The sequence below is a fragment of the Panthera leo genome, chromosome D3, assembly GCF_018350215.1.
Source record: "Panthera leo isolate Ple1 chromosome D3, P.leo_Ple1_pat1.1, whole genome shotgun sequence".
NCBI lineage: Eukaryota > Metazoa > Chordata > Mammalia > Carnivora > Felidae > Panthera > Panthera leo.
The window spans coordinates 45,047,772-45,115,552 of NC_056690.1; the positions used below are offsets into that span (position 1 = coordinate 45,047,772).

The 67,781-nt window shown below is 43.9% G+C and overlaps 1 protein-coding gene across 3 annotated transcripts; it reads left to right on the plus strand.

Annotated features, from left to right (window-relative positions):
- The first annotated feature begins 26,235 nt into the window (after nt 1-26,235).
- GATA6 (GATA binding protein 6) lies at nt 26,236-58,556 on the plus strand. Of its 3 annotated transcripts, none has more exons than XM_042910525.1 (7): nt 26,236-26,492; nt 27,886-29,051; nt 33,593-33,759; nt 37,354-37,479; nt 38,342-38,429; nt 38,523-38,626; nt 57,070-58,556. In XM_042910525.1, the coding sequence occupies exons 2-7, from the start codon at nt 27,923-27,925 to the stop codon at nt 57,235-57,237; spliced, it is 1,782 nt and encodes a 593-aa protein (XP_042766459.1). In that variant the 5' UTR covers nt 26,236-26,492; nt 27,886-27,922; the 3' UTR covers nt 57,238-58,556. The 3 variants fall into 3 exon arrangements, with proteins under 3 accessions (XP_042766459.1, XP_042766461.1, XP_042766460.1); XM_042910527.1 differs by lacking the exon at nt 57,070-58,556 and adding an exon at nt 56,352-57,060; XM_042910526.1 differs by lacking the exon at nt 26,236-26,492 and having other exon boundaries at nt 27,291-29,051.
- The last annotated feature ends 9,225 nt before the right edge of the window (nt 58,557-67,781 follow it).

A 67,781-nucleotide genomic window follows, 5' to 3' on the forward strand; every position in this document is an offset into this window, starting at 1 on the left:
GGAAAAAACACTTTCACATAAGGTATAAAGGGCAGTTTTTGGAAACAGAGACCAGTTCCAAATGCTGGGTCTACCACTTATTAGCTTTTCGACATGTCAGTTTTCTCATGTGTGGAATGGAGATAACATTCACCAGAAAAGATCTGTGTTAGGATTCACTATCTGGAGGAAGGAACTGCATGAGGAAGGGCTTGTGGGTGCTGGGGGGCCAGGTTGCTGGGACAAGGTCACCGTTTGACATTAAATGAAAGAGAAGAAGGATTTGAGTCCTGAAGATTTCTGAAATGGGAGCCAAGATACGCTGTGAATTTTCACTTTCTCGAGTGGCGAACGATTCAACTGCTCCCAGTCTCCAAAGTGGGGGGGTATGGTGGCCGGATGGCCAGGTCAAAGATGTGGCTGCAGTGGGATGAAGGTCTGGACTCAGATCAGTAGGTGCAGTCTGGTAGCAGAGGGGTCTGAACCTGGGAAAGTGATCCCTGTGGTGGAGATCTGTGGTGCCCTGTGGAACCAGGTGAGGTGCTGATGTCCTTGGAGGCCACTTCCCAGGGGCGGGGCTGCACCTGTGAGCAATTGTAGCGCACCATTGCTCCTAGGGGCGGGGCGGGTGCAGCTCTGCAGCTCAGATTTTTGCTCCACTTACAATGTCCTTATTCAAGCTTTCCTTGGGCAGACCCGAGGCTCCAGGGGGACCTCCTCCCCTGACGGAAGTTGGGATATTTTACTCCGGTAGTCCTGTCCCCACCTGGTGGCTCCAGCCCATCCCTCCCGCCCCGTCTGGTGTTCACTCAGGCAGACAGAACCACCTTTACATTCAAAGGGCTTTTAGATCCTGGTAGGGCTGCTGCTGTGCTTGGGGAAGGACCAAATTCATCAGACTTAATATCCTAGGTACTGTGAGTCAGAAATTTAGTGACCTTTTTCAGTTCATCTTTTTCCTTCAACCTTTTTTCCTGGAAACGTTCAAGGCTACATAAAAGTTGAAAGGATAGTGCAACGAACACTGTGATATCTCCCACCTCTTCCGCAGATTCCGAGCAGAGGGAAGCCCAGGTGCCCGCACCAGACGCATCTACAATGTACAGCTGGCTCTGGGAGATACTGAAGCTGACCACACCAGAGCTGTACGCTAAAATTGCTTTTTGAAATCAGTGAGGCGATTGCCTATGCCCATTCGGGAAAGAAAAACAAAGTGGCTGCAGGGCTGCTGGCTGTCAGGGATCCCACTTGAAGAGTCTATTGGTGAGTCAAGAGAACTGAATTTGCCAGACTGGCTTTGCTGCTGTGTCAGCCCGGGTATTGGTAATGCAGATGTTGGGGGCCCCTGGCCTTGGTGAGTTCTTGGGGCCTCTGCCCTCTAGCAATTACTTGCTTCCTATTTCCTGGAATCTGCCAGAAGTGAGCCTTATAGTATAATTACCCTAAATCGTTACAGCGAAGTTTGAATGAAAGGGAATGAACCCTCTTTACTTACTTGAAAAGAAGTGAAGAAAAGACATTCGGAATGTCAGGAAGACTTTTAAAAAGACGCAGGACTCATTTCTCCTTCAACGGAGAACACCACCTCCTAGTTTTTCCATATGGCTCTGAAGCGATTGCAGGTACAGGGTAGCCATATCTGCAATTTCTCATCTCTGGGGAAGATTTAATTGCCTCTGTCATATAGCAATTAAGAGGACTAAGTCCTCCCATGTATACCCACATTCGCTTGAACTTTTTCATTCAACACTTAAGAAAACAACTCATCAGAACTGTGAGCTGTGACCTCTATCACCTCGCCATGGATATCCAAATTGCATCATGTTATTGTGGAAAGGCCTGGCCTCACTTGGCCTTAATCTATACTACAGCCTTTTTCTTAGTGTCTTTCAGATAGGATGGTGTGGTGATCTCACTTTATGGGGGACTGTGGTAGATAGTGGGGCAGGGGTTGCTGGAAGACTCCCTCCTCTTTCTGCTTCTTGGAGGTCATAAAGAAATTCAGCTGCACTGGACTCATTAGATATGTCCTCTTCTGAAATTTGGGGCTGCTACCCAAGCTGGGCATCTCACTTTGGCCCTCAGGCTGTATCACAGGGTCTTGCTGGGCACAGCTGCAGATTTACTGTCACATGGTAGCTCCATACCACACAGAAAGACTGCAAGGCATAGAATTTCTGTTTTCTGAGAGCATGGAAGTTCTCTCCTATACTGGATGGTTCCAGGCTGGCAGAGGGGAGCAACGAGGGATAAAGTCTTAACTACCTAAAGACATGCTAACAGAGAGAAACACAGCATTGTTCCCTTGTCTTTTAACCCTGCACCCCAAACACTGCAATACCCTGAGAAAATCAGAGTGGCCTTTTATATAACAAACAAGGAAAAAACTCCAATCATTTTTATTATTGTTTGCAAACCTTCAAATCTAATGGTATATTCAGACTGCACTAGTAGGTTTTGAATCAAAGAACTACACAACTGACATTTTTAGGATCTGTTCTTTTCATTTGATTTTGATTTTTTTCTAGCTTTATTGAGATGTACCTGACATATAACATTATATAAATTTAAGGTGTACAGCATGATGATTTGATATATGTATATATTGCAAAGTGATTACCACAATAAGGTTAGCTAAGGCCATCACCTCAAATAACTACCGTTTGTGTGTGTGTGTGGTGACAACATTTAAGATACTCTCTTAGCAACTTTCAAGTATAGAACACAGTACTGTTAACTACAGTCTCCATGAGGTACATTCGATCCCCTGAACTTACTCATCTGAATGAGGGTCTGTTCCATAGATAATTCAGGCATGATCACTCTCTCCAAACAACTTAAAGTCTTACTAACACAAGGCACAAAGAAGTTGGAAATGATGCAGTTGGTGCTGAAGGAAGTCAGAGGAGTTGCAAAGGTGATGTCAGAAACAGCCAGAGAAAGCTTCATGGACAAGGGGCAATGAACTCACAGGCTTAAACTCAGCACCTGTTATAATACATAAAACATGTGAAAGGGGGTCTGGAAGATACACACCAGAGTGATGAATTCTGGGAAAGAGATTGGGGTTGCGTATGGCGGCTATTAAATGGGACCGTTGATTTTTATTGCACCCATGTATCATTTGTATAATCAGTGGTGTGCTGGTAAATGTTTCAGAAGCAGCATTCTCTCTCTCTCCCTTTCTCTCTCTCGAAAAAGTTCTTATTGTAGTGTTTTCCATGGTATAAATACTTCCATAATGGCTAATTTCAAGCAACCAACGTAAGAGTAATTAGCTCACAGATTCTTGGAAATTTAATAATCAAGTTCTTATATGCCAGGCTCTGGGTCAAGTGCTGGTGGAGATGGAAAAAAAATATTGATGCAATCTTTGTCTGCCAGGCAACAGAGATATAGTGGGAGAGCTCAAAGAGGAGCTAGAGGAAGGATGATTAACCTTGGCTAAGTACAGAGAAGCAGGCAGACCAGAGAAGGGTCTCTGAATCAGCTTTGAAAGATGGCATAATAGCTAGGTAATTAGAGAATGGGAAAAGGCCCCAAAGCATGGACGTATATGATACATTCAGAGAACTGCAAGTTTCTCTTTTTGTACAAGATTATTGGCACAAAAAGTAGGATGAGGCCTGGGGCCATATTGTCAAAGGCAATAAATTTCACTGTGTAGTAATGAGAGCCACGGACAGTTTTTGAGAAGCATCCGGCAATAATTCTGATGGCAGTGTGGAGACTAACCTGTAAAAGAGATCACTGCGATGTTTCAAACAGAATATAATGAGAGCTTCAATTAAGGCAATGCAGTAGGCATAGAAATGGGGCAGATCCAGACAGGATATTGGGATTGGCTGAAGTGAGTGAGGGAGATTGGCTGCTTTTGAAGATAATACCCAGGATTTTGAAAAATGATCACTCTGCCCCCTGTGGAAATGAGTGACTTGGGAGCCCAGTCCATCATTTCCTTTGTATCTTACTGCCATTTATGAGTTTGAAAGCAAGAAGGTCTGAGACATGAGTGGCGGGTCATGAAGATGGTTTTGTTTTACTATATTTGGATTTATAGATCTTAATTCTAGGTAGTTATGTTATAAAAATTATGGACTTCTGATTTGGGATGGAGGGCATCTCACAAAATTGGGAAATAATAATGGGCCCAGGTGTTTACTGGATAAATAATAATTTACCGATGGAGCTTAAAAAGAGAATAAATAAGGGAAGGGAGGAAAGCACCCAGGTGAACCTGTGAATCCCGTTACTTTGAAGAGTAATAGGCATAGTACGGAAAGAATAAGGGAGTGGGAGGTGTTTCATGATTCACGTGAGGAAACAGTTGGGAAGGAGGCCAGAAACAATAGTTGGTGCTTTAGATGTCTGTGTACAAATACACAAGGCATAGGTAACAAGCAAAGTAACTGTTATAACATCAGGTGTAAACATAAAGTTCTCATTGAAACCTTGTGGATGAGACTTAAGACTTACACATAGTGAGGAAATCAAACCTGTGCCCTCTTCAAAGGAAGCACGTCTATGAAGTGGGGAAGGCGATTCATGTGTGTTATAGGGGAACTAAGTAGAAGCCCAGTGAAGAGCATAAAGATGAACATTTAGGAGGAGAGAATCAGAACATTACTATATACCATTTGGCCAGAAGGTAATGAGGAAAAATTAAATTTCACATTTGTCTTTTTTTTTAAATGTTTATTTATTTTTGTGAGAGAGAGCACCAGTGGGGGAGGGGCAGAGAGAGAGGGAGACACAGAATCTGAAGCAGGCCCCAGGCCCCGAGCTGTCAGCACGGAGCTGGACACGGGGCTCGAACCCACAAACTATGAGAACATGACCTGAGCCAAAGTCACTTCACCAACTGAGCCATCCGGGTGCCCCATCATTTGTCTTTTTTTTTTTTTTTTTCATTTTATACATGTTTGATTTATTTTTGTTAATGTTTACTTATTTTGAGAAAGAGAGAGAGAGGGCAGGGGAGGGGCAGAGAGAGCAGGAGAGACAAAGAATCCCAAGCAGGCTTCATGCTATTAGTGCAGAGTCCAATGTGGGACTCAGTCCCATGAACTGTGAGATCATGACCTGAGCCAAAATCAAGAGTTGGATGGTTAACCAACTGAGCCATGCAGGCACCCCTAAATTGCACATTTGTATAAAATATCTCAACAAAATTCTTCCACAATTTTTAATGAAAAATCTGACCCTGATCTCATGAACATAAGATTTTCATATCCATTTTTATGCTTGAAACAGCCACATGTGGTTTCTGACAAAAACTTTTTTTTAAATGACCTCTTAAAATGCTCAATAATCTCTATCAAGAAAAAATAATTGTCGTATAAATGGGTGGTGACAAAAAAATTAAAATGTTTTTATAATTATTTAAAAATGTACAATAGTACCATCCATAACTATTTAAATATGCACAATAGGACTATAGAGAATCAAACAGTACTTCCTTTTTTTTTTCCATTGACAAATGTAATAATGAAACTTGTATGATAAGGCAAATAGATTCTTTATGATGGGCAGATACACTCGACTCACCCATGGGGATAGCCCTCTAGCCAGGTTAATAACCCCCTGTAGCCAAAGGATCATGAGTCTGTTCAAAGGGATCTGATAAAAAATTCAACAGTGGAAGTCTCTAGCAAGTGTCAGGCCAGAGGCATGTTGATGCTCTCAGGTGATCTAATTGCATGTGAAGCCATACTCTATCAGTAGCTCGGGATGTGAGTGTTATAGGTTGAATCGTGTCTCCCCTGCCACAAATTCCAGTGTGGAAGTCCTAACTCCAGTACCTCAGAATGTGACCTTATTTGGAAATAATGTCTTTGCAGATATAATCAAGTTAAGATAAGGGTGGGCCCTAATCCAGTGACTAGTCCTTTTAAGAAGAGGGAAGCTTGGACATAGAGATACATAAAGAAGAGACAATGTGAAGAGACATGCAAAAAAGATCCAAGGGGAAAGGCCTGGAACAGAGACTTCCCTGTCAGCCCTCAGGAGGAACCAATCTTGCTGACATCTTAATTTTGGACTTCTGGCCTCCACAACTATGAGATAATACATTTCTGTTATTTAAGCCACTTGGTCTGTTGTGCTTTGTTACAGCAGCCTGGGCAAACTCATCCCCTGGAAATAGAGTTCAGCCCCCAAGAGTTGGGAGTCGGGGTGGGACTGGTGAGAACCAGACAGTATGTAAGGGTGACAACCAGCAAAGGAGTGAAGCTTCAGTCCCAGGGGAGGAATGAAAATGAAAAAGGTGAACAGAGACAATGTCTAATGAGTTTTGGGCAAATGTTATGAAGTTAAGACTGCTCACATGGGCTTTCCCAAAACTTATCTCCCAAACATGAAAGATCTTACATCAAATACAAAGTGGTAAGAGCCCAGGAAGGCTGGTTGCACTCGGGCACAGTGGCCCAGGGGCTGGGCCACATCATTGTGTGTGAGGTCTCTAGTATCTATGGCTGAGGAGGGGGTGTATGCAAGGCAGTTCTGTGAAAGCAGATTTAGGATTTATTATATAGAAGGATAAATTTTCACTCAAAACGAAGAGAACTTTCACTTTTTCTCTATAAAAACATTTGCAATTTAAAATTTCATAGGAAATTTGTAAAATAGAAAAAGGAAAAACATCTCCCCACAATTCCACTTTAAAAAAAAAAAAAAAGTAATCTCTACATCCAGTGTGGAACTCGAACTCATGACCCAAGATCGAGAGTCCCATGCTCTACTGACTAAGCCAGCTAGGCACCCCCACAATTCTACCATCTTAACTGAATTCACCATGCATTTCCTTTGTCTTTCTTCATGTATGCATATTTTAGGTAGTTGGCTATAGAGAGTGTACATATATTTTGCATCCTGATTTTTTTTTTTTCCCTGACATCATGACCTGAGCTGAAATCAAAAGTCTGATGCTTAACTGACAGAGCTACCTAGGTACCCCACATCCTGATTTTTAAAGGAATACAATTATGGTATAAGCATGTTTCTATTTTGCTACATGATTTCTCACAAAGATAACTTTAAATTGTTGCTTCAGTCCATGGAGTGCGTGAAGCATAATAAATGATTCCCTGTTGTTGGATGTTAAGGTTGTGGCTGGTTTCTTCATCAATATTCCCTTTGCGGTTCCTTCCAGCAATGAGATTCTATGATTCTTTGTTTGGCAAAGGGAAATGAAAACCACTTCTCAAATGATCTTCTCCATCTTTAATTCCTTTTAAGAAGGGGTCTTTTGAGATACCCTGACATGTTACATTAAGTAAGTCAGATTTGTTTATTTCCTGAGTATCACTTCACAAAAATAATTTTAAGAAATTTCTATCCAGTTGCCTATCCTGGACAGTGTTTTTTCTAAATGCATCCCCCAAAATTAAAAAATAGAAAGTTAGTACCAAGAATTTCTATATACCTTTCATCCAGATTCCCTCAAAGATAACATTTTACCTAACTACAGTACAATGATCAGAACTGGAAAAGTACCATGGATACAATACTCTTATCAAGTCTATAGACCTGATTCAGATCGCACCAATTGTTCCACTGTGTCCTTTTTCTGGTTCCACATCCAATGAGGGATCACAGGCTGCATTAACCCTTGTGTCTCCTTAGTCTTTATTAATCTAGAAAACTTCCTCAATATTTCTTTGCCTTTCACACCTTGATACTTTTGAAAAGTACTGGCCAATCATTTTCTAGAATGACCCTCAGCTGAGTTGTCCTGTATCTCATCTCCTCATGGACTTTTCATAGCACCATATCGATGTTGGGTCCTTCTCAGAACATCTCTGTGGGAAGCACATGATGTACATCTGTCCCATTACAAGTAATGTTAACTTTAATCACCTGGTGAAGGTGGTGTCAGATTCTGTTACTGTAAAGTTACTATTTTTCTCTTAGTATTGTGGGGATTTGTTTCTCATTATACTTTCACTGACAAATTTTAGCTTTTGTTGATGATACTTCTCTGAACCAATTATTACTGTTTTCCAAGTGATGATTTTACTATTTTTGTTATTCATTCTATTGTTATTAGTTGTAATTTCCTTGGACAGATTTCATAGATTTCTGTAACCCATATAGCCCTAGGTCATCCTTCCATTAGAGCAAAAGAAGAGAATATTTATCTAGTGCTCAGCCTGTGTTGTTCCTGTTATCAAGACACAAGGGGGCTGCCAAAGGCTTGGAGATGACAGAGCACCCTCATGTATCTGCACTGGCTCCTGATTTTCTGAATCTTCCTCGGCTAGTTATAGCTCATTCTGCCAAGGAAACACACCCACTTTTTCATACATTACCCTTTATTTATTTATGTATTTTGAGAGAGAGAGAGAGAGAGAGAGAGAGAGAGAATCCCAAGCAGGCTCCATGCTGTCAGCACAGAGCCTGACGAGGGGCTCGATCCCAAGAGCCATGAGATCATGACCTGAGCCAAAAGCAAAAGTAGGACGCTTAACCAACTGAGCCACCCAGGTGCCCTTTCATATATTAGTTACTCTTAAATCATTACTGTAAAATAATAAAGAAGTAGCAATTGCCACTTCAATTCTACAGATGAGAAAAATGAACCCCAAGGAGGTAGATACATTGCCTGGATCAGATAGCGGCACAATTGGAACTAGTTTCCAGTTCCTAGAGGTTTTTTTACTTCCTATCAGGGATGGTCTAAAAAGTTTATTACTTCTATTTGTATATGGATAACATGATATGTCTTCAAGAGAAGATGTAGTTTTGAACAAAATTATTATCAATCAGACTATCACTCTTGGCTTTTTTTGTACTGTTCACCATTATAATCTACTCTATTATTTGCAAATAATAATAATAATAATATTTAAACATAAGCTTCTTACAGATGTACATTTCATTGACTGTTTTCATCTCAAGCTGAATTCCTCATGATTCCTCATTAAATTCTAAATATGGAATCTTCCATTTAACCAGAATGGTTAAGAGGTTCTGGTTAACTGAACATTACCCTTTAAATACCATTCTTCAAAGAATCCAAGCACAAAGATGAAGGGAAGGTATTCTTTTTTTTTTTAATTTTTTTTTTTTTTTATTTTTTAAGTAATCTCTATATTCAACGTGGGACTCGAACATACAACCCTGAGATCAAGAGCCAGCCAGGTGCCCCGAAGGGAGAGTATTCTTTAAAATCAGACAGTATCGTATGTTAGTATGAACAGCAACTCTCATTGCATGGTGCAATTAAAACATGAGGTAGGAAATAAGCTAATTAAAAAATTTATATCTACGTTATCTTATTTCCTTGTTATTTATCTTCTTTCCTAAAAATAGCATGTAGGAGAAAGAAATTTTAGATTAGGTGGACTTTCTGATGATCGGTATCTTGGATTTTAAAAAGTTACTAATATGTCTGTTAAACTAGTTTCTTTTCTTTAGGGCACCAGTAATTAGCATTTACCGATGGGACAGCAAGCATCTGCATTTGCTCACACAATCAAAACTCACTGTGAACTCAGTGCCTCAGAGCAGGTACCCCTTCTGGTAAGTGTTGTTTTGTTTTATTTTTAAGTCATTTGTGTCCCCGGTGTTTGTCCTTGTCCCTGGCACAAAGTAAGCACTGGATAAATATTTGCTGACTGATCTACTGACCCACTGACAGCCAGACTTCATTCACATCCAGGGTGAGGGCCCAGCCTGGGCCTTCCTGAATTCCTTGGATTTTTTTTTTCTTATTTCAAAAAAATAATACATGCTCATTATAGAAACTTGTAAAATAGAAAAACTCACACACACACACACACACACACACAGAGGAAATAAAGGCCTTTCCTTATCTTGCCAGCCATAAAGATGATTACACCATAAAGATGAGCATTTTTCCATTTATTAAATATTCTTCAAAAACATGTTTTTTAATGGCAATAGAATGATCCATTGTGTGGATATGCTATATTTAATAATTTCCTTGTTGTGGGTCATATAAATTCTGTACAATTTGCCACCATTATGATGTTACACAATAAGTTCTCCAACTAGTAAAGCTGATTATCAAGTTACTTTCTGAAAAGATTATATCCGTTTAAGTCCACTTGCTCCATAGATTTTCAATGCTGACAGTTGAGAAACAAGGGTTTCGAAACTACTCCTTTCCTTTTGAACGGCCTTCCATGTCATGAGAATGAGCTAGCCTTTTCCTGCAGACTTAATTCTGGGCCCCTGTGAAGGGTAGGGTAAATCACAGGGGAGTGGATAATTTGGAAAACACGCCTGGAAACCTCAGTGTAAAGTGAAGAGAGAGTATTAGCCCTTAAAAAAAAAAAAAAAAAAAAAAGGTTTTGGGATACAGCAAAGAGCAATAGTACCCCAACCAGAGTGATTAATAACACAAAACAACTAATATTATTATGTTGGTTGTGGTCACTTTATTCATGCCCCCAAATTATTTTGCAAAAGATAAAATCATGCTAGTGAAAAGGAAAAAAATATCTGGGCTGGAAACTAGTCAAAAGGAGAGAGTACTTTAAAAAACAATTAACATTCAATAAATAAATAAAAATTTAAAATAAAAAAAATTAGGGGTGCCTGGGTGGCTCAGTCTGTTAAGTGTCCTACCTTGATTTCAGCTCAGGTCATGATCTCACGATTTGCAGGTTTAAGCCCCAAGTCGGGTTCTTCGTGGACAGTGCGAATGGAGCCTCCTTGGGATTCTCTCTCTCTCTCTCTCTCTCTCTCTCTCTCTCCCTTTCCTGCTTGCACACCTGCACACACACACATGCTCTCTCTCTCTCTCTCTCTCTAAATAAATAAACATTTAAAAAACAAATAAAAATGAAAAAATATTAGCATTTGTTTCTGAGGAACAGATTTGCTTCACTCTGAAACAAAAACTTCATTTTCAAGAATAATATATAACAAAAATTTCCAAAAACAATTTGCCATTATCATAAACAAAAATTCTATTCTGGCCCTTGTTTTTTTCTGCATCTGCTGATTCCACCTCCAAGACTGGTAGATCAGGTGTCAGACTGGAAACTTGGCTCAGTTCCTAAAGTTATCCTTCAGTTCTAAATATCGGACATACACATCTCTTTATTAAGTCAGCATTCAAAATGACTGTGAGCCATTACAAACATGTAAAGTATTATTATTGCAAAAGAAGAGCTTAACTATTTAAAATTTAACCCTTGGTAGGACAATTCTATTTCCAGGTGTCCAGTCAAGCAAAGGCTGCAATACTTGGAACTCTGTGGAAAGCTCTAGAGATTGAGCTCTGGGCTCTGAGCCAGTTGTGTGGTGGGAAACCACCATTTTAGAAAGTGGGATTTTTAGAATACAGTGGGAGTGAGACTGAAATCAATCTTTATGTGGGACAATTTTACTGAGAAGCCTGAGTGATTGACCCTTTATTTTATTTTGTGTTTTCACTGATTGCCATGAATCCCATTCCAGCTTCTTTTTCCATCACAAGCCTATTTATTACATTTTACAGCTCGATGGCTCATGAATAAACACTGTAACCGCCATTAGTCAAAAAGAGGATACTCTGTAGAGAGTTGGGGTAATGTGCTTTTATTAATATGAGGGTAGTTGGGAAAGCAGTGTTGACCCCCCTTTCTTTGTACATTTCTTTAGACAGTCTCTCATGGTTAACCTTGTAATCTTAGTGCATGATTGACTAAAGACAGACCATCAAAAGTGAACTAAAAGCCAATATAGTTTTGTCCCAAAGCATGCTGGGAAGTCAATGGATGCCAAAGCTATTTTGTCAGGAGACAAAGAATAAGTCATATTTCTGGGGCCCTTATGTTTCCCTTCAACAAGGAAGTGGAATGGGAATGGAAGGTGAAAGACGTGTGACCACTTTTAAATGATGCAAGAAAAGATATGTTTTTCTATTGACATTTTCCTTTCTAGTGGTGGTGGTTGATCCAAAGGTTCTAAGCTGGAGTGAAGGTTTAAGTAGCCGGGATTTGGAAAAGAGTGTGGTTCGGGGATCCTAAAGGATGGAAGTAGATTGTACTTTAGGGTGAAGTGAGCAGAAGTAAAAACGTCCATTTCCATCCTCTGATCCCCACATGTGTATGCCTGCCCCTGTTCATCTAGCTTTCTTAGCTCCATAATACCTTCCTTGGGTGGCTGGGGCTGGGGGCAAAGGGAAAAATGGTTTAGTGGATATTGTTGGTATTCTGCCTGTTTCTCCTCTTTCCCTATCTCAGTGGACCCACATTTTCATTTTATTTTTATTTTTATTTAAAAAAAAAATTTTTTTTAATGTTTATTTATTTTTGAGACAGAGAGAGACAGAGCATGAACGGGGGAGGGGCAGAGAGAGAGGGAGACACAGAATCGGAAGCAGGCTCCAGGCTCTGAGCCATCGGCCCAGAGCCTGACGCGGGGCTCGAACTCACAGACCGTGAGATCGTGACCTGAGCTGAAGTCGGACGCTTAACCGACTGAGCCCCCCAGGCGCCCCCCACATTTTCATTTTAGTTGACACCATCACCCACGCACTTTGAGGCAAGATGATCTTGGCTTACTCCAATCAGCCCATTCCACTTCCAAGCTAAGGGCAGTGGTTTAGGTGAGGGTATCTGACTTACAGGTCCCATCAAGGTGAATCTCAGGATTCCTGCTTGAGATCCTATGACTGGGGTGCTCTCTCTCTCTCTCTCTCCTTGTTCCAGGAAGTACAGGAACCATTGCAGTCCTTTTGCCATCAGACAAGAATGACCTAAAGATGAAGTCAACAAAGGGGGCAAGCACATACAAGGAAGTGGCGGAAAAATGGAGCAGGAGCTCCTGGGTTAAAATGACTCTGAAGCTTGCCCCACTCTGAACTTCCAGTTACACGAACACATGAGTATCCTCACTGTTCAATGCATTTAGAGAAGATGTCTGTGTCTTGGAACCAAAAACATTCTAGCTCTTCACAGAGGGGTGGAGGTATCTTGTACCTAAGCATATTAAGGTTCATGTCTAGGGGCTGTGTCTTCCTTCTTCTTCTTCTTTTTTTTTTTAAGATTTTATTTTTAAGTAATCTCTACATCCAATGTGGATCTTGAACTTACAACCCTGAGGTCAAGAGTTGCACACTCTACTAACTGAACCATATTGCTCATATTAACCTACAATGTAGATTCAAAACACATGCAGTGAACAACACTAGAAGGTAATAACTGTTCAGGTATATACAGTACTGTATAAAAAGAGGGGGAAGGACAGATTTGGGTTCTAACCATTACTTATCATGTTATTTCTATGGGAATATCTGCTCCAACTTCCAAATAAGCAACTTACAAATGAACTTTTGGGGACCCTCTGGATCTCAGGTTTCTCACCAGGATGTCACATCAGAGGAAGTTTAAGGTATCTTCTAGCTTTATCATTCTATGATTCTTTGTTACCAGTTCATTTTAGGTGAGTAAAAGTGAAACCTTGTAATAGGGCAGCATTCTTGAATAGTATGGCACTTGAAGATTGTGCATTTCCCGGTCAGCAAGCTGTATCTTGTTTGTTTTCACAGCAGTTGAAGATTTGCCATCATTATTTTAACCATTTTTGAAATTCTAGGATATTGCTCACATCTTGCCTTTAAATATTTATGCACAGAATACCTTATTTCCCACAGCAAACTCATTTTTTGATTTGTCAGCTTTATGGAAACCTGAGAGATCCAAACAGGCTCACATTTCTAAGCAAAAGCTTAGTGTGTGCCAGTCATAAATCTGTTCTTTTATGTTATAACTGATGGCAAAAGGCATTGCTCTTGAGACTGAAATCTGTTCTTTATTTTTTTTTAATTTTTCAATGTTTATTTATTTTTGAAAGAGAGAGAGAGAGAGAGACAGAGCACAAGCAGGGGAGGGGCAGAGAGAGAGGGAGACACAGAATCTGAAGCAGGCTCCAGGCTCTAAGCTGTCAGCACAGAGCCCGACGTGGGGCTTAAACTCATGAACCATGAGATCATGACCTGAGCTGAAGTTGGACGATTAACTGACTGAGCTACCCAGATGTCCCTGAAATCTGTTCTTTAATATTGGCACAATGGAAACAAAAGAGGAGCGTGTGGCCAGACTTGAAAAAGGAAGTTGCATTTCTGCTTCACATTCATGGTAATGGAGATGTCACATTAATGTTTAACGAATTCTTCCTGATTTGAACAATTAGCCATTAATTCTTTTTTTTTTTTTATTTTTTAATGCTTATTTTTGAGAGAGAGAGAGGGAGAGAGTGGAGGAGGGGCAGAGAGAGAGGGAGACACAGACTCTGAAGCAGGCTCCAGGTTCCCCAACATGGGGCTCCAACTCACAAACTGTGAGCCAAAGTCAGAAACTTAATTGACTGAACTACCCAGATGCCCCAGCCATTAATTCTTTGTTTAAGTTTATTTATTTATTTTGAGGGAGAGAGAGAGAGAGAGAGAGAGAGAGAGAGAGAGAATGCATGAGCAGGGGAGAGGCAGAGAGAGAGGGAGAGAGAATCCCAAGTAGGCTCTATGCTGTCAGTGCAGAGCTCCACTTGGGGTTGGATCCCACGACCCTGCGATCTTGACCTGAGTCAAGATCAAGAGTTACATGCTTAACTGACTGAGCCACCCATGTGCCCTGTGCCATTAATTCTTTTAAAGTGCTCTTTCCAGCCCAAATGTCCATCAATGGATGAATGGATAAAGAAGATGTGGTGTATATATATATATATATATATACACACACACACACACGCACACACGCACACACACATACATACATATGATGGAGTATTACTTGGCAATCAAAAAGAATGAAATCTTACCAATTGCAACTATGTGGATGGAACCAGAGGGTATTATGCTAAGTGAAATTAGTCAGTCAGAGAAAGATAAATATCATATGACTTCAATCATATGTGAAATTCAAGATACAAAACCAATGAACATAAGGGAAGGGAAGCAAAAATAATATAAAAACAAGGAGGGGGACAAAACACAAGAGACTCTTAAATACAGAGAACAAACTGAGGATTTCTGGAGGGTTGTAGGTGGGGGGATGGACTAAATGCGCAAGGGGCATTAAGGAAGACATTTGTTGGGATGAGCACTGGGTGTTAAACAGGGGATGAATCACTGGAATCATTATTGCACTATATGTTAACTAACTTGGATGTAAATAAATAAATTATAAAAAATAAAAAAAGTGCTCTTTCCAATTGGCTTAATAAATTATTGGCTAATATAGAATTCTGAACACAGGCAATATAATATTCTAAGTGGTTGAATTAGGAAGAAAAATGTGGAAAGTACTCTAAAGTTGGAAGGTAGTAGAATACTGTGAAATAGTCCATAAAAACTAAGACAAAGCCTCAGCTGCAATGATAGTCCCAAGATAGCTTCTTTAAGGAGTAGAAAATTTCCACAAACTCACAAGCTGTAGTCACATTTCATTTGTATTAGGATTATTGGATCAGAAAATGACTCATGTACATATCACTTGATAATCAGCTATAGCCAATATAAAACCCCCTGCGAAAGTAGCTGTTCAAACATTCTGGTTGAGGATTCTATTTAGGAGTAGAAAAAAAATTGAATTTTAGGAAGTCATATAAAGAGATCATTGTTTTGGGATGCCTGGGTGGCTCAGTCTGCTAAGCATCTGACTCTGGATTTTGGCTCAGGTCACAATCTCAAAGCTCATGGGATCGAGACCCATGTGGGGCTCTGTGCTGACAGGGCAGAGCCTGCTTGGGATTCTCTCTCTTCCTCTCTCTCTCTGTCCCTCCCCTGCTCATGCTCTCTCTCTCTCTCACTCGCTCTCTCTCTCTAAATAAATAAATAAATAAATAAGTAGCGAGTGAGTGAGATACCATTGTTTTTAATGCAAAATGATGTGGTGTTGATAATGCTGGACTTTATGCTTTGAATTTGGAGCGTTGTATCTGAAATTTTCAATATTATCACACTCAACAGTTTATTCAACAAGCTTTTAGCGAGTGCCTTGTGCTAGACACTGTATGTGTTAATGGGGAGATAAAAATGAATGAGGCATGATCTGTGCCCCTCAGGTCTCACAGATTAGAGGAATACAGGGATGCAGTAAAGACAAGCTACCGGTGATTTACTATATGTCACAATGACCACAAAGTGCCTACGCAGAAAGGGGGCAGCCATAATCTTGGGGGGTGCAGGGGGGTGGGTGGACGAAGAAGAGGGCCACTGTGTTTGAGACATATTGTGGCATTCTTTGCTGGTTTGGGGATGGATTTTACAGTCACTAGAATCACGTCAGTTGTGACTGTGGGCACAACCTGGGGAGCTCATGAGGACAGAACAGGTGCGGAAACCCCAGGCCAAGTTGTAGCCATCATGCAGTGCTTTCTCAAGTGAGAAAGGTTATTGACGCTGCCAGAAAGAAGAACCTTTTTCATTTGTTAGACATTCAAACATTTGTACCCTGGAAGAGGTTCATTGCCTCTGCAACTTTCACTTTTGCCTCTGATGTAAACATGCCATGCTGGGCAAAAGCCTATGACTCCATTCATAGATCAAATTGTTGGCATATCTGTCATTGTGAAGACAGCATATTGGAAGGTGCTATACATACAGAAAGGGTGAGTTTATGATCTTAAATAATCTGCAGAAGGAAACGTTGGATATTCCCATATCTTTAGTTTTCTTTATGCCTTTGATTGCCTTCCTACCTAATTTTTTGAGCACTTAATACCTCCTCTCTTCCCCCTCATCTCCTTTCCCCTTAAGAGCTGGCCTTAAGTAGAAATTTGTGTTTTTACTTATTTATCAAACAGTTCAAATCTGCATGTTGAGCCAGGCACTCTTCTTTATAAAAATCAACTTACTTAGCCAACTCACAATTCTTTGGGGATGGCTACTGTTACTACCACCCCCTTTTTACAGATAAGAAAAATGCAAGGTAGAGATATTTAAAAACTTGCTTGAGGACACACAACCAGAGAGCAAGCTGCAGAGCTGGGATCTGAACCCAGAGCTCCACACTCTCAACCTCCACGTGTGTGCTTAGTCTGGCCACAGTGCTAAAGTGAGGATATATTCTGTGCTGCCCACCAGCTCAGCCACTGGGTAGGCTCTTTCCTATTCACCAAGGCTTTTTCACTGCTGCTCAGAACAGGCCGAGCTCTTTACAGAAAGATGCCTTTGAAATGCAAAGGTTGACAGCTTTATTTGTGGATCCACACTGTGGTTTTTGGCTGGAGTCGGCTGGGCACCAGCTCTGTGGTAGTCAGCCTTTAAAAATGGTGTAATATTCACACTGTTTTTGTTGGATAATTGCGTGCCTTTAATTTGTGGTATTATAAACAGAGCAGTAATCTGGTTTAGGAGTATCCAGAAAGTTATTTGATATCCATTAAGTCAAGTTGCTATTTTTATTCACCTCTGTAGAGGTGAATATTATTATGGTCCAGAAAAAACAACACTGTAATATATTCTAATGGATGTCTCCTGACAGATTGGGGTGGGGGGTGGGGAACTTCTGAAGAAGGTAAGGAACAATTCTGCTTCCTTCCTTAACAGGTGAACACAATTTTCCCTTTAAATAGTATGACAGTTTAGCTTTCTTTAGAATATGAATTTTAAAAGGAAAAAAAAATCACACCTTTTTTAGTTCATGGATTTGAAACAGTGATTTTTTTTTAAAGACCTACTTAAACCACTGCTGCCTAAAATGTTTACCTTACTCAGAAACTTCTGAGAGTTCAAGACATTTAAAAATATTAAATCATGTACAAATAATTATTTAGTAAATGTGAAGTCCCCATACAGTAACCATATGGGAAATAAGAATATTCATCATCAGTAGTTGCTTTTCATCAGTATCCTGTGATTTAAAGTTACTTATTATACACTTATAGACAAAGAATAGGTTATTTAGATAGCATCTTCCATCCAGGCATTTCAGTGGTTTGCAAACTTGAGCCTGAGTTAACTGTTCAGTCTTTGGAGATGAATCATTCCTTTTGTTTAGCCCATTGGTATAGTATTTAGATTAACTTGTAGGTTTGTATTTAACCTGACAGAATCCAAAGAGCCAGATCAGACATATGCTAGCAGTCTTTCCTGGGGCCCTGACAGAGCTACACGCAGGGAGGAGGGCTCAAGTCATTAGTTTGTGATTAATGTTTGTGGAAAGTAATATTTCTACCATTTTATGGATGGAGCAACTGAGGCACTGAGAGGTTAAGTGGCTTGCCCTTGATCACAAAGCTGTTTAGTAGTTCCAGGCAAATCAGGCACTGATGCAAGCTCACCATGATTTTGCATCCAATTCTCACCAATTTAAAATTTTGCAAGTTACAGTTCCTGTACCTGCCAGTGGGCAGGTTACAAACCGGAAGTTGAAACTAACATGAGAGAATGTTGACCATCATTTTCTCCAGGAAGGAAGCCACCAAAGTTTGCTTTGGCTAACGGAGCTGGCATGGGGGCTATCGACTCCATGGACCCAGCACTCTTGGACTGGCTGGCTCTCTGCTGATCCCCCAAGGCTTCTGTCCATGAGGATTCAATCAGCTTCAGGGCTGCTGGCCGGGGTGGGGGGCAGGAGGACTGTAAATCTGGGAAAGCTGCAAGTATTCAGGGTCTTGAACTTTATCAGGTTTGAATGTGTGATTGTGAAAGTAAAGAGCAGAGAAATGACAGCACTCGGTAAATCAAATGTAGAGAAGATCAGGACTGTCAGAGACAAGAGAAAAACAGGCTCTGGGCACAAATGCCACTGAAAACCTGCAGGCAGGAGGAGACTTTTATGTTCCCTCCAGACTGTGCCTTCTGAAAAACAAATCTCTTTCTATGTCACTTTATCTAGAGAACGGTGCTCTTTGTTTTGTCCCATGGATTCTCTCTTTAAGTTTTCATTATTGAAGTTTAGATCTTGTTTTAGAAGATGGGGTGCTATATGGGGGAAAAACCCCAACAACAACAGAAAGAAAATTAGTTGAAAAATGTCTGAAATGGCCTAGATTTTCCTCTATCAATAATGTGTTCCATAGCTTATGAGTGATCTTTAATATTCTATTCCTTAACAAAATATGACTGTAAATAAGTCTCCTGCATAAACAGTGATACCAAACTTAAAGGTGAAAAGTGTGAGGTGACCTAGTCAGATGACCAGGTCAATTTAATTAGTCCCCCCAACCCTTTTATCTAATGCCAGTCCACAGGTTCCCCTCCTTCATGGCCCCATCTGTTAACTCACTCCTATCTGCTGCCAGAAAGAAGGGGGGAGAGGGGGGGTGTGCTGTTGCCGACCAGGATACTTTTCTCAAGGGATGAGCCTCAAGATTACTATCTTCATCCTGGAGAAGAGCTGGAGTCTGCTGCTGGGATTTGCAAGGGAGAACAACAAGGAACGTTTCTTCTTCAAAGGAACCAAAAGCAAGTAAAGAACTATGTTTGTCTCATCCTACACTTTCCTACCATAATGCAATAAATAAAATCCTCAGTGCTGGTACCTAGAAAAAGCCTGAGGCCTCTAATGAATGGCAAGACTCAAAGTTGAATGGGTGCTGAAAGAAGTTCTTTCTTGGAAATTAATTCGCTCCAGGGAACAGCTGGGTCACACAAGAAATTGAAATTCGGTGTAGTATATGTGAGTCTATTACAATATAGATATTGGTAATAATAGTTCACACTTAACATAGTGCTTACTATGTGCCAGGTACTCTTAGCACTTTCCATTTAAGAAATCTTTGGGGCACCTGGGTGGCTCAGTCGGTTGAGCGTCCGACTTTGGGTCAGGTCATGATCTCGCGGTCTGTGAGTTCGAGCCCCGCGTCGGGCTCTGTGCTGACAGCTCAGAGCCTGGAGCCTGTTTCAGATTCTGTGTCTTCCTCTCTCTCTGCCCCTCCCCCCACTCATGCCCTGTCTCTCTCTCTGTGTCAAAAATAAACATTAAAAAAAAAATTAAAAAAAAAAAAGAAATCTTTTAATCCCCTTAAACAATCCTGTCAGGGAGTTACTTTTATCATCCTCATGTTACAGATGAGAAAACTGAGGCACAGAGAGGTTAGGCAATTTGTCCTGGTCACACAGTTAGAAAGTGGCAGAATCAAGATTCCAACCCAGGCAATTCTCTTAGTCTGTGAGCCAGAGTGACTCAGTTCTTTACAAACTCGCCGTGAAGCCTAGAAGACAATATGAGCCTGGGTAAACTCTTCTAGGGAAAGGCTCAAACACCTCCCTCCATCTTTGAAACTGTCTGTGGTACTTTGCCTAGCCGGCTCCACAGAAGTCCCAAACTTCTAGACTGTAAACACTTCAAAACTAGGAGCTAACTCTTCTAGTTCTCTTTGTGCAGTATATACACTCAGTAGTGTTGTTGGGCAAGCGCAGGAAACTGGAGGGCTGCATATGGGTAGACAACTCTCGGTCCTGATTCTCTGCATATTTGCAACATAACTGAATGCAGAGGTCATAGTTCTGGGTGGCAAATGCAGTAATTTTTTATTTTGGGGGCATTTCTCTCCCCTTTAATTGACTCAAGGAGGAGCATTAGTTACTTAGCAAATCTCCAAAAGCTTATCACCTCCTTTTCTGCTCCCTCTTAGCAACATTACCCCCTCCCCCCAACCAAGAAAAGAGAAACAGAAAGGTCTCTGAGCTGAGACAGCTCTGGGGCGGTGGCATCTGGACTCTGACCCTAGAATTGGCATTATCTGCACATCTAGTGATACCAGCAAAATTCAGGTCTTTCATGTCTAGTGTGTTGGAAATTTCTGTCTCTTTCACCTTTGGGGGAGCAGAAATGATCCCTTTCCTTCTGATGCTCTGGTTTTTCCTATCCCCCCCCACCCCCCACCCCGGAGGGGTGGCTGGATGAGGGGGAAGCATTAGATGAGGTGGATGGCTTTGGAGTTCACCTTATTTGGAGGAAGGCATTGAGAAAAGGGAGTCATCTTTAACTTCCGGGACCCAGCATGAGGTGACAGACAGAAACCGAAGATGTTAGATTGCTTTTGGAATTCAGAGTCCTGTCTCCAGCTTCACCATAGAACAGAAGGGGACAGCAGAAGATCTAAGAGGAATGAATCCCCGTTGCAGGGAAGCCAGCGCTGTCTCTCTAACCTGCCACCCCTGAAGGTTCTTAACTACCCATGTTGCAAAGTGGCAGAAAAGGCTTAGGTGAGACTACAGTCCGGGGGAATGCTACATCTACTTAAGGGAAGAAGAAACGACTCAGGGCAGAGACCTCCAAACCGTGGCACCTGACTCCCCAAGCCCCCTCTTCAGTCCTGGATCAGCAAAGTGGATAGTCCTGCCTCGCTTTAGTGAAAAGGATCACCCCAGGGGCAGGGCCTCGGCCCAGCTGGCAGCCCTAGGCTTTGTGTAGTTATGCCAATAGTAATTAATAATGATAATAAACACCACATTTCATAACCAAACCCAACCTGGGGATGACCGAGGGATTGGACCTCTGCCTCCCACCTGCACGCTCTTCATTTGCGAGTCCACACCCGCCGCATTGGCCTCAGTCTAATTCAGCTGTCCAGTTCCACCCATCGGTTCTGACCGGGGTTCCAAAGAAGGGCTGCTCCAGACAACCAGAGATATGGAATAACATCGCCCCTCGGCAAAACCCCAGGGAGTGGGGGGTGGGAAGGTAGAATTATTCAACATCAGAAAATAATCAAAACGGGACGGTAATTCAGGCCCCAGTGAGCTCGGTTTAGTTTTTCTGGCAAGTGCAGGGTGTCTGTTTTGGGAGCCCAGCTCCGTCCGGCCTGCAGTTCCACGGACCCCGGGACCCAGGCAGCCTGGGGACCTCCACATTCCCGGTGCAGCGGACACAGGTCCCGCCGGGCCCGTGGAGGTGTGCGCCAGTGAGGCCGCGATCTCAGGGTGTCAGGGCGCAGCCAGGCCGCGGGAAGGGAGGCCGGCGCCGGGTGGAATGTCTTTATCGGGATCAGAGAGCCACAAGCTTTTCCTCCGCTTCTTTAAGCGATCACGGATAGACACCTTTCGATCTTTTGTCAGGCATCTTGGCCCTTAATAGCCAAATTTATTTGGGTTAAAGCGGCCTTGGGAGAAGCCGGGAGGGAAGATCTTTCGTCGGTCATGGGTGGCCTAGATAACAAGCTTTAAAAGAGAGAGGGAAGAAGAAAGTAAAAAGGTTAATGGATGAGGGGAGGGCTAGGAGGCGCCCAGCGTGGGGCTTTTACAGCGACCCTTCTCTGGTCGCCCGCTTATCGCGGCCCTAACTTACCCGCGGCGTATGAAGTACATTAAGTCACGTAAACAGCGCGCGGGGAGGAATGCCACCGCGGTGACCTCTCCGCGCCGCGCTGGCGGCCCGGGGCGGTGCGCGGGGGGCGGCCCGGGGCTGCGGGGCGAGGGGCCGCCGGGCCGGGCCTGCAGCAGCCGCGCGCGCGCCGGGACTCGGTGCCGACCGCCCTGGCCCGGCGTTGCCGCGGCAAGTTCCCAACTCCTGGTGACCAGCGGGGCGAGGGGGCGGGGAGCCGGGCGGGGGGGGGGGGGGTGGGGGCGACCCGGCTTTCTAGGCTGCGCAGTTCTCGAGCTCCCGCCGCCACCACCTGACTTTCCTAAAGAGTGTTTTTGGGCTACCGAGAATTAAAGAAAAAAGAGAGAGAGAGACAACCCGCCCTCTCCCACCCAAACCCACCCTCCCCCACCCCAAACACCGCCTGGACTCTCTGGACGCGCTTGCATTGGATTGGCAGCCGCTGAGTCCGGGGGACAGGCCGCCCCAACCCGACTATTGGGGCAGGATGCTGGCTGGGGTGGGGGCACCGGGGAGACCCGTGTCCTTCGTCAAAAGCGTCCCAGGGACAGCAAGAAATACGGTAACGGCGACAAGGCCCCAGAGATCTTTTTTAAAACTCTCAAGTTAAAACTACGTTTTAAATCAGAAATTGTATTCTTTCTTTCCGAAACCTCGCTGGAGCAGCCGGGAGCTTTGTGAACTGACAACTTATTGAGCTTAAGGTTTCGGGGGGCGGGTAAAGGCGTGTCGTTTCTCGGGTCCTCACCCGGGTCTCGCGCTCCTCTGGAAACAGAGCACCACTGGGTTCCCAGACACCCCTTCGCATTTGGCAGCAAAGCCTCCGCCCCCTGCCCAATTGGCTGCCGGATTCCGGCTGGATTCGAATCGCAAATAGTAGTGTGGCGCAGCCCAAATAAATCAGCCCTGGGGACAGGTCGCATTTCGGAGCCAGCACCTCTCCGAGGGCGAGGAGGGCGGCTTGAGGACGGAAGGCTCACTCGAGAGGGGCCCCTCCTCGAGTCTAAATAGTCCAGGGAGAAATAATTTCGTTTCAGTTTAGTAAATCTCCTCAAAAAGGAGTCAGACGGAAGAAAAAGGAAAGGAAAAAGATAAAGAAAAAACCGCGAAGAGAATAGAACTTCTAGCAGCCTATTCACTGGGGAATTATGGGGGACTTCTCCAGCTCTCGGGTTCCTCCCTAGTTTGGGGTGCACTTCTTCCCTCCGCATCCCTATTCTGCCCTCCTTTCTGGACTAGCTGGTGTGCTCAAAGGAAGCGCGGGACCCAGGGTCCCTTAGGGGTGGCTTTGAAAATGTGCCACTACTTCCGGGGGTGTTTTCCCCAGGGCCAAATCCAATGCATTGGGGAAATGGTAAACTGGATGGGTCAGGCAGCCTTAGCTTGTTGTCTGGATAAACTCTACGGGTTAAACGGTTTTGTTTTATTTTTAAGCGAACTGAAAAGAAAAAAAAAAAGAAAAACCATTTTACTACCCCTTGTCTCCTTTAGTTGGAAAACCAGTCTAAAAAAAATTGTGACCGTGCAAAGGAGCAAATTGCAACTGCCCACCCTTGTTTTAGGCAATGTTAAAAAGAGATTGGGAATCTGGAAGGTAAAATCCCGGGCGCCTTCTCGAGCCCTTTGAAACCGCACGTTGTGGGGTCGGTCACGGTCTGTACCGCTGCTCACCTCTGTCCCAGCGGTGTCAGGGCCGGGGCACCCTCGTACAGCTGCTGCGGAGCTGCGGGGAAAGCACGTCCCTGGGGGCTTAGCTATTGTCCAAGGAAATTCAGACACCTTCATACTTCCTAATATAAAGAAACACACACAACAGGAATCAGGTTCGGGTCTGGGTCTTCTCAGGGCTCAGGCTTGGAGGCCATTCACATCCTGGAATCTAATTAGCCAGAGGATTTTTAAAAACTCGTCCGCATTAGAAATCACCTCACTGAGATATGAATTAAGAAAAAAAAAAAAAAAAACCCTTTGCTTTTAAGGGTAAAACTGAGAAGCACTTGACAACAGTTGGCCCCGAAGAAAATCAAATGTCCACAACGTTTCTGTAACTGCTTACAAATGAGCTTCTGAAAAAACTGAGTCTGTTAAAAACTTGGTCGGAAACTCATGAAAAACCCAAAAGAAAGTAGCTTTCAGCCCTGGTCGGAGTTAAGTGGCAGGCGGACGCCAGGTCAGCTCTTCTGCCAGTCCCATTCGATCGAACTCAGGTTAAAATTTAAAGCCCCTGAATCCTGCTCCGGTCGCCGATCTCTGTTCCAGAGTTTTCTACCTTCACTGGTTCCGATTGTGGCCACATTGAAACTGGGAACCGCCACAGTGATTGGGGGAAGCAAAGAGGAATGTAATAAAAGTGACTAAATTGGATGAGAACGGTTTATGGACCGTCTTAGCAGCAATTTAAAAGTCAGAAGTGTTTAGCAGCAATTTACAACGAAGAACGGAAAAAAAATTAAAAAAAGAACTCTCTTCGACTTCCTCGATTCGGCGACCTCCTCCCCCTCATTGCCAGGGTCTGTCCCCTTCTCTCCCTACAATACACAGGTTCACAGCTCACTATTATAGTGAGGAAACATACTTTCAGCGACTCAGTCTCACGATTTCTCTAAACCATATTTTACAATGTCCCTACCTACCCCGGTTCAACTCTCTTAGTCTTGTCTTCCTTTTCCAACTGGAAAAACACAATATTAAAAAGAGAGAGAGAGAGAGAGCGAGAGCGAGAGAGAGCCCAAATGCTTTCAGGGAGACTGACCTTTAGAAAATCATTTACTTCGATTTACCTGGAAAAAAAATTGTAAAATCCATTCTCACAAAGCAACTCCTCCTGCCCTAGTTAAAATTCTCTCTCCGCGGCCTTCTGGGGTCACGTCTGTCGGAAGAAATGTTTTTGTGCGCTAAAGGGAGCGAGACATATATCACAGCTCCTGCGGACCAACCTGCGGCCGCGCGCCTCGCTGCTGACAGATCGGCGCTGATAACCCTGCGACGTTCATTTCCAGTCCCTTTGCCGGCTCAGGACCGTATCAGTTTGTACACAGTTGTGATAACCGTTTGGAGGGAGCGAAGAAGGGGTGTGTATGTGAGGGTGGGGGTGGGGAAGCGGTACTTCCCGCTGGGTCCAGGGAAGTTGGCCCCCCTCCCCCTTTCCAATGACTTATCCAATACTTACCTGAAATTCTCCAGGATAAGCTCAGAGCAAACGGGACACCAAAACTTGGAGAGCATCTTGGGGCGCGACTGGGGTGGAAGCCCTTTTTTCCATCACGCGCACCTTCAGGGACTAGCCTTTAAGTACACCAGGACCCCGAATCAAAAGGTTTTTCCCAAAGGTTAGCTGGTGAGTGCAGACGTGAACTCCCGAAACCTCCTAGGAATTTATGGTCTGTTTCTAAAAAGCAGGGTAGAGATAAGAAGCTGGGCACTGGAGTTCCTTCTTTTCCATATATTTGGATCCTCGATCCCCGGTGGCCACCACGACCCGAGCCCCAGGGTCTCGAGAAGAGGTCGGGGAAAGTTTAAGGTCAGTCCCATACAGCTGCAGAACAACAAAAACTCTTCTAACGTGGACAGAAGAGCGGGGCAGGCCCGAAGAGCAAAGCACTTTCCCCCTCATTCTGGGGGGCACGTTGACCCGAAAGCTGGCGCATCCCTCCCGCCGCGGTGGCAGCGCGGGGCTTTGCACAGCCACTGCTCCCCCCACCCGCCCCCGTGAGTGCGTGTGTAACTAGGGGCGGAGGAAAGTGCTGCGCCGCCGGATGGGTGTGGGTCGCCAGCCAGGTCAAGCGTTCCTCCACCTCCACCCCTCCCCGGGCGTCCCAGGGCTCTGCGCCCCCTCGAAGGGCTCGCCCCCACTCCCGGGAAGGTACTCTGGGCTCGGCCCACAACCGCAGGCTGAGCGGCGCTCATTGTCTGCCCTGGCGGCGCGTTCCCCTCCCCCCGCCGCCCGCGGTCCCCTCCCCACCCTCTTTTCTCTCCTCCCCTCACTCCCTCCTCCTCCTCCTCCTCCTCTTCACCTCCAGCGCCCAGCTGCTCGCGCAGCGCAGTTCCGACCCACAGCCTGGCACCCTTCGGCGAGCGCTGTTTGTTTAAGGCTCGGTGAGTCCAATCAGGAGCGCAGGCTGCAGTTTTCCGGCAGAGCAGTAAGAGGCGCCTCCTCTCTCCTTTTTATTCACCAGCAGCGCCGGGCAGACCCCGGACTCGCGCTTGCCTGCCGGCGCCCTCAGCCTCTCTCCGCGCTCAAGAGCGGTCTCCGCGGTGGCGGTTCTCCATGCGCAGCGCGCACCCGAGGTTCGGCTGCTTCCTCTCTTGCTCGGGCTCCCCTCTTTCCTCTCCCTACACCCCACCCGTCACGGGCCCTTCAGCCCCGGACTCTCCGGCCCTCTGCGGGCCGCGGTCGGCTCTGAGGGTGTCTTCCTTCTCCTGTCGCGGCCGACTGTAGCGGCTCCCAGGTTCCTGGGACACCGCGGACCAACTTCTGCTGTCTCTTCCTCTCCCTGAAGCGCTTATCTGCGCACAGCCTTATCTCCGAGTTATCTGGCGCAAAGGGGCGGGAGCCGGCAGTCAGGCGAGCAGAGAGACTTCTTTCTTGCTATCTGGCCCGGGTCTGTGTGTGGGCATTAATGTTAGTATGGTTATCTCCGATGAGACGAAGCGATTTGGAAAAGTAGCTCCGAGGAGGCCCTCCCGGCTGCAGTTTGCCTCCCTTCCCCACTCCCTCCGAGTCTCCCCGTCTTTCTTCCTGCTCTCCCCTTTGGGGTGGCCTCGGCTCCGGGGCGGTCTCACACGCACCCCCCCCAACCCTGCATTTCCCCCTCCTCTGTGCTCCGCTCCACCCCGCTACGTCCGATTCCGGAACGGTCTGGCCTTTCCGCGGTTGGGGATGACCACAGGGTGGGAGGGGGTGGCTCAGCCGGCGTGAGCGCACGCGCTGGTGGTGCAAACTCGAGCCGTGTCTAAGGTGTGCGGCGCCACGGGGACTAGTGTTGGGCGTGAGACTCGGGCCCCGCGGGCAGCCAGCAGTGCCTGGGCCCGGAAGGTCAGAGACTGTCGTCTCCGCCCCGGCGCCCCACCTTCCCTGGGCTGAATTGCGCTTCTCTCTGGAGCTCGCACTGCGTCCCATCAAGCGTAGTCGGGGAAGCTCTGGGAAAGCCAGTGTGGGAGAACGCGGCGGTTTCGTTTTCGGGGACAGGTTGCCTTCCTTAAGCTAACGATTTTCACGCGGGTAGACCTCACGCTGAGGTATTCCGGGCTAGGGGCACGTGTAGCGAGGCGGGACAAGGCAGCGCCGACCAGCACAACTACTTTAAAAGTTCTTTTGTGTGTCATCGGCCGAGAGGGAACCACTTTGGGGCGGAAGGGAAACCTCCGCCAGGCTTCTCGTCACCCCTGGGATCTAGCGCGCCGCAGATGAAGGATGCTGCGGAGAGGGTGGGCGGGAGGACGAGGGGACCCAAGTGGTGCAGGCAAGGGAGGGCGGATATCCCGGTCCTGGGAGGACCCGGCGGAGACTGCCCAGGCTCCGTTCCCCTCTCCTTCCCCAAACCCCGCGCCCAGGGCAGAAACGGGATGTTTGAGAAATCTCATTAGCTAGAAAAGGCAGTGGAGTGAGATGTGTGGCCTGCGCGTTTGTAACCCTTTTTGATTTCTCCCCCCGTCCCTGCCTCCCCTCACCCCGCCTCAGGAACTAGAAGTTAGCTTGGAGAGGCGCCGGACCGTGGATGGCCTTGACTGACGGCGGCTGGTGCCTGCCGAAGCGCTTCGGGGCCGCGGCTGCCGACGCCAGCGACTCCGGAGCCTTTCCAGCGCGGGAGCCCTCCACGCCGCCGTCCCCCATCTCCTCTTCTTCCTCCTCCTGCTGCTCCCGGGGTGGGGAGCGTGGCCCCGGCGGCGCCAGCAACTGCAGGACGCCTCAGCTCGATACGGAGGCAGCGGCGGGACCCCCGGCCCGCTCGCTGCTGCTCAGCCCATACGCCTCGCATCCCTTCGGGGCTCCCCACGGACCTTCGGCGCCCGGGGTCGCAGGCCCCGGGAGCGCCCTGTCGAGCTGGGAGGACCTACTGCTCTTCACTGACCTCGACCAGGCCGCGACAGCCAGCAAGCTGCTGTGGTCCAGCCGCGGCGCCAAGCTGAGCCCCTTCGCCCCCGAGCAGCCCGAGGAGATGTACCAGACCCTCGCCGCCCTCTCCAGCCAGGGGCCGGCCGCTTACGACGGCGCGCCCGGCGGCTTCGTGCATTCGGCAGCCGCCGCCGCAGCGGCCGCGGCCGCGGCCAGCTCCCCAGTCTACGTGCCCACCACCCGCGTAGGCTCCATGCTACCGGGCCTGCCGTACCTGCAGGGGGCGGGCAGCGGGCCCGCCAACCACGCGGGCGGCGCCGGCGCGCACCCCGGCTGGCCTCAGGCCTCGGCCGACAGCCCCCCGTACGGCAGCGCGGGCGGCGCGGCCGGCGGTGGGGCCGCAGGGCCCGGCAGCGCCGGCTCGGCAGCAGCGCACGTCTCTGCGCGCTTCCCCTACTCGCCCAGCCCGCCCGTGGCCAACGGCGCGGCGCGGGACCCCGGGGGCTACGCGGCGGCGGGTGGCGGTGGCGCTGGCGGCGTGGGCGGCGGCGGCGGCGGCAGCTTGGCTGCCATGGGCGGCCGCGAGCACCAGTACAGCTCGCTGTCGGCCGCGCGGCCGCTGAACGGGACCTACCACCATCACCATCACCACCACCCGAACCCCTACTCGCCCTACGTGGGTGCGCCGCTGACTCCCGCCTGGCCCGCAGGACCCTTCGAGACCCCAGTCCTGCACAGCCTGCAGAGCCGTGCCGGAGCCCCGCTCCCGGTCCCGCGGGGCCCCAGTGCAGGTAAGAGGCGCGCCGCAGCCCGGGGGCCTGAAGCGCTGGGGCCTGTGGGGGGTGTGGAGCAGCTGGTTGACTTGGGCCTTGTTTTTAGAGCTCTTCTGTCTGGGTGCCTAGAGGTCCGCCTGGCCCCAGGCCGGATTTGCAGAACTTTGGCAGGGCCACCCAGAGTCTGGCAGTGTTGATGAGGTGCTTCTATTTTGCGGATTGTTTCACTTCCTTTCCACGAAGGAGACAAGGTGCGCGTATTCATCTCAGTGCCTTGGAGAAGCTCGAGGGACTTTAACAGTGAATGGGGTGGGCAACTGGAGAAAAAAAGCCAGGGAAGGAACTGACAGGGCCTGAGATCTGTCACAGACCCTAATTTGCCTAAATGGGAGAATGAGACTCTACTGGGGTGGGTAAGTTTAGGGGAGTGTTGGGCTCTTGATTCACCCTCTCCTAAAACACAGTCTCACGCAGTTCAGCTCTCCAGAGGGGAGGAACTGTGTTTTCCTCAAGGAGAGTATTTAAGAGCCCCACAGTGGAAAAGGACCTAAGGACCAAGTTGGCTTCCCCTTCAGTGGGAGGGAGAAAAGAGGGGGGATACCTGGGCTGGTCAGCCTTCTGACTATCCCGAGGGAAAGCTGGTGGAGGGGCCCTTTGGTTGGACATCACCTGGGCGGCGGTGTCTGGGGCTGCTGCCCCTGTCTGCCCCTGCCAGGCTGGGACCCAGGGATCCTGGCACTCCCACATCTGTTTTTCCTCCAGAGTTCAGCCTACCGATTTTTCACCAGTTTTCCATGCCATCCATACTTTCATTCCAATGTCTGGGGGCAATTTTGGGTGAACTGGGAAAACACAGTTGTAAAAATACCTGGAAACACCCCATTTTGAAAAGTTTTCTGCTCAAGCAGAGGAGGTTATGAACTGTGTTAACCTGGCCTGACCACTCTGGCTTCTGTTCTCAGCTGCTGCAGTGTTCTGGGTACTTTGTGGTGCTTTTACAGGTCTCTCGCTTTGTGTTTAACCCATTTGATAAACTGACAGACTCCTAAGACAAAACTTTTTTTGGGGTAGGGGGGGCTGTTGTTTGTTTGAGGCGAGGTGTGGGAGTCACTGAGGTGGCAAAGAGGCAGGAGGCATGTCAGCTTCAATTATCCTAACTGGTGTCCTCACACCCTAGGTCTGGGCTTTTCCTGGGAGCCTCAGTGCTCGGTTTTGGGACAAGTCTTCTGGGGCCCCTACTTAGTTAGGATCAACTGAGGAATTGCCAACCTTGTACTCAAAAGACACACTGGAAATGGCAGTGGCCTGAAAGTGAAGGATCTGACTTGAATAGCCCTCCTGGTAACACTGGGAGGGGGCAATGGATTATTTGGTAACAAGCCCTCCCTCTCTTTCTCTACCTCTTCTAAGACTCTGGTCTCAAAATTCCCTCTGCTTTCCTCTGGGAAGCTGGCCCTGGAGACTGTCTTCACTGCGGTGTAGAGTGGGTAGGGAGGGCCCTGTTGAGTATAGACTTGAGACAGAGCGCTGTCACCCTTTCTGTGGCACAGGAACCCTTGGCTGGCTCCCTGGCTGGAGCTGAGAGACTGGGAGGTGAGGAATCTTCAAAGCAAGGGAAGGGGGGTGGTGGTTAGGGTGAGGCTTTTGTCAGTCGGGAATCCAGCAGGGAATCCAAAAGAGTGTGTAGGGTTGGGTCGGGGCAACGCAGTGGGAGCTGGATCCTGCAGCTCTACTTATCTCCTGACACACCTTAGTGTAGTCTCCATGCCCCTCTTCCCCTAGTCTTCCAGCATTTCACAGGACAGAAAGAGAAGTAGCCCAAAAGTCATAATCGGAGTCATTGGATGTTTTAAAGAAACTTATTTTGTATAGAAAAGCTTTTCAGAGGCAGTAAGGTGCAATAGTAGGCGAGTTACAAATTTCATTTTAAACCTAGCTTATCCTTTCACTAACTTTCACTAACAACAACCCAAAACTAGGAAGGGCTTGGGAACACCCAGCTTCTGCATAGAGTCTTTTAAGTCAGGAAGCTACTGAGAATCAGCCAGTCTGGGGTTGGGGGAGGCAAAAGACCTCTAATTTCGGTTGTCTTCACAGGTGTTCTCTTGCTAGAGAAACCTTGACCTCCAAAACCTCTCCTCCCAGCTTCCTAGCTAGATTCTCTGCCTCTCCGCTTCGATTTTTTTCTTTTTTTAAACAGACTATTTTTGAAGGCACTCTTTAATAGATTTAGGCAGACAGCAGGGCTAAACCTTAGCGCTGAGCTCTCTCTACCTACACAGTGTGGAGGCCTCTGGGAACGTGCTCCATACACCTCTCCCTGATTTTGATGGTGAGTAGGTGGTAGGGAGTCCTGGGGGGAGTCCTCACAGCGCTACAGTCCTGGAGCCCAGCGCCCTCCTGAGTTCCCGAATTGTGTTCCATTATTTTCAGGGTCCTGCGACGGCATTCACTGGCTGTGCCCCTCTCCCCACAGCCTTTTTCTCCCCAGGGGATCCCAAGTCATCGTATTGGGAGACGATAATGAATTGTGGGGGTGAGGGTAGATGGAGAAACTGATGAATGAATGTCTAGCACAATCAAGATTTTGTAATTGTTAAAAAAAAAAAGTTTTCTTTTTTTAGTCAAAGGATTGTAGCTGCTGGGTAAGCGGTAGGGAGAAAATGGGAGCTGTAGATTTGATTTCATTAAAAATAAACAAACTTTGGAAATTTTATTTATCCAAAGTGGACTTTAAGTTTTGTCTTTGGGTTTTCAGATGACTAAAGAGATTTACCTGGAGTGTTCACGCTGTCTTCTGGGAGTCTTTATTGTTTCCAGCCTGGGGAAGGAGGCCAGGCATAGGGCTGGGTTCTCCAGGGAATGCCCCACTCCTCTATCGAGAGGGTCTCTGATAGGTAACATTTTAAAGTCAACAACTAAGACAAATACCTTGTTTAACTTCAGTGTCCTTGAAGTCCTGAGCATTTTACTGATTACCGTAGTCAATAGTGGCTTTTAGGGCAGAGAAGAATAAATCTTTGTGATGTGTTGTAAGTTGCTGTATCCCCATGACAACTTTGAACTCCAGTTATGTAGGATGCTAGTTTCTTTTAAACTTATTTCTTGAGGAGGAAGGAGACTTGTTTTGTAGGGTAAATAGTATTAATGGAATTAAAAACTATTCATGCCAAAGACACATTTAAATATCTTTACAAGTAGAGTGGTAGAAACAAGCTGTAAACTGCTTGGGAATGAGAAGGAATAGAAAGGTTTGCTAGCACACAACTTCAAATAAAACTTTAAAATGTAATGCTTATTTATTTTAAAAATTGATTCAGAAATGCTTCTTAAAGAAAGCCAAATTCGGACATTTAAATCCTCTATAAATAACCCTAAACAGAAGGATATTTTTATTTTTTACAGTCTATTTTAAAAGTACTTATTTAATTAATAAGTACCTATCTTATTTTATTTGTCTTTTGTACCTATCTCATTTTAGATCGTGCTTATACATTCATAGTTAATCAATTTTTTTCATAATCAATTTAAGCAGATGTAATAAATGCTACAACCATTTATTTTCAAGATTTTTTTTTTTTTGGTTATGAACAGGTTTAGGTTAGTTGTAAACACCAGAAACCACCCAAATAGCAAAATGACATAAACACAATTTAGATAGATTGCATGAATTGAAGTTTTAGTGTAGGAAAATAGGAAACAGTTTTATTTAGCACTGAAATGGTTTTAATAATGTTTGAATCAGTAAAATAGCAATCATTTGTAGAAATTTTGCAGATAGAAGCAGTTAGACCCACGTGGAAGTCAGAATGTTTTAGTGTTCGGTCCTTGTGGCATGAACATAAAACTTAACATTTATCTCTGTGTGTTAATGTTGGTGTCTTTTTTCCCCCTTAGGAGACCTGAGTCACTTTCTAATCGATAAAGTGCTCAAGAACAGTATTTCTCAATTCACTTGTCTATTTTTTTTTTTTTAAGAAAAGGAAGGGGGCAGATATAGTAAATACTTTAAATAAAAGTGACTTGGGATTTATAGAAATAAAAAAATTATTTGGGCCCTACTCTGTCCCAGGATATTTGTGGGTTGCTGCAGGGGTCAGTGATCCGTGTTGATATTGTATGGCTTGCTCAGTTTTGATAAGTGGCACACTGTAATTAAGATAGATTTCAGTTTTGAAACGCTTGGGAACAGCCCAAAAGGAGGGGTCAGGGGACCCAAAGTGACTTCCCCACAGCTCATCTCAATTCCGAGGTCCTTGGAGACAGAAGGAGGATGATTCCTTCAGCACCATATCCTCCTGCTCCTTTCCTGGGGTTTTAGTGGTCACTCCCAGGGCTGCAGAAGTATTGTACAAATGCTGAACCAGAGCAATAGCGACCACAGCCGGCTCCTGGCTTGGCTGCGGAGCAGAAAGATCCGTGGGGAAGGGCGCGGGCGGGGAGGCGGGCAGCGCGTCGCCAGCACGCGGCCAGGGGTACCGGGGGTCTTCCGGGGAGGCCCGGGGAGGGCAGGGAGCAGCGCGACCTCACCCAGCCTCTTGTCCCCGCTCTCGTCGCAGACCTGCTGGAGGACCTGCCTGAAAGCCGTGAGTGCGTGAACTGCGGCTCCATCCAGACGCCGCTATGGCGGCGGGACGGTACCGGCCACTACCTGTGCAACGCCTGCGGCCTCTACAGCAAGATGAACGGCCTCAGCCGGCCCCTCATCAAGCCGCAGAAGCGCGTGGTGAGTGTGAGCGCCGCCCTCCCCTGCGGCCGGGCCCCGAGCGGCGCTCCTCCAGCAGCCCGGGCGCTTCCGGCTCGCCCCGGGCGCCCCCCGCGGGAACAGGTGCGGCGCGGCCCGGGGCCACCAGGGTCTGCTGGAGCGCGGGAACCCAGCTGTCCCCTTCCTTCCTCGGCCACTTGAGCGCTCGCCCGCACGCGCCCGAGTGGAGGTCGTCCCGAAACCAGCGTCTGGGGAACGAAGACAGCCTTTCCCCACATTTACACCTAGGAAATGATGTCTATAAAAGGGGGAGGGGGAAGGTGGGAGCTACCATTTTCAAAATATACAAAAGTCAATATTTATATAAATCTAGATGTACTTGTAAATGCCCTAGAATATTTTGGAGGGAGACACAAGAAATTGGTCATGACCGTAACCTCTGAGTATACCGACCCAGGTCAGATGAAGATCTTTTTCTCTGTGTACTCTTTGGTGTGGTTTGGATTTTTTTATGGAAAACTGTGCTGGTTTATACCCCCTCACCCTCCATAGAACACGACAACCGCAAAATCCACATTCCCTTACTCTCCACAGCCTCGTCCTGGGTTCCTTTGATTTTGTTCCTTATACCTTTGGGTCCCTTCTACCTCTTCTGGGAGTGAGACAGATTTTAGCCCCCATTTCCATCCCTCTTTTGGATTGTTTTTGAGTTTGATGAAAATGTAACCTTAGTTATTTTGAAATCTGGCTGTTCAGAAAACTACATAGAACTTGAGAGAAAAATGCAGTCATGTTCTTCTCAAGTTGGGGATTTTCACCAATCCAAACACATTTTTAACTATGTTTTAAATTATGGGAATTCTGATTTTCTTCAGGGAAAAATCCCTTATTGTTAGGTGTGGTTTTAGGAGAGGGCATTTACTGCCGTAGTGATTAGAGAGAATAAATGAAAATGTTCACAGGCCCCACTGTAAGGCTAACATTTGTTTAACCAAGCACTCAGGCTCTTAATACCTTTTAAAGTAAAATATTTTACAGTGAGATGCCAGACGTCTTAAGTATCCAAGTAATTTATTTAATTGTTATACTCTAATTAGCAGGAACAAATGCTACACATGTTGTTTGTGTTAAATAGATTAGGGTGAAATTGCATCACAATGGAAGTCTGACACCTTAAAGAGAAGCAATTAGTTTTATGGTTGTTTTGTTTTTAATGCATTTAAAATAAAGTGGCTGAGGTTAATTTAACGTGCGTATGTGCCTTAAACTTGTTATATAGCCTCCCGCAGCTTAACAATCGTCTTCAAAGGGCATCCTCAACTTCAGCGTCTGACTCCCTATGGTTTTCATTTCTTACGTATCATATTCAAAAAAGAAAAAGTAGTGGTCAGAAAATATTCCAGGGAAGTTCCCTGTTTCCGTGTATGAACAGTGAAACTGATTTTTTTTTTTTTTTGAAAGGCACACTGAGCTGAATACTAGCTGAGTTCAGCAAGACGACATTTTCTTGAGATTGAAGGAAATACTGATAGAATAGTAGCCTTTTGGGTTCTAGTTGCATTCTAAATTTGATATAGTAACATCCGTATTTAGATTGTGCCATTTTGCATACTTACTGGTAAAAATAACTGTTAGCAGAAAAGAGTTTTTAACATCTCTGAATCTGTTAGTTTTCCTTCTGTGTGGCAGGTGTTTTGGCAGTGACCAAGGTCAGCCATTGTGCTTTGTAAATGGGTTATAAATGATACCAATGGAAGGGCGTGTTCATCAATTAGTTCTCGTGAGTTTCTTATTTATGGTTTTGATGGATCTAGCTTAGTTCTCAGAATGTTGAACCCAAGTTTGTTTAGCCAGCAGTACAGAACCAATCACTGTGAATTTGAACTTGTAATATATTGCAAAATAAGAGATTTATGGTGTAACTTGAATTCCTTGTCAGTGATGAATATAACTGAGATCATTTGTTACAAGGACCTTTTATAACCCATTCACCTTCATTTCACATGTTTATGGAGACTGGCTTCACTTATGATTTGCAGTTGACAGTCATAAAGTTCTTTGTTATAATGGCAAATTCTGATAACAAGTTTACTTCACGTTGGCTTCAAATTCCACTGGAAACTGTCATAAATGACCTGTTTATAAAATGAACCTTCTTGTCCTTTGTTTAATGATTTCACATTTACACAGAGAAAGCAGTGCTCTCCTAGGAAATTATTTTATTTTAACCATAAAAGAAAAAAAAAAAAACCCGATGCATAAGATTTTCTGTGCTTTTATTGTTTTAGCAAAGCAATTCCCCAAATAGTTTGCCTGTCAGCCAAGCATATTCATTTCAACCAAAAGTCAAATCTATTTTTTCTTAGCACTGACTTCTTAAAAATGTTGTAGCGCTAAGAGGCTTACTACCCGTGTCTCTTTGTTTTTATGACTTGTCTATAAAGAATAATGTGAAAGTGATACAATAGGATGTGAATTGTAAATGGAAAATTCAGTTTTATCTTTTAAATTTGCCAGCAAAGGATTTGAAAAATCTGTCCTTTCATCTGAATATCCAGTACACCCTCAATTCATATTTTTGTTATACATTCTTTAAAACTATTCCTTTGTGAAATTAATCTATGTAGCTAACTTCCCAAATTCTGTTAACTTTCAACTTATTTTGGTCCTTGGATTTTTCCTCAGCTTGTTTACTGAAGTCATGGCACTGTTTTTTAGTTGCCTCTCTAGGTAATTCAATAACAAATTTAGATTTTGGCATTTTGGAGAGTAACTTTTACTAGCTTAAATCATCTCTTTATAACTTACACATAATAATTTAGACGAGATGAATTCCCTTTAAAGATATTATAGACATAAAGGGAACATGGAAATCAGAATGACAGTGCCCTTTCTGATAATACCATTTAATCCTTTGTATGAACAAAAGTTGGGTATCGTACTGATAGGGTGAAGAAAATATATCCCTATCACTGTATGTAAGGTAATGCCAGCATTAAAACAATGCCATCAAATTTGCTTATCCTTTGTAAAATGAATAATACAAAAGCTCAGCAGTCAACCGTGATAATTATAAGACATGTATTAAAATATATTTCTTTATAAAAATATTGTACATTTTCCAAGATCCGTTCCTATCAATATAACGTATATAGGCCCTTCTAAAGTTTTTGGGTTATTTCTCTGGATTTATCTGAGAAATAGAGTGGTTATCTCTAGTTTCCAGGTGAAGTGGAGACTGCACAAAGCCACTTAAGAACACTGGCAGGCATTTGTGATTTGTGATTGCATTTCATGACTTCTATCTCAGACCTCTGACAACAGTGAGCACAGTTATTGGCCAACATTGTGACTTCGTTCTGGTTATTCTATCATCTACGCTAATATGCTGGAGCAAACCAAACACACACATGGGATGGAGCACTGCACCTGAAACTCCAGTTTCTTGGTCCAGAAAGGTCAATCTAATTACCCTTCAAATTCTTTTCCCCAGGGACCTTTGATTTATAATAAAGTACATGCTTGTTGATGACAGGGACACGCTGCATGGATGTACGTAGCATATACATAAAATCACTTATATCTGTGCACTTACTGTCTTGTGCTACTTTTTAGCCTTCCTCCCGGCGGCTTGGATTGTCCTGTGCCAACTGCCACACCACAACCACCACTTTGTGGCGCAGAAATGCTGAGGGCGAACCTGTGTGCAATGCTTGTGGACTCTACATGAAGCTCCATGGGGTATGCCGCGTATCCTGCTCATGTGTATACGTGTTTAGGGTCTTATTTGTACATGGTTTTAGTCAAGAAAAAAATCAGCCAAGGAGAGGGGATGAAAATGAAAAATCTGATTTCCTATGTACATGTTTTTGAATTTAGGATGTTATTAATTATAATATAAACTATTATCTCATATACTAGTAAGAAACAAAAAATACTGCCAATTGAACTGTCACATACATCCATCGTAAGACATCCCAATTTTAGAAATACTAAAATGTGAAAAATGTGCATTTTAGAGTCGACAACATGGTAGTAACCTTTTTAAAAAACTGTATATTCAGAGGAAAAAAAGGCATGGAACCAACTAGAAATGCACAATAACTCTATCTTTGACATTTGGGGAATGCAGCAAGTACATTTATGCAAAGGAGCAATAATATATTTGATAGTTATAGTTAGCAACGTTCTGTTACTCATTTTAAGCATAGCACAAAATATTATAAACACATTAATCTTAAAAAGGAAATTAACCTTGTATGTGTAGGAGGGAGAGAACACATGATCTCTTTGAAATAAAAATATGTACTTCTTGGTTTTACTCTGTAATTGAAGCTGTTTAAAACAATAAACAGTGAGTTGAGGGAATAAATTTTCCCTGGCAAATAACCCCATTCTCTCTGAGGGAATCTGCATTTGATCGGGAAAGTGTAGCCTTTGTCCAGGTTGGAATCTGTTGCGCATGTATCAAAATTGGACTGAAATTCATGCCAGCTTCTTTTATAAATGAGGGCTTTCAGTACCGATGTTGAGTCTTTAGTTAAAAGTTGTGTTTTCTTCCATATAATGTTAAACTTAAGGCCTATATGAACATTTTTTTTAGGTGCCTCGACCGCTTGCTATGAAAAAAGAGGGAATTCAAACCAGGAAAAGAAAACCTAAGAACATAAATAAGTCAAAAGCTTGCTCTGGTAAATACAGTAAAATGCTATTTGATTGTAAAGCATCTGCTAACTTGAACAGCAGAGTATGTGTGTGTTTATGAGGTTAATTTTGATTTGCAGGTAGTAGCAATAATTCTGTTCCTATGACTCCAACTTCCACCTCTTCTAACTCAGATGACTGCAGCAAAAACACTTCCCCTACAACACAACCGACATCCTCAGGGGTAAGTGTTAAAGCAGTATATAGACTCATTCTAAGCTAGGGGGTTGCGCTTGCTCTCTAGTCTATTATCTCAAATTTTATCTTATCTGGTAGTACAATAATCTAAACCAACAGTTCGGTTTAGTTAGCTGATACCTAAGAATAGTTTTTAGAGGAGATTACATTTGAATGTCAACAGAATGACAAACGCAAGTACTTTACAAACCTCTTAATTAAGATCTATATCATTTTTTATGGTTAAATTAACCCAAGTAAAAGCAAGAAGTTTTGAAGTGCTTTCCAGAGTTTTAGTTGCAGGTTTCTATCTGAGCTGCCATATATATGTATTTCTAACGTAGACCAGGAGAACTAGGAGTCAGAGGTTTTATAGATCTCAGTGCCCATGGCACTTAAATTGCTTTTGCTTATCATAGAGAGACTCCCATCTTTTTTCCCTTTTCTCTTCTCTTCCTCCCCCCGCTTTTCTTTTTTAATAAAATCATTTACCCCAAGAAAAGTTCATCACAGTTTGTGCTGTGCTGCTATATTCACCGATCTTCCTTTATCCACTGCCCTCCTGCCTTGCCTTCTTCTAACTCACCTTCAGGGCACCCAGGCTCATTTCAGCCTTGCCGCAAGCCAGGGAGCAATTCTGGTTGTGAGTAATTCCTGCTCTTGAGGGTAGAGATGCAAGGGTCTTCGCGAAGATCACAGTTTCTGTAAAGCTGTGACTCGAAACTCCGTTTTTCTCAACTGCCGAGCACCTAGTGTTTCCCACATTTACCCAGTGTTTCCCACATTTACCCAGAATGCTCTTTAAAAATGACCAGGCCTCACTCTAGACCACAGCGGGTGAGGTCTGGGCTGCAGGACTGTGGCAGTGAGCGTGCCTCGGTGATTTTAAGGATTACACCGAGACTAGTTTAAGTCAAAACACGAGCATTAAAATCCCTGTTTACTTAGTAATTGTTTTTCACATTTAGCTTTGCCCTGTTTGGGGTCCTTTGAAATGCTACAGATTCCTGGGCCCCACCCTGGATTTTCTGAGTCAGAGTCTCTGGGGGTGGGGCTTGGAAAGTAGTGTTTTTGAGCGAGCGCCCCAGGTGAAATTGAAACTGTTGCCCTCGAGGTGTCTTCTGACCGGGGTTTGGGAACCATAGAGCTGTTTTCTCTTCGTCATATTTCGAATGGTTTAATAAGCAAAAATGAAACATGAAAGAAGTTTTTTAGGCTGCTTAAAATTATATTTGATATTTCTCGTCCTCCATCCCAAATTCTGTTGGGCTTTTGCTTTTTGCTTTAATCACACAAGAAGTCTGTTGAGTTTCACAAGGCAAAAAGCCTTTCCATTGTTTTTTGTTTGTTATAGATAGATGTTAAAGAACGTTTCTAGCCTTTATGAAAGTGGACTCTGGTGTATGATTTTTTTTCTTTAACAGAAGGGTTAGGTGTAATTTTAAGGGTCCAAACTGGTAAACAGAACATTTACCTGTGTGGAAATGGAAAGATAAAGATTATTTAAGAATGTTCTTTGTTACACCCTAAGTCCTCAGCCACACTTATGTAGTAGTAGCTACCTACATAGGGCAAAATGATGAACCGGTTTTTGAAAGCACTAGGGTAGCAGCCAGGTTTTTGGCTTCAGTGTGATGTCAGTCTCTCCCAGCTGAAATGAAGCTCGCTGCCAGCTTCGGGTCACTTTTGTTTGTTAAGGTGAGCTTAAGCATGGAAAAAGCCAAATGTGAGTGGTAAATGGCACAGAAATACAGGTGTTTGCCCCTCATTGGGCTTTGGGGGCTTGGAACCACAGCGAGTGGGGTTCGTTTTGCTCTCGTGGTTTTGACCAGAAGGGACCATTTGCAAGTCTGATCAGTTGTCCTCCAGGGGAGGAGCCATGGGAAGTCAGTGACGGGCTGCGGCTCTGGCCTGCCTGGAAGAGGGACCTCGGGAGCTCTGCTGCTGAGCTCTGGGTGCTTCATTGGGCATCTCTCACCTGGGACTCAGCATGCTGGAGGTGGCTTGCCGGTCAGTGCCATTTGGAGGAACGCTCCATTCCCTGCTAGAGGCCAGGAGGCAAAGCAGTAAGGATTGTGGAGGTTGGTGGAGTTTGAGAGCAGTTCCGTGCAAAGTCTCGTGCAGCAAGCCCCCAGCATTCCCTTAGCCTGTGCAGCCTCCGCGGGAGCCGGGCCATGCGAGCTGCGGACCTGACCAGGGGGCAGCTTGCAGAGCCCAAGCAGCCTCAAAGCCTCTGTGACACCTTTTCTCACGGCTGGCCGGGGCTACAGCTTGCTTGCCCTCCTCCCTTCCCTCTGTAGGGACTCACCTCCCACCCTTCCCCCACCTGGGCTCCACAGGCACCCGGGCTTTCGGGGGTTCTCTCGAAGGTTAGTCCATCACGGATGTCTCCAGCGGCCCCTACCTGACGTGGCTGTTGTGGGGAACCAGGCCTACCGCACAGAAGGCAATCTGCTGGCTGCCTTTGGAAACTGTCCCTCTCCAGGAATAATTGTTGTAGACCTGAATGGTCTTGCCGGGTTACTGCCGAGGAGTGCCACTGTGTGTACTCAGTGGCCCCTTAGAACCTTCAGAGCCTTCCCTGGGTGTGTGAGGCCGGCCAGGGGCTGGGAGAGCTGTGAGGAGGACCACGCTGGGGGAGCCGTCTGTGAGCAGCTGGCGGAAGCATTTGTGAAAGGTGGCTGCGCTGACAAGATGTGTCCTTTTCCCATTTTGGTCACAGTTTGTGATGTTGGAGGGAGCCGGTGTCGTGACTGGATGCTTCTAGGAGTTGGGGAAGTGCCACAGGTGAGGGAAATGTTACGTGGGCAAAGCAGGGCTGTGCCTGGTACTAGTACATGGCACCCTGGTGGGCTTCTTTGATGATGGGTCCGTCCCACTGATCTCCAGTGGCCCCTGTGGCCCACAAGTGGTGGAAGTTAGTAGTTCAGGGTTATTTCACGAGCTACAAAACAAAGGGCAATCTTAGGCATACTCCCGGTGGAAGGCAGGAACTGGGGGCCACCTGAGATGTAAGTGGCGACATAACTGCTTGTCCATCTTAATGATTGTAACAGCAAGGAAGCCAGAATGTTTGTTGCAAAGGTCCACGTCAAACCTGCTGTTCCTTTTAATTCCCCCCTGGGAAAGTGTAGGACATGATCAGTATGCATTCCCAGCAGGCCTTCTTTTATTTATTTTTTTAAAGTGTTTTTTTTTTTTTTAAGTTTACTTATTTTGAGAGAGAGAGAGCTTGCACAAGCAGGGGAGGGGCAGAGAGAGGTGGGAGAGAGAGAATCCCATGCAGACTTCTCGCTGTCAGGGCAGAGGAGCCAAATGCAAGGCTTGAACTCACAAAGTGTGAGATCATGACCTGAGCTGAAATCAAGAGTCAGGACACTTAACCAACTGAGCCACCCAGGCGCCCCTAACAGGCTCCTCTTAAATCCTGATGTTCCTACCCTGTCCTGCATGTGGGCATGTTCATGTGGGGACACCAGGTGTCTGTGGCTGGTTTCTGAGCTAGCCCAGCAGGAGCTGAATATTCTGGAGAGAGGAAAGCTCCAGGGTTCCCTCCCCAACAGCAGTGAAGGAGTGGGCAGGATTCCTAGCACGCAGCATTTGGCATTCTTCCTTGATAAGTGTCTAAGTGCCACAGAAATAATTTTTGCGGTGCTCTGAAGCCTCATTTCTTTCCTTATTTGTCGTAAAGCTACAATGTCTTAGCTTTTTATATACTTGTTGCTAATTTGTGTTTTAACTAGATCTCTTGTAAAAGGAGACATTCCTTCTGATGGTCATCAGGTCATTGACCCAGCTACCTTATTATGACTCAGTTTCTCTTTGTTGTAGGTTTTGTATGTGTGGTGTGTATATGTTAGAGGTGGGTTATATGTTAGAGGTGTATATGTTAGCCCCTGCCCACAGGGCCCCTGGGTGGCTCAGTGGGTTAGGTTAAGTGTCTGACTTCAGCTCAGGTCATGATCTCCCAGTTTGTAAGTTCAAGTCCCGCGTGGGGCTTCGTGCTGACAGCTCGGAGCCTGGAGCCAGCTTTGGATTCTGTGTCTCCCTTCCGCCGCTCATGCTCTGTCTCTCTCTCTCTCACTCTTTCTCAAAAGTAAATATTTAAAAAATAAAATAATAAAATAGCCCCTGTCTTGTTTGTTCCTTTGGAATTCTTGTGTTTGTTAAGAAATGTGTTAACTTGATTTTTGTGCCCTTTGAACTAACTTAAAGATACATTTTCCCAGAAAAGTCTTTCATGCTAAAATTTTCTTAACACCTGTAGGTTTACTGAAAAATATGTATTTAGTTAACTTAAATAGATAACAGATTTTCTTTGGCATATATATATTTTCTCTGGATTGTGAGAATATTTAAATCTTTCATTGAATTCCATTTATTGACTAAATTACATTTTATAGTTTTGTTTTTTATTATTTAGGAGGGAAATAGGGGAACATGTTCTATTTTAGCAATTCCCAAGTAAAATTTAATAAGTATGAAATATTCTTATTCCTCTAAGACTTGTAGCTGAAAATTAGCAAAACTAGAGAACACTTTACATATATGTAAAATCTATATGATATGTATATGTAATAGGTATATATATTATACATGTAATATATATTTATTATGTACGTATATATAAGCTTTATCTCTTTATCCTCAAATTTTATAGGTCAAAAGTATTTCTCTTACTTTCCTTTGGTACAGGAAGGGTTAATTTGGGGTTGAAATCAGCAATAAGACTTAATGTCTGGGAATAAGAAATCACTGAACATATTTGCCTGCCTAGAGGTAGTTCTGTAACTAATTACTGAAAAAAATTAAAAACTACTTAAGTTTATATTAAAACTTTAAAAACTTTTTACTTAAGTTTATATTAAAACTGCAAATGTTGAGGTCCTCATAAATTCTATAATGTTGGAATAAATGGAGATGAGCTATATCTCACTAATCCTTGCTTTATGGTCATTACTCCATTTAAATAGTATTGTGCTTCGGGAGGCCCTGTTCACAATGGAGTAAAATAAGGTATCTGACCTCAGATTGTTTAGAATGTGGTGGTAGTGGTGGGGAGCAGGTGTAGACAGATCTCACTGCTGGTTAGATGTGGAAGTGCGTTAAAGGAACGACACAGAAGAGTATGTAGGAGTCGAAAGGAGGGAGCTGTTGATTCAACCTCAGAGTTGGAAATGGCTTCACAGAGTACTTTTGAATTAGTTGGGTAGGATTTTTGCAGGGGAAACCCTGGGATGGAGCTTTCCAGAAGGAAGAGCATGGTATCTGAGGTACTTCAAGGACATAGTTTCAGTGGCCAGTGTCACAGAGTGTAGGGTGTGGAGCCAAAGACAGGAGATGGGGCCGGTGAATTGAGTGCAAGTACACTTTGAAAACTGGCTCAAATCAATATAAAGTCTGCCTTTAGTAGGGCGCCAAGTACCTTCATTTCTAAATGATGGACTTGGTCTAGCACCCAACTTTAGTAACAAATGTGTTTCTTTTTCTGGATTGCTGGAGTCCAACAATTAAAGCATTCTTAATGGCGTATTTTGATAATTGATGTAAACAAATGCTAACATGCTCCCGCTTGTACGTTGTACAAGCAGGGTTTCCCTTCGTAATTATAAAAACCCTCCCTTGGAGCTAGTGATGATGTGCTCTGGTCTCATGGCATGCGATGTAGGCCTGGGGTTTAGTTTCTCTGTCTCCAGGGCTTCTCGGCAAGACGGTTTGTGGTGGCTGCTGGGTGAATCTTCCTCTGAATGGAGACATGTTAGGCATGGTGTCTTCGGGATAGGAAATGTTTCCTCACCTCTGTGGTTTGTTGCTGGTAGTAGACAGCTTCCACGATGAGAGGCACACCTCCTTAGACTGAGGCAGGGACCTCATCTCAGATTTGATGCTGGCTGGTTCTGTGTTTTTGAGGGTGGGCCTTACTTGCTGTTTGGTCATTTTCTCGATGTGAGATAGGTGTCTTCATTCCTGTCTCATTTATTCTTCTGGGATGCTAGGTGCCTAGCTAGACCTGTTTCCCGACTGCAGTCACTCCTTGGTAATAACTCTATTCAACAACCTTGTCAGAAGTACTTCTGAGCTGCATGGTGCTAAATGTTGGGCTACAAGTGGTTTGAAAGAGTTAATGTGCCCTCATAGTGCTTATGGCTACAGCAGTGATTTAGGGACTGACACTTGTTAGGATATCTGGATGTTCTTCTGAAGAACAATTTAAGACAACAGTTAACATCTTTAAGGCATTCTGGAGAAAGGTTATGTACTTTGTAGGTTAATGGTTAATGTTTAAAAATCTTTTTGTAGATTTTGTGTATTGATATTCGCATCCTATGCTGCAAATCGGAAAACACCACTTTAATCACAGCTTCTTTATTAGCAAATTTATACTCCACTGTCTTTTTGTCCAAGTAATTATTCACACTGGATTTACTATGGCATTATGATTGGTCATAAAATAATAGATCTTGCATTATTAACTATTCCTACAATAGTTAAGTAGCTGAAAGGTACATTCGTGAAGGACTTACAAAAACTGTAAGAGTTGCTTTCCTTCAGAAGAATTGGACTCTGCAGAGCAGTTCTGGTTCAGGAGGCTCCTGGAGCAGGACAAAAAATTACTGCTCGCCTTTTTTTTTTTTTTTTTTTAATGTTTATTTTTGAGAGAGAGAGAGACAGAGCACGAGCAGAGAGATTGGGAGACACAGAATCTGAAGCAGGCTCCAGGCTCTGAGCTATCAGCACAGAGCTGGACGCAGGGCTCGAACACCTGAACTGATCATGACCTGAGCTCGAGTTGGACGCTGACCAACTGAGCCACCCAGGCGCCCCTACTGCTCATCTCTTAAGCTGAATATTTTACAGGTGTCCTAGGTTGCAGGAGAGTTGGGTATTAGTGTTAGCCTTGCATTTTATCATTGTACTCTTGCTTCTGAGAAATCTCTCCTTTTTCCATTCTTCATCATTTATGAGATACTGGACATAGCAAAGCAGAAGTCTGCTTCTAAGTACTTGTACATGTCAGGTGTTTTAGGTACCTTTTCTCTTTCATAATTATCACTCTACGTATGTTGTTTTATCTCCATTTTCGGTTTGTGAAGGGGGGAGTGAGACTCGGAACAAAGTAACAAGCCCAAGGTTGTGTATATGTTAAGAGGCAGGGCTTGGATTTGGACCCAGGTCTGGCCATCAGTGTTATCATTATGGCATACTAGATTAATATGTGATATTATGCAATATTGAAATCTTCAGAGAGAAAAAATAATATTTTCTTAAAGAAATCTGACCAATTTTCATTAGTTGTTTGAGCGTCAGAAATCATCCTGCCGAAACGGGTGGGAAAACGGTGCCAGAGAAGTGATTTGCTTGCGACCAAATACATAAGGCACATTATACAAATCTTCTTGTCAATATCGTACTTCTAAATAAAATATATTATGGTACTAAGACTATGTCAATTGGGTAATAAAAGAATAACAGGCAGTGAAATTTACTGTGGTTGATGTCCCTAATGTGATTATAAAAAGCTCTCTTAAAAGTATCAAACACAAGGTTGCAATAGTAACATCCTTCTAAGGGTGTGATTTCAATCTGATACACAGTGAGTGCCAAGTTAGGTGGAACTTTTAAGAATGTTCCAATTGCCTTTAGTTAGTTTTTATGAAATCATTGAAAAGCATTTAATAGGCAAGTGTCCATTTCCCTCAGAGTTTATAGTCTACGATACTCTTTTCTAAATGAATAAAAACAGAGTTGAAAAGTCATTAATCTCCCACAAGAGTCTGTGAGAGTCTTGCAGTTAGGTATCATTATTGCCTCATTTATAAACCAGAATCCGCAGTGACTCCATAAGGTCACAAAACCAGCCAGTGTGGAAGCTGGGACTGGAACCGAGGTCTCCGGCCTGCTACCACTCCCAGGGAGCTGACCAATCATCACAGTTATTAACATCCCACTTGCCTCTTGCTACAAGCCATGAACGTAAATATTTTGTTGGCATTTTATCTTCATGCTCCCTATGTGCCAGGCTCCCTTTCTTCTTTCAGTTCCTTCTAATAACTCACGTTCCTGTCTGACCACATCGGCCTTCACTGTGAAAGTCACACGCCAACCTGGCAAGGAACACGTAAGCGTGTGGGGTTTACATACTTTCATTTTGATCTCAAGGCCTCTTCCAGACTTCCCTCTTTCTGTGTCGTGTGTATGTGTGTGTATGCACACAGGTCTGTGTGTTATGGGGAGGATGGTGAGGAGTCGTTAAAAATGCATTGCGCTACATTAATATCCAATGCCTTTATCTGTATATTAGGGAACAGCACAACTGTATCGTTCTTTAAATAGCTTATGATATATTTGTCCACCCAATTTATCACAGGACTGTGGTTTAATAAGTGACTCATCATCACAACCTGAAAGCCAGAATACTAGGTAGAGCATTAGTGTGGGGAGAATGTCACACACCTTCTCATATAGCCTCAGGTTAGAAGGCTTCATTTCAGAACACAAAGTTTCTCTGTAGATTACAAATTATTTGCAGTTGCCCCCCCACCCCCCAACCCGGGCCTCTGTAAGAATATACAAATTGTCACAAAACATGAAATAATGTTACGGGAAAACATGCCCAAGTTTAAGAAATCTGGCTTAGAATGCTCTGAAATGTTATTGCTAAATGAATCTTCGAAGAAAATGAATTCCTTTACTGGAACAAAAGTAATTTATTATGCGTTTCATGGGCGTCTGCCAAAAGGGTTACTAGCGATATGAAGATCTAATGGATATGAACTGAATACAGTCTGTTTGCTTTGTTCATGTTTAGATCTACCTGTTAATTTTTTCTGAAATTTTAATAACTTTAAAAAGCATCTACAAAGACAGGCGTTGGCATATGTGATAATTCATAATTCACCTACCTATCGCACCAGACCCAGCACTTGGGATCTGTGGGACTGAGCACAGAGTATTTTATTGACTTCAGATTTTAAGAAAGATTTGAACAAATAAACGACAGGTATTGATCTCAGTGTACTGTTGCAGTCCTGTGAGTAAAGAGTTTCAAGTCAATATCTGAGGATGTTCAAATGCCTGTTTACTTGCTGTGCTACAGTTTTAGGTGTTGTTAGCATGGCCTGGTTTCACCAGAGTGCACGTGCCAGAATCATATTTTTATCTTATTAAGTACAGACACTTTTAATTTAAAGCTCTGATTAAGCTTATTTGCTTGATTCATGGTGAAGCCTTAGTATGGTCTGCAGTTTAGTCTGGGGTTCACGGAGTAGCAGCTGGAAGGAAATCGATTCAGGCATCCAGGCACTAGCTCCAGCCCTATGTGTGACTGTAGTAAAGCTGCCAAGGTTTTGTAAAGCCTCTGTTTTCCTCCTACTAAAAGGGAAAAGTAATTCCTACCATCTGGTCCTTAAGAGCATTGTGTAGCATAAGTGGGAGATGCCTGCAGACCTCTTTGAAGCTCAAGGAGAACAGTATTATTTAAATATAATCTTGGAAGTTAATAGTGATGTGCTTTATTTGCATGGCATTTTTTTTTCATCCCAAGGCATTAGAAATAAATCCTTACTTTCCTTTAAGAGATGTAGAGCTATTGTGTTAACAAAGTAACTACATTTTAAATAATTTTATTCTGATCGCCACAATTTTTCATTCCTTGTGACAGTACTTTCATAACGCTTTCTTGTAAATGCTGCTTGGTTCTCAGACCATGGTCTGCTTTTTCCGATTGAAATGGGGAGATGAGGATACTCATCCAATCTGAAAAAACAGTTGTTGTTGTTTTTTTTTTTTAAATAAAAGATCATAATTTACCAGGTTTTAAATCTTTCCGCAGGATCCTTTGCCACCTAATTTGACAACTAGAGTCATCCATGAAGAGAAACTTTTTCTTTAGAATGCTGGTGACTTCAAGTTGTGGGGCACCCCAGCCCCCGCCATTTATGTTTGTATGTTAACATTTTACTGATAGTCCCAGGGCACTCATAAACACTGGGTGTGCCTTTCATCACCGTGACAAACTTGGTATGGGTGCATAGATGCATGAAACAATGGGATCCTTTGCCCAGGTTAGATTGTATAGAATTGTCCTTACCTACTTGGAAAGGGCAGCGTCCTGGGGACTGGATATAACCTGGGCTACTCAGGCCCAGAAGGGGCGTGAGGCCCCAAGGGGACAACCAGTGAGCTCTTCATTAAAGAACTTGCTTGTTAAATTACAAGGAAATAAGTAAAATATTTTGCTGAAAACTGAGTTAGGTCATTGACTGCAGTGATCATGACTCTCCCTGCTTGTGAGAGAAGGCGCTATGTTCTCTTGCTTTGAGTTGTTACTGGAGACGGGTTTCACGGGTTCTGATGGAGACAGAACTCTTGTTTCTGTATCTTGTGCCACTTCCTAAACTATTAGTGAGTCACTTTTGTGTCTGGTCCTATGACCTCCATCCAAACTGCAATGAGTGTAGTTTTTAGGGTGGAAGTTAAGATTTATCTGAAAGTGTTTCTCCTTTGTTGGGATTAGTTTTTTTTTTTTTTTTAACTTGAGGCAGGCCACTATAAAGCACTGCAAGAGCCTAACCTAGAGGTTACAAAAGCAGAGAAGAGAGCGTTGGCAGTGAGGGATGGCTGGCTTCCCCTCACACAAGAAAAAGCCGTAACCACAAGCTTACTTAGATGTGTAGGAAGGACAGATCAGAGGCCATGGAAGCCGACAGTCTGAATTCGAGTTAAAGAGGCAGTGTGATCATCATCAAAGTCTCATGCTCTGGGAATGATCACACACTCACCCTCAACCTGCCTGGGGTGCAGTGTTTTGTTTCTTCAGATCAAGGCTCCATCGAGAGAGATTATGGCATGGAGGACTAAACACACCCCAGTTGACTCCTTTTTGGTTCCCTTCCTCAAAAATGAAATTTATGTTTATAATTCATAAGCTAGAGGACCTGTGTTATTCTTCTGTGGGGTGGCTGTGTTCTGTAAGGGTTTCCTTAGCTCTGATGGGTTGCCCAGCCGACGCTGCCTTAGGAGGGGTCTCTGGGCCTGCCTGTAAGGTTGTGTGTGAAGTAGAGGCGGAGAAAGAACTGACAGGGTGGGTGAGCCCACTGTGAGCCAGACACTGCTGGCCACTGACTCTACGAGTTTATCAGATCAGAAATCCTTGACTTTTCAGATATATGTCCAAAAATTATTCTCACAGGAAAAGAAAAAAGTCCATGTGACCTACAGATGAGCTGTGTCTGCTTCACAGGCTAGTGGATATTTTCCGTGTCCTGGCTGCAGCAGCCTGGTTGTCCCTGAAGTCATTTATTCCTTTAAGAGGGAGATTTCCAGCCCAGCTGCTCTGCCAGGTCTCCTACCTAGCCTGGCCTGGGTTCAGTGCTAAGCCCAGGCTGAGTCTGGTGCTGATAACACATTCTTTCAACAGGAAGTGCCTCCATTTTCAGTTGTCTGTAGGAGGGTGGAGGGCAGATAAGCTGTGAATGGAAACACAGAACAGATTTCGGCCCCACCCTCAGAATGTACTTTGATCAGAGAAAGAGCCAGGACCTCCGCCTGCCTGAACTGTCCACCAGAAGGAGGAAGGATGGTTCAGCTGTGGGCAATCTGAGGTGCTCCCCTCTGCCTCTGTCCAGAAACACTGGCTGGGTTAGATGGGTGTAGGTGAGTCAAATACCTGCTTTTGCTGAACTAAAGTCCTTTCAAGGTTTCAACTAGATGTGGGAAAACATTAACCAATTGAAATTTATGCTTGTAATTTTGTGTGCATGTCCTTGGGTCTAGGGTCTTAAGTTTTCTGATTTTCCCTCCAAATTGTACTGATCTTGATAGGTAGCTCTTGAATATACTAAAGAGGAAAAGACACTTAAGACGAACAATGATGTGACAAGCCAGGTTTCTAAAGGAGAGTTGTGCCAATTCTAGATTTCTTGTATGGTTAGAATACTGGTGTTGAGTGTTTGGTGTTTTAACTTACATGCAACCATGTTTCACGTGTACATGGCTGGCTAGGTTCCAATCGATGCTAGGTGGCATGGAGGTAGGTGACTTCAGGGGTACATGGCCCTTCTGGCCCTCCTTTCTCTCTGTTACTTCCTCCTCTCTGGTTCCTCTCTATTTTTTCCCCTGCTACTTTATGACTCTTTCCAGGCTGGCTCATCCCTCAAGTGCTTTTGCATCATATTTCTGGTGCTAATGTCTTCAACCTTCCTCAAAGTTAGACAGCACTACTCCTTTCAGTTAAAATATTCAAAGGAAGGTATAGATGGCTGATAGATGGTCCCCTGGCCCTACCTCTCTTGGGTTCCCCTGAAATACTTTCGCTTGTGCATAAATTTTACTGATGACATAGTTATATCCTTCTGTTTTTCATTTAACATTGCATTATAGGATTTTTTCCCACTTTGCCACATGATCTTATTTTTAATAATTGCATCATAGTTCACTGAGCGGATGGACCTTGCTTTTCCAAACCATCTCGTATTATTCGGTATTAGATTATTTACGTGATCCCCACTATTGTAAATAACTGTGCCATGAATGTCTTCCCATGAGGAGCCTTTCCCTTCCTTTGAATTCTTTCCTTGTAAACACATCTCCAGAAGTGCAATTACAGAGCTCAGTAGGATATAAAGTTCTTGATGGCTCTGCTTAAGGCATGTACCAGAATATAGCTGCACCGGCCATGGATGAGAGGACTGGGGTTGTCAGAGTCTCATCAGATCTTATCACGCGATCTCATTATGTATCATTACATAAAATTTTTATTTTATTTTTATTTTATTTTTTTATTTAAATAAGCCCTACTCCCAATGTGGGGCTTGAACCCAATGACCCTGAGATCAAGAGTCTCATGCTCTAGGAGCACCTGGGTGGTTCAGCGGGTTAAGCGTCTGACTTCAGCTCAGGTCATGATCTCGCAGTTTGTGAGTTCGAGCCCCGCGTTGGGCTCTGTGCTGACAGCTCGGGGCCTGGAGCCAGCTTCTGATTCTGTGTCTTCCTCTCTCTCTCTCTCTCTCTGCCCCTCCACCACTCACGCTCTCTCTCTCTCTCTCTCTCTCTCTCTCTCTCAAAAATAAATGAACATTAAAAAAAAATTACCGACTGAGCCAGCCAGGTGCTCCATAAACATTTTATTTTTTATTGAGGTATGAGTGACATACAAAAGAAGGCTGTACACTGCAGTATTTCATGTTGAAATAGTGTATCCCCATCTACAAATAAGGGTCTCAGTTGTTGGGCACAAGCACATTTTTTTTTCTGAGAAAGTCAGATGTCACTTTTGATTTCAAATGAGCTGCTGATGTTTTTCAGGTACTCATCACTCATGTAATTTGGGATTTGCCTGTCCTTTGACGTAGGAGTCATTTTTGACTGATCAAAGAAGACAATAGGTATTTCAGTTGGTAGCTGTTAGGATTATTGCTCAGGTGTTAAGAATAATGTTCAAGGTATTAGGATTTCTTTAATGTGGTTTATTTGAAGAAGGCCCATGAGCCTTTTGAAGGGCTAAAGAAGCACCTTGTTTTGTTTTGTTCTCTGAAGAGTTGTCAGTAACAATTAGAAGAAGGTCGTTGCTGGGGCACCTGGGTGGCTCAGTCGGTTGAGTGTCCAACTTTGGCTCAGGTCATGACCTCATGGTTTGTGAGTTTGAGCCCCGCATTAGGCTAGATGCTGTCAGCGCAGAGCCAGCTTCAGATCCTCTGTCTCCCCCTACCTCCCCTCTGGGCTCACGTTCTTCCTCAAAAATAAAATAAGCATTTGCAAAAAAAAAAAAAAAGATGGTCATTGTTGAGGTGGTTTTCAGTTAGCTCTGAATGAGTTCCACCTTTGCTCCCACCAAGTGATGGTGGTAAGTCTCCCCACCCTGGCAAAGGTGGGGAGATTAAATTAGGTCTGTGCTCCTTAACAATAATAATAAAATAATACTAATAGTGCTGTTTGCTTCTGTCATTTTCCTGTTGTCAGATACTGTTGTAAAGGCTTTATGTATCTTAATGAATTGAGTTCTTGCAATAACCTCAGGATACAGATGCGTCTTTTTTAGCTTCCATTTTCAAGGTGAGGAACCTGAGGCATAGAGGGTTTTAGATGAGGCCTTCTCGGTTACTTCTCCCACATTGTGCCCTTGCCCCTTTTGCTTAATCCTTCCGTTTCAGCTGGCTTTGCTTGAGAATGTGCCCTGCATGCCTCCCCTTCCGAATACCCTTTCCTCACCAGTAATAATGGCTTCCCTTGATGCTTACCATGGCAAGGTGCCATGCTGATGCTTTTGCAAACATTGAATTGTCACAGCCCTACTTGATGGGTGATGTGAGGGCTAGTTTCTAGTTTCCCCAGGAGGAGGCTCGGAGAGGTGACCTCACTCAGTAGGCGGCTGAAGCAGGGTAATGCTTGCAAGTCCGTCCATATTAGTCCCCAGCGTTGCAGGCTGCGTGTGGCCCACCCCCGGAATCCTTTCCCCTCTGTGGTTCCTTTTTAGACCTACTGCTCCCTTTCAATGTCTCAGCCACTCATTTATCATCTGTGATGGGCAGTTGACCATTCTTACTTTCAAGTATGTATGTGGCCTGGGAGCTCACCCAGGGAGCGTTTGTCTCCTTGGGCTCATAGATCCAGTGCCTGGCTCTCATAAACATCTTGCTAATGTTTCTTGTTGCTGACCTGTGGTGGTGACGACCCCTCTGCTATCTCAGCATGTCTGGCCACGTGAGGCGGGCTGCTTCCTGGGCCGATCCGGGTGGGTACCCTCTTTCTTTCAGAAAGTCTCGCTGTGGTGAAGTCAGATTTAGTCAGAGAAATGCACATGTGCTTTTTTCTGGGAATAGGTAGATCAATATGGAATTGGGTGTGACCCATCACTTATAAGTGCACCCACTCTGCTGGTTGTATGATAGCTCCTTTCTAAAATGCGGAGTAATGGAGTATCACCCTTTTGTTTATTTTTTTGGGGATTAAATCTGGGTCTGTGATGGGTTTGCTCATAGTGGAGTTTCTGGAATTAATGACTAAAGTTACTTTACCCTATTTATACGGGTAACCAAATCCATAGTTTTGTTGGTGTGTTTGACAGGATTATTTCAGCTATTTCAAATTCTAAGTTTTTGACATCTCAGTGACTTTGTGAAGTTTGCTTTCTTATGTACCCAAAGCCCTCAGTTTAAGTCTTATGTTAAAATGTTAATTAATTAATCAATTTTTAAAAAATGTTTGTTTATTTTTGAGAGAGAGCTTGAGCACGCAAGAGTTGGGGGTGGGACAAAGAGAGGAGGACAAAAGATCCAAAACAGGCTCTGCACTGACAACAATGAGCCCAATGTAGGGCTCGAACTCACCAGCTGTGAGATCATGACCTGGGCCAAAGTCAGTTGCTTAACCGACTGAGCTACCCAGGTGCCCCTAAGTTTGTGTTAATTTAAAAAGAAGTTTGAGTGTGGCAGTACTGTTGTCGCTGTATTTTTACAAACCCACCTTTTTGCCAGGAAAGGGATGGATTGGTTAGCTGTGAGGGGCTGGCTTTGGTCTGTCCATTTGGGAGGAAGTGGAGATGGGCAGATAGCAAGTCTCATGGCCAGACCCTCCTTCCCAGCCTCATGTGGTTATTGTGAAGATTGGAGAGAAAAACAAGATTTTTTTTCCAGAAAGAGCAAAACCACTCTGACTTCCAGGCTCCCGAGTGGAGCCAAGGGGGCTCAGCATACCTTTCAGTTCAGCCTGTGTCTGGTGCCCCGTGTTTCTCTGAAGGAGATATAGCATCAGCTCAGCCAGACAAATGGATGTTTTGAAAAGCACAAAACATTCTAGCTGTGTCAAAAAAACAAACATCCAGTAATTTGTGGGATTAAGCTTTGAAAGCTAGGAAGAAATAATGAACTTCAGAGCTTTCTAGAAGGAAAAAGCCATGATTTAAGTATGGGATCATGGCTACATTTTAATTTTTTATTATTTTTATCTTTATTTTTTATTTTTTTTTAATGTTTTTATTCACTTTTTGAGAGACAGAGAGAGGCAGAGTGCAAGCAGGGGAGGGGCAGAGAGTGAGGGAGACACAGAATCTGTAGCAGGCTCCAGGCTCTGAGCTGGAGCTCGATGCGGGGCTCGAACCTATGAACCGCGAGATTATGACCTGAGCCAAAGTCGGCTGCATAACCAACTGAGCCACCCAGGAGCCTCTATCTTTATTTTTTAATAAACTTTTTACTTTGAAGTGATTTTAGGTTTACAAAATCACTTCAAAGTAAGTTACAGAGGTCATGCAGAGGTCTACTGTACCCCTTGGCTCAGTTTCCCCAGATGCCAGCCTTGGGTTTCCATGATGCTTTCATCCAGACCGTGGAAGCAGCATTGGTCCGTTAACTGACATAAGGCTCTGTCCCCTAGGTGTCCTTTTTTTTTTTTTTTTTTTAAACGTTTATTTATTTTTGAGACAGAGAGAGACAGAGCATGAACGGGGGAGGGGCAGAGAGAGAGGGAGACACAGAATCCGAAGCAGGCTCCAGGCTCTGAGCCATCAGCCCAGAGTCCAACGCGGGGCTCGAACTCACGGACCGCGAGATTATGACCTGAGCTGAAGTCGGATGCCCAACCGACTGAGCCACCCAGGCGCCCCTGTCCCCTAGGTGTCCTTCTCAGACCTGACACCTTAGGCAGTTCTTCTGAGCTTGCTCTGGGCTCTGATACTTTCTCAGTGAGCCTCATTCAGCAATTGTGTGACAGTAAGGCCAAGTTCCAGGCTATCAGGCCTAAGACCACAGAGGTGACTGCCCTTCTCAGTGGGGTGGTGCCACATCTTGTCACTGGGATGCTGGCCCGTGGCCCCTCTGTAGCCACAGTGGCTTACATTCTTTCTCCAAAAAGGTGTGGGCTCGCTTGAGAGAGTAGTGGTCTTTCCTCTTGTCTTTTTCTCTTTGGAAGGAAATGAGGGCCCTGTGGATGGGGTCGTAAGCATTCAGTTGGAAGGAAGGCTGGTTCGTGCAGACTTCTAAGCTATGCCAGCTGTCACTGTACCCTGTTCTTTCCCCTGGGACCCTGCGTGTTCCCTTGTGTCCTTATAGATTTTTGTAAGTCCTTATCTAAGTGTAGCATGCATACAAATCCCAAGGGAAACACAGCTGTGTTTCCTGTACCTGGCAGGAGGGGACAGCGGGATGTTCTGCAGGTCTAAGTTATGGCTGATGCATGTGTGCGGGCTGAGTTCCGACACCAGAGGGGGCATGTTCTAGAACTCAGAGTGGTGAAGGATGAGGCAGGAAGACATGTTGTGTTGACATGTTGGGGCTTCTCAACCTCTGGGGGCACTGTGTGTGGACGGGGCACTGTCTTTCTGGGTGTTGTTGATGTCATTGACCCCTGTCCTCGGAGCCACACCAGGCCACACCCAGGAGCCACGCCTGGGAACCATGCTAGTCATGGCTAGATTTTTTTTTAAGTGTTTATTTATTTGGGAGGGGAGGGGCAGAGAGGGAGGAAGGAAGAGAGAAAATCCCCAGCAGGCTCCATGCTCAGCACAGAACCCGATGTGGTGCTTGATACCACAAACCGAGATAATGACCTAAGCCAAAGTCAAGAGTCAGACGCTCAACCAACTGAGCCACCCAGGTGCCCCATGCTTAGAATTTTTTAAAAAAGTCAAATGCAACTGTTTTCTTAAACTGTAGTCTAAACATGATTTTAGTTATTTTGGTTTGATTCTACTAAATTATACCATGTTTTCTATTTGGCCTTTCTCATTTGGATGGAAGGAATGAATGAAACAAGAGGAGTGATCTTTTGTTTCAACAAATGATTGCCACCACCATGACAGATATAAGATGTTAGCATTTTCTTTATAATGTGGTCTGCCTTCAAAATGGCCGGTTCTCCTTGAAAAGAATTCAGGTAAATGCGGTAGATACTAAACCTGTGTACACGTGGGTTCATTTTCCATGAAGTCAGTGCTCAAAAATTTCATTTATCATGCCTCGCTGAGCTGTGTGGCTTTCCATATTAGACTTTGGCATAACGGCTAAGGTTGTAGCTGTGCTGTGTGTGTGCCGGGGCGGGGGGTGGTGGTGGGGGGGGCTCTGCATTTTCTCTTTTGAAATGATTAGATTGTGTGGGCGTCATTAAGACCTACTTACCTAGGCGGTGTGGTTTGTTTCACTGCCAGAGAGCTGAGAGTTTGGTACTTTTTACAAGTAGGCCTCCTGCAGTTCCTTTTTCCTACCTTTGTCCAGCTGTGCATCTTGCCAGGAATTACTGCTGTGAGTTCTCAAGTTCACAGGAGAATGTTTCTAAGAGTTTACGTGGCCAGGGGTAGGTCAGTGGCACCATGCAACATGGTGGGCAGCTCTTGCCTGGGCCCCCCTGCCCATCTCCTTTGTCTCCATGTGCTTAGCTTGCAAGATGGTGCCGCCTGACAGATTGATCGATAACTGTCTCTCCCCTTCTCTTTCCCCCTCTATCCGTCTCTTCCGCCAGGCGGGCACCTCAGTGATGTCTGGCGCGGGAGAGAGCACTAATCCTGAGAACAGCGAGCTCAAGTACTCAGGTCAAGATGGGTTGTACATAGGCGTCAGCCTGGCCTCCCCGGCCGAAGTCACATCCTCGGTGAGACAGGATTCCTGGTGCGCCCTCGCCCTGGCCTGAGCCCGCTGCGGGGATTTTGTCAAGCCGTCCAGACCAGGGCGAGTATGCTGACAGAACATTCCTCTGACGCGTGATTTCCGTGCCTTTATTTCGAAAGAGATGTATTTCCCAAGAGGCTTGCTCTGCCTTACCACCCTGCCCCTGACTCTGAAGAGCCAGAGAGAAGATGGAGGGCTTCCAGGGAAGGGCCAGTGCAGCCCACAGCACGTCACCTCCTCCTGGCCACGGCCACTTCCAGCCAGCCTGCCTCTGGGTGTGCCGGGGGATCTGACGTCCTCTGTGCCACTTCCAGAAACTGGGACTAGGACCGGGGCCTTGCCTGCTAAGGAATATTGAGAGATTTTTTTTAAAAAAGGGTTTTATGTGTATTGCCCCAAATCATGTGCTTCTTCTGATCGGTTTTGGTTATTCCAGAATTTCTTCGTACCTTTTCCACACCTGAATTTCACGTGCTTTCATGGAGAAGACCATTTGAGGCCATTTGGTACACACCTCTGGAGGCTGAGTCAGTTCGTGAGGTTTCTCGTCAAAAATATTACTCCGTGTGCAAGACTGCATTATGACTTAACGTACACTGTGACTGATGTCTCAAAGTTCACATTGTGGGACTGACCTGAGGTCAGTCGGGATTTGTAAACAGGGTAGCAAACAAGATATTTTTCTTCCATGTAAACAATAATTTTTTTAAAAAGTGCAATTTGCGTTGCAGCAATCAGTGTTAAATCATTTGCATAAGATTTAACAACATTTTTTATAATGAATGTAAACATTTTAACTTAATGGTACTTAAATAATTTAAAAGAAAAATGTTAACTTAGACATTCTTATGCTTCTTTTACAACTACATCCCATTTCTATATTTCCAGTTGTTAAAGAGAAATATTTCAAGAACAAATCTTCTCTCAGGAAAATTGCCTTTAACCATCTGTTAAGAATTTTTATACAAAAACACCAGTATCCCCTCTTTATTTTACTGTGGAATTTGTGCTGGAAAAAATTCAACAAAACTTTACTACCTAACAGATAACATTTGTAAATACTCTAGGCATCTGTACACACTACGATGAAGTCTATCGTGTGACTGACCCACAGGCAGGTTGGTTTACATTAAATTTTTTAAGAATGGGATGTCCTATGGAAACCTATTTCACCAGAGTTTTAAAAATAAAAAGGGTATTGTTTTGTCTTCTGTACAGTGAGTTCCTTCCCTTTTAGTTTCATTTTGATACTGTATGTGGCTAGAGATACGCCTATAAAACAAGCGCATGTGATGTTTGCAAATTGCCTGTTGGCTTTCCTTTCAATGAATTGTCCTTTTGGAGCTGCTTTATACCTTGGTTTATTTGAAGTTGGCACATGGAGTCAGTTATCATCTTCAATTTGCACTGGGGACAACTTTTATAAGTGAAAAGGACCCAGTATTATATGACTGTCTGAGATTATAAGCATTCTATTTAGGACTGATCCCTAAAAACTTTTAAAAAGTCCAGAGTTTCTTTCCCTCTGAATGAAATTTACTCTAAGACCCAGAAACAGAATGGTTTTCCTTTCTAGTTCCTGCTTTTGCAAAGTGCCACCAAGCCTCCACATTCACCTGAGGTTGAAGTCCCTAACACTCAGCAGAAGAGGGAAAAGGATCTGAACAGTCTTGGATTTCAGAAAACCGGGAGACTGTTTCATAACTCAATGGTGGCATTTCATTTTGGCTCCTTAAGTGTGGGGCACTTCTTACTTCTTTTCGTGTATGATTATAGTTATTCTGTGGGAGCCCGTCTGAGTCTTTCAAGAGAGGGGAAGTCTTGCTTTGTGGTGGGTTGTATTGCCAGTGAGACCCAAGGCTGGGGAGTGTGTGTGTCTGGGGAGGTCCCTGAAGCCCACACACACTGTACAGCGGGCTAGAGCAACGGTCTTGGTGTGGAGTCAGACCACTAGGCTTGAGGTCCCTGCTCTGCACACAGGAGGTCTGTGGCCTTGGGCAAGTTGTCCCATTCTCATTTTCCTCATCTGTAAAATAAGGCCAATTAACATATAACTCCTAGGATAGTCCATGTGAAGTGCCTAGAGCAGTGCCTGGCATGGAGTAAGTACTAAGAGTTGACTTTGAAGGGGGAGTGACAGGAGCTCTTACCACATGAGGGTTTTGAATGTCTTACTCCCTGTGGGGTATTTAAACGTTTATGGTGTGTGAGGGTCTGGTGCCCCTTGGCTCACTTGCACTGCTTGAAAAAAGCTGGGGTGAGTGAAATGAGGGATCCCCAGCTCAAGGGATGGCAGAGATGGAGGGAGGGAGCACCCTTGGGAGACACCAGTCTCAGTTTGGCTTTTCCAGGACAGGGTTGGTGTGACAGCAGAAGAAAATCATTATTCCGACTGACTCCTTTTTTCCCTCCTCCCTTTTATGGTTCTCGGTTCTCATTACTTTGAGTGCTTTCTGGTGGGTTGGGAGTTGTTAAGAGTTAACATGCTCTGATTGGAAAATGAATTTTTCTTATTGGGGCTTCCAAATAATCTTTTTTCTGGGGGTGGTCTCAGATGTTGCTCCTTCCAAACCTAAGACAACATTGGGTTCCTAAGGCTCTGTTTTTTTGTTCTTTTTAAATATAATTCTTTCCCCTCTGTGTTCTGGCTTTCATGAAATAAATTACAAGGGTCAGAACAAGGGGAAATGGGGCTTCTTGTCCTAACACAACAAAATCCCTTAATCTGGGGCCTTTTCAATTGTAACTTTCTCACCTGTGATTGCATAAAGAAGCTTGATAATTTTGTTTTTAATTTTTAATATTTTTATTTATTTTTGAGAGACAGAGCATGAGTGGGAGAGGGGCAGAGAGAGAGGGAGACACAGAATCCGAAGCAGGCTCCAGGCTCTGAGCTGTCAGCACAGAGCCTGGTGCGGGGCTGGAACTCACCAACCACGAGATTGTGACCCGAGCTGAGGTCAGACGTTCAACCGACTGAGCCACCCAGGGGCCCCTCAAAAGGGAGTGCATTTAAATAGATGGTGCACTTCAGCTTAGAATCTTCAGACACATTTCTGTGGGTTGCAGAATTCCTGTCCTCTGTCACCATGGCTGATTTTAGGCCGTCTTACATAACTGAAGGCTCTGTCTGGGGTCTCTCTTCGGGGTCACTTTGTGTTGTTTCCTGGTGCCTATGGGAGAGTCAGGAAAGCAAAAGGAGCCATTCATTTCCCCCTGCAAATAAATTAACTTGTTGCTCATGGGGAGTGTTTTCCCCTGTCCTTGGAAATTTGATGTAATTTCAGATCATAGATAAATTGACTGCTAGGAGGGCAATACAGCATGTCTCTGGTAGCCATGCCAAATTCCAGGCTGCTTTTAATTTGGGGCAGTGTGGTAGCTTTGCCGCCTTAAGTTCTATGTACTGGCATTTTCCATGGGGTCTTCAGATCCTGTGACTCTGAGAAGGAGATAATAGGTGTGTGTATAAGCGAGGCAAGATGGGGGAGCAGGGATCAAACATTCACGCAGGGTAAGGCAGCTCTTGCTGATTAAAATGCATTTTGTTTCTGGTCTGAAATGTCAAGTCAGCTTGGCAAGACTCCTTATCTATCCTCTGTTGTTTGGAAGCTTTAATGGGCAGTAAGGTATGAATCTGATTATTTTAAATGAGAAACCAATATTGATAAATTTGCTAGACCACATCTTTCAAAACAGGGTCTGTGGTAAAAATTTGATGCCTACAGCTCTGGCCACTTGAGGCTTCGAGACGGATCCTGTGCTGCTTGAATCTTTAGCTGCAGTTGAAGCAGACTCTTCTGCTGTGGTCCCTGGAGGTGGTGGGGGGTGGTGGGGGGTCAGGGAGAAGGTGGTAGCCACCTGTAGGACCTGCAGAGGAAAAGAATCACATGGTGTCTTCAGTTGGTTCAAATGTAAGCTATTAGTAGGCTGAAAACCTAAGTAAATTCATAGGGACTTTGGATAAAATAAATTATGGTTGATACTTATAAATAGCTTCTAAAGGAAAAAGTTAGGATGTTGCAGATACACATCGAACCTCTGAGTTAGACGTTAGAGCAAGAGACCACGCTCCCACCAAGGACGCTGGCATCTCCCACCTCTGCACTGGAGAACTGGTGGGTGAGGGGGTCTGCACAGCAATTCCCGCCCAGCAGCCGGCACAGGGAAGTGAGCGTTCCACAGCTGATGTCACTGTTTTAGTTCAAGAGATACTTATTTTGCTTGGAACCTTTTTTTTGTGTTTTTGCTTGTTTTTAAAGAATCAACTTTTAAAAAATGGCTACAATATAGCAATTAAAGGTGAAATAATGTTTAATTAGTGGAAGGGCTTATATTTCAGTCATCAGCGGTTCGCTTTGGCAAAGACATTTCCTCTCTCTGGACCTCAGTCTCCGGATCAGCCATAAAATGGAGAAATCAAGCAGCAAGTTTGCTCACAGATTCCTTCCATCTGCATTCGCTGCCCACGGTCTCTTGTGTAGATTACATGCAAGGGTGATGGTGGGTTTGTGGGAAGCTGGTAGACCTGGAATGTCCTTCTAGCTCTCTTCTGGTTCCCTCACCACCTCAAGTCTTGATCTGTGGAGGCCATGTCCTCCTGTTGCCTCAGATCGCAGAGGGGGAGAATCCTGGTCGTATTCGTGAACTTAGGGGCTTTGTGAGAGGTGCTGCCCCACCCCCGATGCCAAACCTGCTTGGTCTGGGGCCCCTGATATAAAACTTATACAGCGATACGGACCCAGACCGGAAAATGGAAACGTCTGGCAGCTGAGCAGTCCACAGAACAAGGAAAAAACAGCTTTGCTTTGCTTGGCCCATTGCTTCAATATCTTGTAGTTGGTTTTTTATTTCTTGGAAACAACCAACTTTTCATTGTTGTTTGCCTTCTGTGTCTTCTCTTTAGCCATTAGGAGTTTTCCTCCCTGTCTCTCCACCCCTTCCCCGGCTTTTACTCTTATTTTTGTGAACTCAGTTCCTTTAACACTCCAAGACTAGTCCAAAACAATAATAGCAAATATTTATCTAGAGCGATGCACCAGTTTCTATACAAAGTGCTGCAGGTATGTGGATTTATGTAATCCTCATACCAGGTGAATGAAGTGGTGCTGTCCCCATTTTACAGATAGTGTCTACAGAGGCACAGAGACGTTAAGGTTACAAGGTGGCACAACTGGAATTTGAGTCCCGGCAGTCCGGCAGTCCGGCTCCAGAGCACATGTTCTTAATCTCTCCGCCATATTGTCTTTTCATCTTGATTTAAAGGAGAAGAAATTGAAGAATGCAGAATGGAAGCCAGGACTGCCTGAGAATTAAGGCTAGGTTTTTCATCTCTCCCCTAGCATCTCAGAGATAGCTGTGATTCGCAGCACAGGTATGCCCAGCCTAGATGGAAGACCCCTTGTCAATGTCTGTTTGTTCCTATTACAGGTTTCTTTAGAATGTGGAAGGTAGTTGTGTAGTTGTGTAGTTGTTAGCTGTAAAGTCATGAGTTTGGAGGTGTTGTGCGGTGTAGGAGCAATTTGCTTGCCTTCTTTTCACAGAACCTCAGGTAAGGCTTCTTATGCTCTTACCTAGCTTGAAAGATTAAGGTAAACCATTTTGCAAAGTATAACAAGGCAAAATTCTTAATTGTAGTTGAAACTGCACATGAGAGAACAAGGAATACTTCATTGTGGTGTCAAATCTTTCTATGCTTGGTTGTGCCAACGAATTTTTTTCGGAAAAAAACTTGTGCAAGATGTTGGCGGTGATGTCTTAGGCTTTATCTTTTTAAATAAGTGTTCGTGGTGCTTACGTCATTGTTGCTGTTATTATTCTGATAAGTGTGCATTACTAATGATGCTCTCTGTCAGGGGTTCTCAAACTTCTGTTTGCTTGAGAATCATGCATAGTGTTTGTTAAAATTGCAGAGCCCTTGACTCCTTCCCCAGAGAATCTGATTCTGTAGGTCCTGTGTAAGGCTGAAAAATGCTTTTTTTTTTTTTTTTTTGGCTTTGCATTAATTAAAATTTCTTGAATAGTACAAAATTTGAAAGTTATAAAATGCCCTTCTAACCCCTGCTCTAACAGGCCACTCTGTTCTTCTCCCAGATGTAACTTCTTATTTCTTGTATTGATTATACATATTGACTGTCGGTGCATACACAAGCATATGCAAATATATATACTCGTTTTTTTGTTTGTTTGTTTTTTACACATGTGGTAGCATACTACACACATTGCATTTTGCTTTTTGCACTTAGTATATCTGGGTAGTTCATTATTTAATCAATGCCCTATTGAACATTTGTTTCCAATCTTTTGCTATTTGAGTACTGCTGCAATTATTATCCCTTATCTGTGTCATTTCACTCATATGCAAATATACCAATGAGATGAGTTTCTAGAAGTGGTATTACTGAGTCAAGGGGTATCTCTACTTTTAATTTTGATAGATATTGCCAAATTGGTCTTACAGAGGTTGGTCCAATTTGCACTCTCATAGGCAGTGTGCAAGAGTGTGTGTTTTCCCTTAGCCAAATGATTTTGTTATCCTTCTGATCTTTGTCATTTTCGCATCTGAGTTTTGTTTTGCATTTATCTTGTTGTGAATGAGGTTGAACATCTTTTCCTATGATTAAGAGCCTTGTGTAGTTCCATTTATGTGAACTCTTTGCCTGATTCTGTTCATATTCTTTACCTATTTTTTTTCTATTGGGTTATTGGTTTCATTGATTTGAGAAGCTCTTTGCATATGAAGGACATTAGCCTTTTGTCTGAAATATACTTTAAAGATATTTATTCCTGGTTTTTCATTTGACTTTGTTTATACTTTTAAAAAAATTATGATGATCTTTTCTTTTGTAAAGGTATTTCAGTTTATCAATCTTTTCTTTTATGGCTTTGGAATTTTGTATAATATTTAGGAAAGCCTTCTCACTGTTAAGATTATTTTTTTAATCCTATGTTTTCTTCTAGTACTTTCATGGTTTTGCTTTTGAGGTTTACATTTTGTTTCCATCTGGAATTTTTGTTTTCGGTGGTTGTAACATGTAGAGTATATATTTAACCTTATATTTTTCCAAATGGCAACCAAATTGTCCTAGCATCATTTCCCGAATAATCCATTTACCTCCCACTGATTCAAAATGGGAATTAAAAAAATATGTAAATTCTCATATGTACATGTATTCTTGTATAAATTCTTATGTGGATATATATAATATAAATTTTTATATATATTTGGCTCTATTTCTGGATTTTTCTATTTTGTACCAATGATCTGTTTATTCATGCTTTGATACCAAATTTCTTTGACTATTCAATATAGAGAGAGGGCTAACCCCTTCTCATTAATCTTTTAAGAAATGAGAAATTGATCACATTTTCACTTATTTATTTTCCATATAAACTTTAGAATTGACTTGTTCAGTTTTTAAAAATCCTTTTGGTATTTCTATTGGAATAATATTAAAATTTTGAATTAATTTAGGGAGAATTAATATCTTAATTTTGTTAAGTCTTCCTGTCCAAGATGAAGTATCTTTTCATTTGTTTAGATATTCTTTGTGTCCCTCCGCATTTTAAACTTTTCATTTAGATCCTGTGCATATTTCCAGTTAAGTTTATCCCCAGGTGTTTCACACTTTCTGCTATTAGTCTAATTTTTTGAGTTGGTTGTTACATCTGCTAAGTGTATATTAAGCTTGTTTCCAAGAATCATCCTGAATTTTCATATCTTTTTTGGTTGATTCTCTTGTGCTTTCTGGGGTGATATGCAGTTTCTATTTGCATTGCTGGCGGCTTGGGTGTTGGTGGGAAGTCCTGCTCTTGGTATTACTTGGATAAGGAAATACATACCTTCTAATGTACTTCTTCACTTAAACCCTAGATTCATTTAACTTTAGAGATGGAAGAGACCTGGCTGATGTCCAGTGGAGGAAATTGAATCTTAAGAGGTTAAGTCCTGCTAGCCAGTGTGGACCCTGGGTTTCCAGACTCTTGACTCAGTGGTCTTGGCTCTGGCTGGACTAGGCTGAGAGGTCACTAAATGAAACTCGAGACCCAAACACTGTGAGCAAAAGTTTGACTTTTGGCAGAGGTTAGTAACTTCTACTACTCTGAGCGTTGCTTCATTAATCAGTTTAGGAATTAACAAACTACTGAGACTTAGGCCAGTAAAGTTTTTTTCAAAGATTGCATATGTCCCCAGACACCAACTTTGAGTTACCTTCAGGGAATAGCACAAATGACCACTGGTCTCCAATGAATCATCAGGCTGCATTTGCTGAAATAAATGAAAGCATTGTGAGAGCAGGAAATCAGGACAAACACCTACACTTGCTAACCCAAACAGCTTCCCTTTCTTAGCCCCTGGAGATCACTTATCACCAAATGGACAGATACACTCTGCAAAGTTTTTGTAGGCCTCACAGCTTGTAAATAAGAGACTGCATTCTTTATGCTGCCTTCTTGTTGAATCTGGCAAAGGGAAGATCTCTGACTCCAATCAGCTGGTCAATGACCAGTAGCTAGGCTGGCTGAGAGTGATGACTCCAGTCAAATGAGCTTTGTAAACCCACTATATTTAATTCAGAGCACCCTGTATTTTTAAAACACAAGCTGTCCTAGTCATGGAAAATCATCTTGGGAACACCGGTTATATATTACCTATCATTTATAAAGCCATACTGAATACCAATTGGTCTGTGGGGAACACACTGGCATAGATTACATAATATTTAACATTTCTATAACTCATCATCCCTTTGCTCTTTCTTACACATGTATTATTCCTTATATGCTTTTACCAGGACTTCTTTTTTGTTTATTCTATTCTTCCATTTACATTTTGTCTCATACTTGAGTCTACACAAACATTTCTGATTTTTTTGATACCTCTAGATTCATTGGTGAAATTTCTAGTTGAGTCCTTCCAGGAGAAATTCCAGAAGGTGCTTCCTTTCCTTTACAAATGGGTGAGAGATTCTTTTATTTTAGAACTGACCATAGAAAGCCTTGGTTGGTGGCTGTATCTTGGATTGGGGCAGGGGAGGGAGCTGCTTCTCCGTTCAACCTTCCTTCCTTGACCTCTTTGAAGCATTTGACATCATGGCCTACTCCATTTTTCCTGAGACCTCCCCTTTTGACTTTTCATGATGTTATAAATAAATCAGGAGTGTAATGAAGTAGAAAGACTGTGGACTTTGGAGTCATGCAATCATGGGTTTGAATCCTGACTACAAACACCAACTCTGTGGCTTGACCAAGTTACTTAAACTCTCCAGGCTACAGTATTCAGTTTTCAGAAAGGAGAGCAATATTACCACTTCATAGCCCTCTCATCAGCTTTAGCCTCACCAGCTTCAGCTTTGTGAAGGGAAGAGCAGCTTTTGTAACTCTGGGCACGGTAGTAGTTATGAGATAGACACTAACTAATTTAGTTGCTTTTTATTTCCCATATGCAGCCTAGAAGAACATCATTCATTCATTCTCCATCTATTAAGGTTCTCCAAAGAAACAGAACCGTGTTATGTGTATGTATATGTGTATGTGTATGTATATGTATATATATATTTATGTGTGTATATATCTTCTCTCTCTCTCTTTAAGAAATTGGCATGCAGTGATTGTGGGGGATAACAAGTCTGAAATACATACAGCAGGCCAGCAATTTGATAACTCAGTTTAAGAGTTGATGTTGGATTGGGACACCTGGGTGGTTCAGTTGGTTAAGCATCTGACTCTTGATTTCAGATTTCAGATCAGGTCATGATCTCACACTTTGGTTCGTGAGATGGAGCCCCGTGTGAGGCTCTGGCTGAAGGTGTGGAGCCTGCTTGAGATTCTCTCTCTCCTTCTCTCTCTACCCCTCCCCCACTTACGTGCACACGTGCTTTATCTCTTTCTCAAATAAACTTAAAAAAAAAAAAAAAGAGTTGATGTTGAATCAACACCCATTCATGATAAAAACTCTCAACAAAGGAGGTATAGAAGGAATGTACCTCAATAAACTAAAGGCCTTGTATGACAAGCCCTCAGCTAACATCATACTCAATAGTGGAAAGCTGAAAGCTTTTCCTCTAAGATCAGGAACAAGACAAAGATGCCCACTCTTACCACTTTTATTCACCATAGTATTGGAAGTCATAGCCAGAGCAATAATGTAAGAAAAAGAAATAAAAACCATCCAGATTGGAAAGGAAGAAGTAAAACTGTCACTATTTGCAGATGACATGATATATATATATATATATATATATATATATATATATATATATATGTAGAAAACCCTAATGACTCCATCAAAAAACTAATAAATGAATTCAATGAAGTTGCAGGATACGAAAATCAATACATAAAAATCTGTTGTGTTTTTATACACTAATAAGAAACTATCAGGAATAGAAATTAGGAAAATAATCTCATTTATAATTGCATCAAAAAGAATCAAATACCTAGAAATAAATTTACTCAAGGAGGTGAAAGACCTGTACAGGTATATTGAAAACTGCAAGACATTAATGAAATTAAAGAAGACACAAATGAAAGACACTCTGTACTCATGGAGTGGAAGAATCAATG

Excerpts from the sequence above, each read along its gene's own strand:
- GATA6 (XM_042910525.1), top strand. The coding sequence starts at position 27,923 with ATGGCCTTGACTGACGGCGGCTGGTGCCTGCCGAAGCGCTTCGGGGCC. Across the intron at positions 29,052-33,592 it reads CCCGCGGGGCCCCAGTGCAG|ACCTGCTGGAGGACCTGCCT; the intron begins GTAAGAGGCGCG and ends CTCTCGTCGCAG. Across the intron at positions 38,627-57,069 it reads CACAACCGACATCCTCAGGG|GCGGGCACCTCAGTGATGTC; the intron begins GTAAGTGTTAAA and ends CTCTTCCGCCAG.